Genomic DNA, 72,089 nt, shown 5'->3' on the forward strand with positions numbered 1-72,089 from the left:
CTGTGCAGTCCTGGCTATCCTGGAACTCACTCTGTAGACCAGGCTGGCCTCAAACTCAGAAATCCACCTGTCTCTGCCTCCCAAATTCTGGGATTAAAGGCATGTACCACCACTGCTTGGCTGGGATCTATTCCTAAATAGTCCTTTCCATTCCTTTCCTTTTTCCTCTCCTCTCCTCTCCTCTCCTCTCTCCCCTCTTTCCCCTCTCCCCTTTCCCCTCTCTCCCCTTCCCCCTCTCTCCCCTTCCCCCTCTCTCTCCCCTTTTCCCTCTCTCCCTTTTCCCCTCTCTCCCCTTTCCCCTCTCTCCCCTTCCCCCTCTCTCCCCTTCCCCCTCTCTCCCCTTCCCCTTCTCTCCCCTTTCCCCTCTCTCCCCTTTCCCCTCTCTCCCCTTCCCCCCCTTTCCCCTTTCTCCTTTCCTTTCCTTTCCTTTCCTTTCCTTTCCTTTCCTTTCCTTTCCTTTCCTTTCCTTTCCTTTCCTTTCCTTTCCTTTCCTTTCCTTCTTTCCTTTTAGGACCAGTGTGTACCTTGGGCTGGGCTTCTTTCTGTCTCTGTATAAGTTCTGTTCTTTGTGAGGGCATCTTTTAGCTATTGCTACTTTGCTTTTCTGGTTTCTTTCTCTGCCTCTCTTCAAAAACACGGGTGATATCTGGGTTTCCACTCACCTCTAGAAAAGACCTTAGAAACAGTGGATATGACAGACTTCACTTAGGAGAAGATATTGGTGACCAGGGGCCACATTTTTGGGGAATATGTCTTGAGTGTGAGTTTTAATATCGATTAACATGCATGGAAAACACAAACGTAATATTCTGTGACACATGAACCTCGTCTCTGTTTTTATTCCAGTTAACTTCTTGTAGAGAAGCAGGATGAATGACCCCTGCTTGCTGTGGTAAAACACACATGGAGGAGAATGAAAACTCCTTCATTCTCCTGCATGGTTTGTTTGGCCTCTCCCCAGCTGTGGCAACACCTGGGAGGGAACCCAGGCACTTACCCACAACTCTGTTGCCTTGCTTTCCAGCCTGCTTACTGCCCAGACTTTTGGCCAGCTGCATTGAGATCCCTGAGATCCATATGTTTTTGGGCACGGATCTGTAGAACTAGACAATTAGGTGATCCTGTGGGAGGCACCCAGGCCCAGAATTGGAACGGAGCTTCACAGGGAGGGACTAAGAAAGGATGACCTCAGATACGGCTGTCCGGGCTTTTCACAATCTATAAGGAGCCTTCTCTTAAAATAACCTCACTTTTTTCATAAAGAGGACCTGACTCCAGGCTAATGTAGGGTACTTAGTGATATTTAGTAGTAAAACATCAGCATAGAATTGACAAGAGGTGGCTGATGAACTGACCAACTGTTAGCTGTCTCCCCCATCAAGGAAGGTGAGCATATGCCTGCGGATTGGCCAGTGCTTTGGCTCTGTGATGGGACTGGAAGAGCTCCAAAGAGGCAGGATGGGAGGCAGCAGGTTGCAGACACTCATAGAACACGTGAATGCTAGGTGGGGAAAGATACTCGTTTCTTCCAAATGATTGGAATACAAAATACTCACTTCCCATTACTTGATCACAAAGAACAGCCTCTAATTTCTCATTGTCTTGAGCTCAAACTCAAGGTTTCTGAGTGTGGGTGTTAGCAGGCCCTCATCTCTGGCCCGTCACCCCCCCCAACCCCCTGCTGTACACTCAGCTCAACCCACCAGGCCTCCAGGGCTCCTCCTGGAGCAGGCCCAGCCAGCTTCCTTCTCAAAGTGTAGTACTTCCCTTCCCTCTGACCTGGTTCCTCAGCTGTCCGGTGACTCAGTTCTTCATTCCATTCAGGTGTCTGCTCAACTGACGGCTCCTTATAGATCTTTCCCAATCAGCCTCTCTGAAAAAGTCCCCACCCATCACCTGTAAGATCAAGTGTCAGACCAAGCTGGATTTTGTCTGTCTCTTTTCAGACCCCAACCCCACTACACTGAAGGGACAGCTTCATGCAAATTAATATTTCAGCGTTTTCTCTGCTGGTTGGCTTCCAGTTTGGCCAGTGATAGATCTATTACCCCGAGGCACAGAGTTTGAAGGGTAGATGGGGAGGGCAATAGAGGGAACCCGAACAAGTTGTCCTCTTTTGGGTGGCATCAGAAAGGACCTCAACTACTCCACATTTTCTAGCATCTTCGGAGTAATATTGGCTTCTGAGCTTCTTTGATCCCATTTCTTTTCCTTTATTCTGAAACAGCAACTGCTGTGTCTCCAGGAAGCCTCCTTACCACCTGGTTTATCTACAAATATTTCTGACTTTGCTGTAGCTAATTCCCCACCTTAGACTCTGGTTGGCTGCTTATTGGACCACTGTTTTCCTGGCTGGATTCTGATTGGTCTACCTTGTTTCGTGTCTTCCATAGCATTTATAACTTACTTTCCTTGCTTATAATCGATTTCCTTCATTTGAGGCAAGGATATTAATGATATCGTCTGGGGATTTAGAACAGACATTTGAACCTGAAATAGAGGGCCATCAATTCCGCATCCTCACTAATGCTGTGTTAGCCAGTAAAAAGGGTCCTGTGTGTTCCGGGTCGAGAGCATTGTAGATAGCTGCAGGCATGTTCCGAAAGACAGAACCCAGGGCACACACTGCATGGAGGTTCCGACCGCATTTCACTGCTTTTCATTCTCCAGCATTCTCCAGGAAGAGATGCCCAAGTCCAGGTTGCCAGAGCCTTTGAGAAAACTGCAATCTGGATGTCTGTGGAGAAAAAGTCACCCACCAAAGGAATGAGCCTGCGTGGCAGGGAAATGTTTTCTATTAAGCTGGGCAAGTAGAAAATCACAAATAAAAACAATAGTTAATGTTGGGTGTGTGACAAGCTGCTGTGTCGTGCTGTATCCAAAATGTCTCACATAACTAACTCTAGTGTGAGTGTATATGACTACCTTAATGTACAAAACAGTATTAAACTACATATTTGAAAAATAAAAATAACCTCGAGATCTGATTTTTTTTAAATTGGGCAACTTAATTTGTTGTTAAATTCTTGGTTTGCTTTTTACAGGATGCATCAGTGATTCAAATAAACAAACAAGTGTCAACCCCAGGTACACAGCAGCGATATCAGAGAAGTGTAACTGCTTTGCTTAACAGGAATGGCAGACAGAAGTGAAAGGTGTCCCCCACACAGGACTGTGGTGTCCATGTCACATGGACTCTTCACACATTTGGTGGCACCTTCCATGTCCAAGGATCACTTAGGAATGCAGTCTTAGTTTTCATGTAGCTAGAATTTCTTGAATATGTTTGTCATTTGTTAAATTTTATTGGATTAAAGTGGCTGGCAAAAATCTCTAATTTTTGCCATTTTTTTTCAGCCAGTACTTAATTGATTTTGTAAATATTCCCTAGACCTGAAGGGAAAAAAGAGGTTGTTAGTTGTTTGAAGCATGTCTACTTACAGTGTTATGGCTTTGTTCACTTTTTTCTTATTTCTACTTATTCTTATTGGCCCATATTAGAAATATTTCGTTGCGTGATTTATTGATTGTGGTGCCAGAGATCAAATTCAAGGCATCATTCATGCTAGATAAATACTCTACAAGCTATAACCCAAGCCAAAAATAAACACTTTAGAATTTCCCAACTATAATTATATTGTTTTTGCATTTCTACAGATTTATCTTGTTTATATAGCATATAAATATGTAGTTATATACCATAGAATCAAGATCTATAAGTGCCATCTTATTTGAAGGTATGAATTTTATGATTTGTGACCTTTATCATTGTATAGTTTCTTTATCTTTGTCCTACTTTGAGACAATTTAAATGTATTTTTACGTTTTTATACAAGTATATATTGCATATTGCAAAATTCCCTATGAACCCTCCCCCCTTTCTCATCTCAACCCCCAATAGTTTCCTGTGTTCCCCTAGATGATTTTACTTCCAATTTCATGTCCTATATGCAGATATGATTTTATGTGCCTCTATAAAATCTAGGGACCACTTACCATGATTATATCAAGATACATGCATTTTCCTGTGAATGGTATAACTTTGCTCATCTTTACAGATGAAACGATTCCATTGTGTTTAGGTGATATCTTCCTTATCTGTTAATATGATCAGATCTATTGTGTGAGTGGGCTCATAATTTAGCAACTATGAAATAGTGTTGTAAAAACTATTGATATATGTGAGTACTTCTGTGATATGTTAACTTGGAGTCTTTGGGGTAAATTCCCAGGAATGGTGTAACTGGGTCTTATGGAACATCTATTTTTAGTTTCTTGAGAAACCTCCATGATTTCCATAGTGGCTGAACTAGTTTCCATTCCCACCAGCAGAGTAGGAAAGGCCCTCTGTCCAGTATTTACTGTTATTTGTTTTCTTAGTGACAGACATTCTACCAGGGTGAGATAGAATCTCAGTGTAGTATTTATGTGCGTTTCACGCATAGCTAGTGAGGCTCAGCATTTTTTTTCCCATATACTTACTGGCAACTTGCATCTCCTCTCTTGAGAACTGTCAACTCCTTTACTGTTTATTTTTGTATGATGATCTATTGTTAGTTTGTCGTGTTTTGCCCTGAGCTTGTCTTGTTTCCTTTCTACTTGCTGTGACAAAATACCCTGACAATGGCAATTTAGAGGAGAAAGGGTTTGTTGTGGCTTATGTATCAAGGTTCCACTTTTGGAGAGAGGGGAAGTCACAGTGGCAGGAGCTTAAGAGTCACATCCACAATCAGAACCTGAGAGCAAAAGGTGAATGCTTGCTGCACTTGGCTTGCTTTTGCTTTGCATTTTGTTCCCATCAGGGCCCAGAGCATGAAGTCTTGACAGCTGTATCTAGTGTGGGTCTTCCTACCTCAATTGTTCCAATTAAGATAATCCCACACAGACATCCTCATAACCCAATCCAATCTAAACAATACCTCATTTCCAGATGACTATAGATTGTGTCAAGTTGATAATTAAAACTTACCATCACATAGCTCTTTTTAAAATCCCCATTATTGAAAGAAGGACCTGTTTTATAAACAACATTGTTATGGTTGGAATGCAGAGTGCTGGATCTCCAAAGGTTCTGGAACATCTGGCCCAAGCTGGTGTGTTGACTGGACAAGTTATAGAACCTTTGGGAGGTGAGGCCCAGTTAACAGTAACAGAACTGGGTCCCCAGGGTCAGGCCTTGAAGATTATGCCTGCTTCTGGTTCCAGTTGAAACTGCATTCTGTCTGTAACTGTGATCAGGAGTCTTGGTGTCATACTGTGCTGTCATTGTCTCCACCTTGCTGGCTTGACCATGGTGGGCTGTCAATGGTGGGCTGTATCCACTGAGGCTGAGCCCAAGTAAACCTTTCTACTTTTAAGGTCATTCTGACAATGTTGAAAAAGGTGACTGATGTAAGCATAGAGCTCAGACTTTTTCAGTGCCAAAGTAAAGAATTTTTCTTTAAGAAGAAAAATCTGGTCACACTGCAAAATAATTGAAATGCTTGGTTTTATTCTATCCATTTAAATTATTTTACAATTATGCTTATGGTTTTCATTTCTTCTTTGATATTTTTTTTTTAGATAGGATTTTGCTACGTTGTCTAGGTTGGTCTTGAACTCCTAGACTTAATCTTCTTGCCTCAGGCTCCCAAAAGCTGAGGCCACAGGCATGGGACATCACTGTCTTCTTATTTTCAAATGTGTAATGGGTTTTCTCTCCATTTATGAATTATTCTGGACAATGTATAAGTTCTTCTGCATATGTCCCTAGACCTGATTGATTGTCATTCCTTTCCCCTTTTAATTAAGGGCATATTTATCTACTTGATTAACCCAAAACCTGAAGGCTTCTGTTCAATTCACAGGTGAGTGATGAGCTATTAATGGGGAAAAGTAGCCTAATAGTGGAGTTCCTGTAGAGTTAAGATAAGAAGATACCTGTGAGACGGAAGTCCCTCCTTTGGTACCAACACAAGGCTCAAAAGATGAGCCAGAATGGTCAGAAAATATCATCAAGAGGCTTGTGCTATCTGTGCAGGTAAGGGGTCAGCAAGTGTGATTTGGTAGCACCCAAAGCCCTGGGTCTTCCAGGGTCTGCTTAGGAGAAGGCATTGGCTTTCCTGTGGCCAGGGAGTCCAAGAAAGTGGGAGCTTGTTAGGCTTTCTGTGTGTGTGGGAACCACAGCAAGCACTAGCAAGGAATAGGATTTTAAACAAATCTCAAATAGCAGTTAAACCTGTTAATGAATCCTCATGGCCTTTCAGTTAAATCTTAGGGTTCCCTCAATTAACTATGGCAGCAATGATCTTAAGACCATATCACTATCCGTGGAAATATTAATAAATAGCTAAATTATGGGATCTAATCCTTGTCTAATCACAAGGCAGCACTGTGCTTGCTTCAGATCTCGGTGGCCAGATCCCTCAGACTTCTATGAATCTGGACTTCATTTCTCAGGACCCTCACTTTATCTGAAGGGACATAATGTAGGAGAAACTTGTCTGCACCTGGTGCCACAGTGCCCATCTCTATGACAAATTTCTTCCCCTTTCCACTTTTTGTTTTCATCTGACATCGAAAAATTTATCTTGCTTGCTTTCTCCCAACATGTTTAGATTTTATAGTTTTGCTCAACATTTTGCTGAGATTCATTATTTTCAGCAATAATCCTAATTTATATTATAATTATGGTTTGGTCTCTCCTCACCAAGCTATGTCTATAAGCTCACATGTACATATGTATATGTATTTCTATATATACATATAATAAGAAGAATTTTAAGAATAAAAATATAGTCTGCTTGGTTTGTCCATTTTTCATTCTAGAGTAACTCTATGTGGGGATTAGATATTTAAAATATGTTTATTTAATACTTATACAGGAGTCAGAGAACCACACAAATATAATAGTAAGAGAAAGAATCTTTAAGACATCAGAGGAATAGTTATTTTAGGAAAATCTATTGAAATATCAATGAATAAGAAAAGCTACTTCTTGAACTATACAGAATTAGCGAAGCAGGATTCTAGAATTAAATGTTATTGAAAATGAGAAAAGAAACAACAGCAGTAATACCCGTGTGGAGGACGTGAATACTTTCACAGAGGGGCAGAAACACAGAAGGCTTGCCTTACCCCTTGAAGAGAAGCAGTCAGTCTTGTTCTTAGTAAGAGAGATGTGTATCAGGACTGATAGAGACTTCTGATGTGCAAGACGGAGTCTAGAGTACCACATTTTACTTTCCATTAAAAACTGTAAAAGTAGATAAAATATATGAAATAAAATAAATTCTTTTCAGAGAATGAACAACCAGGGTATAGAATCTCTAAAGAAAACAAAGACAAAGAAAACAGTAAGAAAGAGGGAGGGGGATCAAAGGGAGGGAGGGAATAAAAGAGGGAGGGAATAAGGTAGGGAGGGAAGGAAGACTTTGAGCTTTAAATATACTGATGTTGTGAGCCTGGAGAGAGCTTCCAGATATCCAGTGTGGAAGGGAAACCAAGCCTTGGGTTGTTCCGCTGAGAGGAGGATTTTGAGTCTGGAATACAGGGCTGGGATTTGTGAGGTCAAGCCTGGGAGAGGAGAATAGCTCTGACAGAGGCTGTGGGGATTTTCAGGACACTCTGAGTCTTTCACGGGTTATTAGTCTGCACAGACACGAGAGAAAAGTACCTGAGACTGGGTTCAAGAACCACTGGAAATCAGTATGCAGACTAATTCCCGGACTTCACACATGACTGGAAGTAGCTTACATTCATAGCAGCCTGAGTGGAATTGAATAAATCCTAAGAAGTAGGGCACTATTGGCCCCAATGATTGGCTGAATTTATCCTAGCAACATTTAAAAGCAGGCCTTGGAATGGTCCAATTGGCTTCAAGTTCCTCAGTTGTACCTAACAACACAATCAAATTATCCAAAGGAGTAAGAGAAAGTCGACCACAAACATAAAACCACAATGTCCTCCTAAAAATGTTTTTTTTAAAAGAGAGGTTAATGAATGCAAATAGTCAGAAATGATAGCACTGGAATACAAGAATGCTAACCTAATTTCAATAAACATTCTTTGTATGTCTGGGAAAACTTTGAAACCTGGACACTGTCACAAGAGAAATGGAATCTATATAAAAATAAGGAAATGTTGCCTAAGATGGCTGATTTTTTGCCAACCTGACTGAATTTAGATTTATCTAGGAAACACAATGGTCTGGGAAGAATTTTCCAGAGAGGGTTAACTGAGGAGAGGAGATTCATCCCCATCCTGGATAGGTGGCACCATGCTGTGGGCTGGAGAGTAAGACTACACAAAAGGAAGGAAGGGAGCAGAAGGTGAACCTTCCCTCTCTGCTTTCTGACACAAGGCAAGCAGCTGTCTGACAAGGCCACCATGACTTGGCACCCTGCTGTGACAAATTCTATCCCTTAAATCATGAACCCAAGTCAACCAAGCCTTCCTCCTTGTAGTCAAGACTTAGGTTAAGTATTTTGTCACAGCAAAACGATTAAGTACTTAAGATCTCAAATATATGGAAACTCGATGACTGGAATGTACTAAGCTCGGTGTGATAGTTAATTTTGATTACCATCTTGATTGGATCTGAAATCAACTAAGAGACATGCCTTTGGGTAGTCGATGAAGGAATTTCCAGGAAAGATTAAGTGAGATAAGGGGAAGACACTTCTACAGAATGGGTAGAACTTTCTGGCAGCAGGCCAAATATAAGGAGGGCCAAGAGAAAAGTATTGCTTGCCTACCTATAAGCCTTTGTGTTGATGAACGGTACTATTCATTTTTGTTGCTGTGTCTTTCTTCTTCTTCTAATAGAACCCACCTTCTTCCTCCTACAGAAGGGACTGATGGCCAGAGGCTCCCAGGTGCTCTTTGAACTTTAAGCCTCTTTGAGCTTCATGGACTGGTCAGCCACTGGATTTTCAACCTTTTCATTACGGAGACAGCCATGGTTGGACTACCAGGTGGGTCTTGTGTAAGCCAATCTAATAAAAGCCCCTTAGTTATACACATATTATTTATTATTCCTTCTGTTATTCCACAGAACCCTGACTAGCATAGTAAGGTTACCAATAAATTGGCCATTAAGGAATAAGTCATCAGTACATTTGAAGACAGCAGTGGGAAAGACCCAAAGCAGTTCAGAGACATATTCTGAAGAAAGTAAAGGATCACCAGTGGTTGATTACACACAATTAAACTGTCTAATATACATTTAATTAACAGAAAAAGGAGCAAGGGCAGAAATATTTGAAGAAATACTGATCAAAACCTTTCAAATTAGATGAAAATCAGAAGCCCATAGTTTCAAGAAATTCAATTAATCTAAGGTTATAATGTGAAATTAGGATGAAGCAAATGGTTGAAAACCACAAGTAAGAAAACTTTAACATCAGAAAAATCATACACACATGTGTACAGAAGACCAGCATTAGGAATGAAAGACTTCTTATCAAGTATGGGGCAAAGCAGAAAACAATAGAAAGATACCTTTAATGTCCTGAAAGAAACTTTTCACCTAGAATTTTTAACCAGTTAAAATGAGGAACATATAAAAGAGACACATTCACTGTTTTTGTTGGAATATGAAATTTTCCTATAAATTGATATATCTGAGCACTTGTTCCCCAGCTGATGGTTCTGTTTGGGAAGGCTGCAGAACCTTTAAGAGGTAGATCTTGCTGGAGGTGAGTCTCTGGGGATGTGCTTTAAGAATTTTGTAGTCCAGGCCCACTTCCTGCTCTCTTTGGAGATGCCAAAGTTGAGAGTTCTACATCTCATTCCAAAGGCAAACAAGAGAAGGCTGGCTTCCAGGCAGCTAGGAGGAAGGTCTCTCAAAGCCTACCCCACAGTGACACATTTCTTCCAACTAGGCCAAACCTCTCTGAGCCAAGTGTATTCTAACCACCACACCAGGTGAAACACTAAGTAAAAAGGCTACCAGTGCACAGTAGCCCTTGGCTGTTTCCCAGTACTCAGAAGACTGGAACAGGAAGATTGTAGTCTTGAGGCTAGCCTGGTCAACAAATCCAGATCTTCTGTCAGAAAAACAAAAGCAAAATACAAATAACATCTTGACCAGATTGCAGGGTACATTTTATTACAAAAAGTACTAATAGTGTCCTGGCTACTTTTTAATGTCCGTTCGACATAAGCTGAGAGGAAGAAAGCTCAACTGAGAATATGCCTCCTTAAGATCAGGCTGTAAGCCAGCCTGTAGGCATTTCCTTAACTAGTGATTGACATGGAGGGCCCAGATCCTTGAGGGCAGATTCATCTGAGCTGGTGCTCCTGGGTTCTATCAGAAAGCTGGCTAAGCAAGACATGCGGAGCAAGCCAATAAGTAACATCCTTCCATGGTCTTGGCATCAGCTCCTGACTCCAGCTTCTGCCCTGCTTGAGTTGCTGCCCTGACTTCTTCAATGAACTATAATATGGAAGTATAAGCAAATAAGCATACGTTATGCCCGATGAAAAAAGCTTGTGGCAAACTTCATCAATATGATAAAGAGCAAATACCTCTCTAAAACCAAAACAAATAATAAACCCCAAATCTTACATCTTTTTTTTTATTGATTATTTTTTTACTTACATTTTCCCATTTTTTATTAGATATTTTCTTCATTTGCATTTCAAATGCTACCCCAAAAGTCCCCTGTACCCTCCCCCCGCCCTGCTCCCCTACCCATCCACTCCCACTTCTTGGTCCTGGCATTCCCCTGTACTGGGGCATATAAAGTTTGCAAGACCAAGGGGCCTCTCTTCCCAATGATGGCTGACTAGGCCATCTTCTGCTACATATGCAGCTAGAGACACGAGCTCTGGAGGGTACTGGTTAGTTCATATTATTGTTCCCCCTATAAGGTTGCAGACCCCTTCAGCTCCTTGGGTGCTTTCTCTAGCTCCTCCATTGGGGACCCTGTGTTCCATCCTATAGATGACTGTGAGCATCCACTTTTGTATTTGCCAGGCACTGGCATAGTCTCACAAGAGACATCTATATCAGAGTCCTTTCAGCAAAATCTTGCTAGCATATGCAATAGTGTCTGCATTTGGTTGCTGATTATGGGGTGGATTCCTGAGTGGGGCAGTCTCTGGATGGCCCATCCTTTCGTCTCAGCTTCAAACTTTGTCTCTGTAACTCCTTCCATAGGTATTTTGTTCCCCATTCTAAGGAGGGACGAAGTATCCACACTTTGGTCTTCGGGTTCTTGAGTTTCATGTATTTTCCAAATTGTTTCTTGGGTATTCTAAGTTTCTGGGCTAATATCCACTTATCAGTGAGTGCATATCATGTGAGTTCTTTTGTGATTGGGTTACCTCACTCAGGATGATACCCTCTAGATCCATCCATTTGCCTAGGAATTTCATAAATTCATTCTTTTTAATAGCTGAGTAGTACTCCATTGTGTAAATGCACCACATTTTCTGTATCCATTCCTCTGTTGAGGGACATCTGGGTTCTTTCTAGCTTCTGGCTATTATAAATAGGGCTGCTATGAACATAATGGAGCATGTGTCCTTATTACGAGTTGGAACATCTTCTGGATATATGCATCCTGCTTTAATACTTAGTATAAAGCTATAGTAATTAGGCATATAGTCACTGGGTATATAGGGAGGCATGCAGGCTAATGAACCAGATGCACATATGACTGGGAGATGTTTGGCTGTGATGTCAGAATGGCCTTTCCAATGAGTGATAGATATGTGAAAAAGATAAGTGATAGATATGTGAAAAAGGGTACATTGTACCCTTGTCTTGTGTACAATGTAATTTAAAATAGTTCACTGATAGAAATATAAAAGTGAAATTATTTAACTGTGAAAAACATAAGAAAATTTAGTGTCTGTGAGATAAGAAACCCAAAGCATAAGCTATAAGCTCCTAACTGATTACATTGACTTTTATTAAAATTGAAAAGAAATAAAACCTGAAGCTCAGCATGGTACTACACACATGGAATCTCAACATCCAGGATGCCAAGGCAGGAGGATTGTGAATTTGAGGTCAGCCTGGAATGAATAGCAAGACTTTGTCTCAAAACACAACCCAAACCTTCCAGCTCCCTGTCCCAGGGTCCCAGTGGTCACACAGGACAATCATATATGTTGGTCTCACAGCATGGCAGTCTGGTACAGCATGTGTGCTGGATTCTAAGAGGCTGAACTCTCTTTGTAAAATGGGGTGATCTGAGAACTAAAGGGAGATAACATGAAGCCCTGGACTGCTGCTGAGACGGCTATAGATAAATACTTGGAGGAAATCTTTCTTGTTTTTTGAGTTTTTTTTTTTTACCTTAAATAAATGACTGAATGCATAAAAAACAGTAAATAACAAAATACTATAATCATTTGTTCATCAAAAGACTGTTGAGAAAATGAAAAGAAAGCCATAAAATGGAAGGAAATATGTGTAAAATCTCTGGATTTGTGTGTGTGTGTTCTCTCTGACTCCATGTCTGTCTGTCTCTGTCTCTCCCTCTCCCTCCCTACCCCCTCTTGTGTATATATGTGTGTTCTGTCTGTCTCTGTCTTTATGTCTTTATGTTTATGTATTCATTCATGCATGGGTGTTGTGCATGCATGCATGTGTGTGTGTGTATGTGTGTGTGTGTATGTTGCTGGGGATTGAATTCAAATCTCCTGTGGTGTATATGTATGTGTTCTACCTGTAAACTACCCTTATTCCTGACACTGTACTTTACCTGGGGTATATAAGTTTATTTAAACTCGATAACAACAAATTTCTAGATACCTGCTGAACAGCCCCAACCTGGAAACCTAATATCGGAATCGCTTTTACATCTGAAGCTTTTCAGCAGCAAGATGGTGTTACAAATAGAAAATTCCTTGCATAACCTATTGTAACAGGTGACCATCAAAGCATGGATACTTTAACAGCCACGGTATAAAATAGCTTTTCAGCTCTGCATGCAAGATGTCTGTGAAACACACCCCTGAAATTGTTCACTATGTGTAAACAAATATTCCAAAGTCTGAAACTGGTGATACTGCTTGTCTCAGGAATTACAGATAAGTATGTGAAAAAGACACTCTTTCAAAAATGTAGAAGTAATATAGGCAATGATCCTCAGCACTGACGATGACAAGGAGACAAAATGAGCTAAAACTTCAGTTACCAGCCCGAAACCCCTAAAGCGACTGCGGTTTAAAGCCGATGATGTTTTGTACTGGTGATGACGTGGTGTAAATGAGGACGTGTGAGGGCTGCTCACACACTGCTACAGGGGTTTAAGAAATGGCACATCCACTTTGGAAAATGATGACAGCTTCTTACAGTGCTAAAAATAGATACCATAACACTCACTAATCTCATAGTTCTTTTAGTTGTTTATACAAGAGAATGAAAATATACCTTTATATAAACATTTATATTTAATCATTCATAGTGGTTTCATTCATAATAGCCCTAAACAGGACAGGATAATATATGCCCCTCAACCGGTAAGTGGGCGAAACAAAGGTTTGGCTTATCATGCTGTGTTAATCAGGTTCTCTAGAAGAATGGAAGTGATGGAATGAATCTACGTATAATAAAAGGGGACTTATTAGAGTGGCTTACAGGTTGTGCCTGGCTAGTACAAAAATGACTATCTCAAAACACTGTCATCCCAGCAGTAGATTATTGCTCTCTAAGGAAAAAAAAAAGAATTAAAGGTTGCTGTACACATTGGCATGAAAGATACTTACAAACTTTTGCTATAAAAAAAAAAAAAGAAGCTGTTTAGAAGAGTGTATACTCTGTGATCCCTTTAAATCAAGTTCTGAAAGTAGAGAGCTATAGTAACTGAACAGCAGTGGCTGGTTGTCAGGGCTTAAAAATGGAAACAGGGCTTAGATACAGAGGGGAAGGAGGAATCCTCGTGGTTCATGGAGATATTCTATGCCTGCTGTGGTAGTGACTGCATAGGTATATGCATTGGTCAAAAAGTAATCAGATTTTTATATTAATTAAACTTCAATAGGGGTGATTTAAAAGCTGCTACCATTAGTAATTTTTCTACTCATGAAACTTACAGAACCTCTTAAAAGTCTGGCAATGCACTGCAAGAGTAAAGCCTTGCAGAGACAGGTGTTCATGGCGTCTGTGGGCATGGGCTCACATTCATACAGGTGCTGATTTGCTTTCATCTGCCAAAGTCGCAAATGCGTATAGTCATTTCTTGTAAATTACTCTATTCAACAGAAAAAATAGAAGACTGTATATATACATTGTACTTTTCTAGTGTAAACTATAGAAGCTAAGTAGTGGCTTAAAAATACAAGGATAAAATGAAGAATTAATGAAGCCTACATAATACAAATGCAGATGTTGCAGGAAAAATATCTAGAGAAGAAAGAAATGTTTCTAAAGGAAAAAAAAAAAAAGACCATGGTGCTAAATAAGGATTTGGAGGGAACTAATTATGATGCAAATTGATTAGACATTTAATTAATGTTCTTAAATTTTTCAGACATGCATGAAAGATGAACAAATGATGTCTATAAAGGAAGTTATGAACATCTTGAAAACACACTCATTAAAATGTATTAAAAACATTCAACTCAGCCTCACAAGCTACAGATGACATTATTAAGATAATTACCCTCTTTATTCAAGAAATACTCACTATAGGCTGTGTATTCACTGAGAATATAGAATGTCACTGAAACTATAGAATCCTCCAATAAGACCTTTCTTCAGAAAGTTAAGCATTCTTTATTCATTTAGTTTATTTTTGAGATGGCAGTCTCAAGAGGCTGCCCAGGTAGGTTAGCAACTCCTTATCTCAAGCAATCCTCCTGCCTTAGCCTTCTGAGTATACTGGTCTACAGGTACAGTCCAGTACACCTGTCTAGAAAGGTACGATTTTATTTTTGAACAAGATCCAAATTCACTTTTTAAATATTTAAAAATTTTAAATAAATATAAGCTGGATTATGGCGCAGAATACCTGCAAGCTTTGGGGAGGAGGGAGCTGGTCAGCGAGGTGAGACCTGAGAGTGTAGGAATGAAATGGGTGGGGCTATTTTCCAGGGGGAGGAGCATCTTTAAGTGGGGGGAGGGGAGAAAGGAGAGGGAGTGACATGCTCAGAGAGAAGGATTTCAGATGAGAGGCATGGAAGATGAAGCTGGGTGAATGAGGAACTATTAATATGGAGAACTTGAGCACTAGTTTGCATACCTAAACTTGGATGTCATGGTAGCTTTGAGCAGGATTGAGCTCCCCACAGCCCCACCCCACATGTTTAGTGGAATTTCACAACAGCCCATCTGCAGTAACCACTAGGATGGATTGCAGGAGTGAGTGACTGCAGGCAGAGACCAGTTAGAAAATGGCTGTGATAAATGAGCTGTGAAGTGACAGCCAGGGTTCTGGACAAGGACGGACTTGGCTACAAAAAAAAAAAAAAAAAAAAAAAAAAAAAAAAAAAAGTCAAGAAGGCATGTCTACACAATAGAATAATAGAATACTACACAAAACCCTGTAAGTGTGGTGAGGTGGTGAGTGATCAGACACATAGGATGTGGGGGTGTGGGGGGGGGAGAGGGAGGGAGAGAGGGAGGAAGGGAAGCAGAGAAGGAGATAAGGAGATAAGAAGGAGGGAATGCAGGGTAGAGGGGGGAAGGGAAGGGAAGGGAAGACTCAGAGGCGGCTCTGGAGTCTGAGATTGTCACACAGATTGTCACACAGACAGACAGAATGATAGCAACGTTGGCAGAAATGAGGAAGCCATGAGGACTCTCTGGTTTAGAGGAGAAAGCTTTTCTATGAATCTTAAATACTGGTGTTGGAGCCTAGCATTGAATATCAAGTAAAAATGTTAGAAAGGAAGTCAAATACTAAATACAGCTTCCACTTCCCCTTCTGCTAGTCTTTCCTCAAATACATGGTCAGCTTGTATAACTACGGGTGGGTTTTAGTGCTTGCTTTTCATAACATTTGAGTAAGTAGGTCAGTACTACCTACTTTGTAGATAAGAATCTCTTCTGCAGCCCCTGAAACCAACCCTCCACTTATTGCCTTATGGGAACATTTGACTTCCTAAGGATCCTATCACTATAGATATTGTCCCCAATCCCCTCTTCCTTTGGCTTCCCTACTGTTGCCTATAACCAAGGCTATCAGCCAGCTTTCTTTCCTTACACTGAAGCTTCATTTCCCTATTTATTCCTCCAGTCTCTCTGATGGCATTTAAAAATTATCCAGGTCTGATTCCTCTTCTCTTCTCTTCTCTTCTCTTCTCTTCTCTTCTCTTCTCTTCTCTTCTCTTCTCTTTCTTCTCTTCTCTTCTCTTCTCTTCTCTTCTCTTCTCTTCTCTTCTCTTCTCTTCTCCCCTCCCCTCCCCTCCCCTCCCCTCCCCTCCTTCTCTCTTTTCCTCTCCCCTCCCCTCCCCTTCCCCCACCCCCTCTCTCCTCTTTGTTACTGGGATGCTCTGTATATAACTAACTGTATGATACTTACAGTAAGTCTAAGGGAAGGTTGACCTTTTTTTATTACACACACACACACACACACGATAGCCTTCCTAGGAAACTGAGAAATGATATTTTAGCATCTCAGGAAAAAAAAAAGCCTCATCTAGAACCCCACAGGATAAACCCAACCACCAGATGCATGCCATCTATACCAAACACTGAGGACTTTTCTGCTGAATGTCGCAGTCCTTGTTGCTTCCTGATGCCCCATAGATGGTTGCTCTCCCTTTCCTTGCCTATATTCCAGTCTGCATCTCGTGGCCCTTGTGACTCCTATGCCTTCTAATGTAGACCATCTAAAAGAAAGAAAAACATGCCAGTACCCAGTGAATCCGGGTAAGGAGATGTTAACTTGGTCTGAGGGTGCTGTATCATTCCAGTGGATGACTTTTGGAGTTGTTTTCTTCTGGGGGCCTCCTGGTGCACATCCCCCTCCTGTTCCCTCTGGACAGCTGATTGTGCCCTGAGTGCTCTTGCTTCCCCGTTCTGGTTCCCTGTGTGCTTCTGCTTGCCAGAGTGTTCCTTTTATCCCCTTTGGTTTAATTGCCATGCAAAACCCTCTGTTGAGCTTTTAATTAGCAAGTTATCCCAGTCTGAAAACTGGAAACCCTGGGCTCTTTCGGCATATATTAAACAAGCTAAAATATGAAATTAAAGAAAACAGAGTTTTAGCCAACAGAAACAAGTGACTCATTTCCTTGTGAAAACACACTGGGTTTATGTTACTCTGGCAACAGGATTCCGGAATAGCGTCCTCCTCTCCCCCGTTTGGAGACTTTATGTGTTTCTGCTACAGTCAGTGTTCCACGGTGACCTAATGTTGAACCAAGTCTCTGGGTGAGTCACGAGGCGCAAGAGCAGTGGATTTTCTTTGAGATAGCGCATGCCCTGTCCCTTTGACCAAAGGAAGGAAAGTTTACTTTGTACAAGTGTAAAAGGATCCTAGGAACTCTCGGCCAGGGCTGCTCTGGGACAGAAGTGTGGTCCTGCTGTTACTCTCAAAACACCACCATCCCTTCTAATGTGTTTGAATTCCAAGTGCCTGTTGTTCTAAAGACAGCTGATTAAATCATAACGTACAACCTGTGTGCGCACCACATGGGGAAATGAAGATTTAGAGATTCACTGCACAAGACTCCAGATGTTTCTCGGGATTCACATCATGGGCGGGAACTTCCCGGTGCTTAGGGTCAAAATTTCGACCTACACCACTCCAAATCTCTACAGCAAAAATGTGCTGTGCAAAGCGGCTGCAGTAGCTCTCCTCGGCGAGTTTTTCGGTGCTCCGAGGCTCTTGAGAGGAAGTGAAGAGCGTCTTCAATTTATCAAGCTCTCGCTGCTTGGGATTTTAAGTTTCCAGAAGTTTTGTGAACAGCTTTAGGCATTGGCTGGATAGTCAGGAAAGTGTAACCATTAGGATGAGCTAAGAGTATGTGAAGAGTTTTAGTTTCCCCCCAGTTGCTACCAACTGTCTGCAAAGGAGAAGTCCAGCTTTTCTCAGTTCTGTTTCCCTCCCCATAAACTGTCTTCCCAGTTCTCCTGGATTTGTGGAGAAGGAACACAGTAAACAAACTAGGATTAGACTGGACATTGGGAGAGCATGGGGAGGGATGATTTAGTGACAATGTATACTGCATATCTTATTCCTATATGATGTCAATTTATGAAAAGAAATGCCGGGGAAGAAAGCTGCATAGGTAGCAGAAGACAGCCTAGTTGGCCATCACTGGGAAGAGAGGCCTCTTGGTTTTGCAAACATTATATGCCTCAGTACAGGGGAATGCCAGGGCCAAGAAGCAGGAGTGAGTGGGTGAGGGTATAGGGAACTTTCGGGATAGCATTTGAAATGTATATAAAGAAAATATCAAATAAATAAATAAATAAATAAATAAATAAATAAAATATGCTATGCTATGCTCTGCATGAGCTTTATAGTCAAATCAGGGAAATGTAAATTGTAATGATGAAGAAATAAAAACTATTGCTCAAAGGGAAAAACAAAAGAAATATTAGAGAAAGAATTCAAGTTGAGATAGAGGAGGTTGATTATTTTGGTTTTTTGTTCTGCCTTTTCTTTGAAACTTAGGAAGAAAGCTCCAGTGATATTTATTATATATAATAGAAACAGATGGTAGGGAGACAAAGAAGACGGTTGTTTTTTTCAAGACAGGGTTTCTCTGTGTAGCTCTGGCTGACCTGGAACCTGCTCTGTAGAGGAGGCTGGCCTCAAACTCAGAGACTGGCCTGCCTCTGCCTCCAGAGTACAGGGATTAAAGGTGTACGCCATCACGACCTGGCAATGCAGAAGGTTTTAAGGAGAGCTGGAGGCTCACATCCTCATTGTTAGAATAGAAGTAGAAGCAAAGGACTTCACCTCCAAAACTACACCTGTCTGCCGAGACTATGTCATCTAAACCATGATGCTGCTCTAACAATGAGCTGATGAAGCCATGACATTGTAAAACAACGCCAGATGTTGTTGTTAGTGATAGCAGATGCCTGCAATTGCAGGTGGATGCAAAAGAGTTAGGAGTTGAAGGCCAGTCTGGGCTATATGACACCATGTCTAAGTAAGTAAATAAATATCAATTACATGTGACCCTTCCTGGATCAATCTATCCATCCATCCATCCATCCATCCATCCATCCATCCATCCATCCATCCATCCATTGATTAATCCACTGATCGATCCATCCATCTGCCCATCCATCCATCCATCCATCCATCCATCCATCCATCCATCCATCCAAACAAATATAGCATGACAGAGCTATGAAGTTATTCTTACTGAATTAGTAGTCTCAACTTTTGGCGAATGTTTGGCAGAAATTCTTTTCTCTCTTTTTTACATTTCTTTTGTGCAGCCAAATACCAAGATGGAAAGCAAAAGATAATTTAGGTCAGCGCTGCTGTGTGAAGTGGCCCTGGTGAGCAGAGCCTTTCTCTCCAGTGCAAACAAATGAACAGCACCGGGGAAACATTCGCTTCTCATCAGCCCATTCTGACGTTTCACGTTTTGCTTCTTTTAAAATAAATAAATGTATTTGCATTTTTAAACTGCAAGTTATGTTTTTCCCCCAAATATCAACTCTGTGGGGGGTATTTTAAAAAGTAGTTCATCTGTTATGTGTTGGACTCGTGAGACTAAAATTACAAATCCCCTGTAGGAATACTAATACAGATTTTCTTGTTTGAAGTGAACAGTAACCTGAAGCGATTGCAAAATGGTTTCCATTTATTCAACGAGAGATTGAGAAGGCTCAGCTCTCTGCACGGAGTGATGAAGTAGGTCTCCCATGTTGTGGACTGTCATTCTTTAACCGCTAATGGACCACATCTGCAAACATCTGTGTGACAGTTTGCATATATTTCAAAGTTACTAGGTAAAATATTGAATGTAATGGCCACAAGAAGCATACCTTCAGACATTGACGTGGCAGTGATCACTGGCCTTTATGTGGGCATTTCCTAGCGTGTGTATCAGTGATGGGATGCAGCATTATTGTTAGAAAAGGATAAAGGAAAACTGTCAGATTCTCCAGCTCTGTTCTGCATAAATATTAAGTTTCATTAGAAGTTGTGCTTTTGCAAACTTAGAAGAAATTTTTTATTCCATAAAAAAATGTTTGTAGGAGAATAAATTCTGGGGCAAGCTCCAAAATGATAGAGATCAAAAAAGCTTTCATTAGTTAAAATATTCAAATTGTATATAATAAATACTTACAACATAAGATTTATTAATTTAACTACATTAAGTGAGTATTTCAGGGCTATTAGGTATACCCATAATTCTGTGTGACTAATCTTCAGAACTCCTTTCATCTTGTAAAGTTGAAATTTTGCATCCATTAAGCATCTACATGCCCCCCCCCCCCCCCCACCTCCTACTTCAAGCTCCTGGTAAGAACCTCTCAACCTTTGGTCACAACAAATGGACTGTTCGTGAGACTTGATACATGCAAAATTGCGGAACTGGTCTTTTTGTGACTTACTTTTTCACCTAGCATAACATTCTTAGAGTTTGTCCATGTTTACCAAGTGCAAAATGTATTCCTTATACTGAATTGTATTCTTTCCCTTTTATATGGCTTCATCCATCTATGGATACCTAGGTAGCTTTGTGCTATGGGGTTACAAGTATGTGTTCAAGACTTTACTCAGAAGTTCAACTAATAGCTCATAATATAATTCTATTACTGAATTTCAGAGTGTCCACCATATTATTTAACACATTGGCTGTGGGAAAATTTGCCATCTTCACCAGGTATAAAAGCTCCAATTTCCCTACATCCTTTTCTGCACTTTTTGGTTTCTGTTTCTTTGATCCTAGCCGTCGTAATTGTTGTGAGGTGGTTACTTCAACTAAGTCCAAATACTGACAATTTTAATCAGAGAAAAATATAATAGATATAGGTGTGTAAAATTGCTATAGTGAAGCCCTTTATATGCTAACTTAAACGTTAATTTAAAATAATTAGAAAGTTAGAATCTTGACTGTTGCACACATAGGAAAACCTTCCATTCAGATCTTTCTTGCTATCTTTACTCAGTTTATCTGTTCTTTTTTTTTTAAACTAATTTTTTGAACTTTTTTGCTTTTTAAAATTATTTATTCTTATTTTATATTCTTTCCTCATATATTATATCCTGACTGCAATTTCCCCTCCCACTCTTCCCCCAGCCTCTCCTCCTGCCTCCCCTCTCTCCCCTGGATTTGCCCCTGCTCTATTTCCCCTCAGAAAAGAGCAGAGCTTCCAGGGTCATCACATCACAGGCTACAACACATGCTGTCTCATCAAGGCTAGACAGGGCAGCCCAGTAGGGAAAAAAAGGGTCTCACAAGTAGACAAGAGTGAGAGACAGACCTATTCCCCCATTAGGAGTCCCCACAGAACACCAAGCTACTCAGCTATAACATATATGCAGAAGACCTAGGTCAGACCTAGGTCTCCCTGGTCTCTGCAAGTTCCCATGAGTCCCTGTAAGTTGATGTTATGGGCCGTGTTCTCATGGTTTGTGCCGAACTCTTCAGGGTTCTCAAATCCTTCTTCCTCATGATCTGTAGAACTCCCCGAGCTCTGCCTAATGTTTGATTGTGGTACTCTGCATCTGCTCTCATCAGTCGCTGGGAGAAGTCTCTCTGTTCTCTTTGATACTGATCTGCTAGGCTCTGATCTCAGAATACTATGCAGGCAGGACAAACTTTAGGTTGAAGGTTTTCAAGGCTAGGTTGGTGTACCAACCCCTCCATTTGAAGCCTTTCCTGGTTATAGAATACAGTCAATTCAGGCTCCATATCACTTACTACTAAGAGTCTTTGCTAAGGCTACTCCCATAGATCCCATGGTGTTTCTATTGTACCTTGCCCACAAAATGCTCCCTAATTTGAATAATTTCTTCCAGTATCCCTACCCTGCCACCTAATCTTTTGTATTCCCAAACTGCCATCCTCCAATCCACCCTAGAAATCTATTCTATTTCCCCTTCCACAGTGACACACTTCCTCCACCAAGCCCACACCTACTCCACCAAGGCCAAACCTCCCAATAGCACAACTCCCTGGTCCAAGCATATTCAAAACGCTACACCCTTCTTGTTGCTTAGCCTCTCTGGGTCTGTGGACTGTAGCATGATTGTCTTTTACTTTACATGTAATATCCACTTATACATGAGTGCATACCATTTTTCTCTTTCTGGGTTGGGTTACTTCACTCAGGATGATTTTTTTCTAGTTCTATCCATTTGACTGTAAATTTCATGATGTCATTATTTTTATCAGCTGAGTAATACTCCATTGTTTAAATAAATCACTTTTTTTTCTAGACAGTGTTTCTCTTTGTAGCCCTGGCTGTCCTTGAACTCACTCTGTAGACCAGGCTGCCCCGAACTCGTAAATCCTCCTGCCTCTGCCTCCCAAGTGCTGGGATTAAAGTTGTGCACCACCACTGGTCAGTGGTTTAGAGGTTTAGATTATTGACTGCTCTTCAAGACGTCCTGAGTTCAAATCCCAGCAACCACATGGTTGCTCACAACCATCTGTGATGAGATCTGATGCCCTATTCTGGTGTGTCTAAACCACATTTTTTTTATCCATTCTTCAGGTGATGGAAATCTCTGTTGTTTCCAGTTTCTGGCTATTAAGAATAAAGCTATGAACATAGTTGGGCAAGTGTCCTTCATATGGAAAAGTAAAAAACTCAAGATAACTAAAACAATTCTGTACAATAAAATAACTTATGGAGGTATTACCATCCCTGATTTTAAGCTGACTGCAGAGCTATAGTAATAAAGCCTTCATGGTTGGCATATGGAATTGAAGACCCAGATGCAAATTCATGCACCTATGGACACCTGATTTTTGATAAAGCCAGAAAAAATACAATGGAAAAAAGAAAGTGTCTTCAACAAATAGTGCTGGTCTAACTGGATGTCTGCATGGAGAAAAATGCAAATAGATCCTTACCTATTATCTGGCACAAAACTCAAGTCCAAATGGATCAAAGACTTCAACATAAATACAATGAACCTAATAGAAAAGAAAGTAGGGGAATAGTCCTGAATGCATTGGCACCAGAGACAACTCTTGAATAAGCACTAAGATCAACAATTAATAAATGGTACCTCATGAAATTAAAAACCTTCTATAAGGCAAAGGGCACTGTCAATAGGCCAAAGCAGTGGTGTACAGAATGCAAAAAGATTGTACCAACTCCACACGTGATAGAGGACAATATCCAAAATCTATAAAGAACTCAAGAAATTAGACATCAATAAGCCAAGTAATCCAATTAAAAAATGGGGTACAGATCTAAACAGAATTCTCAACAACAAAGGCATCTCAAAAGGTCTGAGAAGCACTTAAAGAAAGGTACAAGATCCTTAGCAACCAGGGAACTGCAAATCAAAACAGCCCTGAGATTCCACCTTAGTCAGAATGGATAGAATAAAAAACAGAAGTGGGAGCGTATGCTGGTGAGGATGGGGAACCATCCTCCATTGCTGGTGGGAGTGCAGATATTATGGAAATCAATAGATCAAAGACTTCACAGGTGCAGCTTTTCCATCACAGATAGAAACACAATCTAGTAGCAGATGGCTTGGCCCCCTGCTTCTTATAGTCTTTATAGTCTAATATCTCTCCCTGAGCCTCAAGTATAGGGCTTGCATTATAGATACACCAGTTAGCAACAGATGTTTCATAGTCAGTCTTCTCTGCATGTTGACCAGTTGTAGAGTCTCTGTCTGTTGCACGAAGAAACTTTTTGATGAGAGGTGAAAGATAAATCTAGAGATACAAGGATACATATTTAGAATACTGTTAGAAGTCATATTGGTTGAGGAACATGATAATAGCTGCTTCTCCTCTAGGGCCTATGAGTGCTCTGGTCATAAGTAGATTTATAGCACCAGGCATTAATTTTCTCCTACAGAGTGAGCCTTACATACAGTTGAGGTAACAACTGTTGGTTACCCTCAAGATAAAAGTCCCACTATGGAACCACTGGGGATATCCTGTGGACTGGTCGTGGTTATAGTTAGAGAAGCTTTATTCTGGGTGGGACCATTGATTTCTTTTCTTACTTGACAGGATTCAGGGTACCTTCTGATGTGAGCTAGTCCTCATAGAGGAGGATTCTAGGTAATTTCCAGGTAGATTTTTCCAAATCCTATGTCTGAAGTGTGCGCTACCTTCAGGTATAGGGTCTGCTTTAAAGAAGACATGGATAATGGAAATACCAGTAGACATGAACTTTCAAAAGGAGCCATAGCATCACAAGACAGCACCACCAGCTAGAGAACACTGACTCAAACACCTGAGCTTCTGGGGGGGGGGGCATTTAAATTTAAACCAAAATACTAGTCCTTACTTAATTCCAGCTATAACTTCATACTACAAGTAATTGTTCCTTGGCCCCTCCTTGGGACTAGGAGAACAAACATCAGAGATGTAGAATAGCCATCTTCTGGAGGTGGGGCAGGAGAGAAGTCTGTGTAGACCTCTGAGGCCTGAATGGCACTTGGGCAGCATTATCCAAGGACCACCATGGTCTGAAGCACACCAAAGGAAATTGGGAAGTAGAGTCGTGAGTTGTAAGAGGCCACATCTACTCAGCCTTGTTTTCTTGGCTCCTGGGGATGGAACATAGTTGGAAGAGGATCAGAGTCCTGTAAAACTCAGAAAGCAGAGCAGGCAGCCTCCTACCTGCATGACAGGGTAGCACTAAGTGGGCAGGGGACATGAGCAGAGCTGTCTCCTCTCTAGATACAGTTTTACAACCTAGAGCATCTTGCCTCTTCTTGTGTTTTTAAAATTCTCCATCTCTTTTACCTTTTCCCCTTATTTTCTTCTCCTTTTTTTCTTTCACTTCTTTTTAAAATTTGGATCACTTTTCTAGGTTTATGCAGCTTCTCTTATTTTACAATGCACAGCCTATCTCCCTCTGCCCACAGCTAATAAGGCTGAGATCATTAAACGGCATTCTTTATCACAGATGCATTTGCAAGGAATGACTGACGTGGTCTGGCTAGAGTGATGTCATTGCCTTTTGTTATCTACACTCCACTGCCACTTTTCTGTGGGTCAAAACTGGAGTCAAAGCCTGCATGCCATGCTTCTCACTTCTGCACTCGTAGTTCCAGACTTTACGAACCACACTTTATAACACAAGAGCCCTTTTATTGCAAAGCAACAAAAGATGGCTTGCCCTGTTGACCACCAACTGTGTAGGAACTACATTCATTAGAACTGTTATTGCTTGGAAAGGGTTTGTGGAAAGGTTGAGTCAAAATTGCATTGTCTTGTGAAGGACCTTTGGCCGTTTTGGTTTTGCTTCATTTTAATTTGAGGACCTTCTCAGATGCTTTATCAATTGGTGTCCCTAAGAGGCCTAGTTAGCTTCTTTGCTGCTGTGACCAAGGAAACAATGACTGGAAGCAACATGGGGCAGCTGGAAGGGTTTATTTCATCTTACAGGTTGCAGTACATCATGGAAGGAAGACAAGGCAGGGATTAAAGGAAGGAACTTGACACAGAGACTGTGAAGAAACTCTATCTACTGGCTTGCTTTCAGGCTCTTATGTAGCTCTGGCTCACCTACCTAGGGGTGGGCCTTCCTATATCAGCTATCAGTCCAGAGACTGTCCCATTAATATGCCTACAGGCATTTCTTCAGTTGAGGTTATGTCTTTCCAGATGTATCAAGTTGACAATTGATGTTAGTCACCACAGAACCATTGTGACAATATTAATTTACTCCCCATTCAATCCATTTACCCCATTCTGAGTCAATTTTTCCTTTCAGACTTTCTCTTTGGCTCAAAAAGATCATTCTGTCTTCTATAGAATAGCACATTTCCTGTCCCTCAATTAAAAGTTGCTATAGTTTTTATAAAACTTCAACACCCTCCAGGTCCAGGTGTGTTGTGTTGAGAGGTAACAAAATTATGTGCCAATCAACTGCCTTTCCTTTCATATCTCTGCTCACTTTCATCTCGAGGAAGGATCTAGGCTCTAACTACTAATATATTTCTTTACAGAAATGGACAACTAAGATGCAAGAAAGACACATCATGATAAAGACTCCTGAATATTAATTGTGCAGAGAACAAAAGACACCTTAACTTTAACTCTTTTGCATTTACCAAGGTTGAAGCCTCCACTCTCTTTATATGCATATGTCAAGATGCTCCCACTATACCATAAATGTACAAGATTAATGATACCACAAAGTAAAACTCAAATGGATTTAAAAATAGATCTTTCAACTCCTAATCCCCGAAGGTATAATTTGAGTGTTGAGAAGTGAAGAACAGAAGGTTTGGACCATTACAAAATGTTTCAGTTTTTCTGACATGCTAGCTCTATGAATTTTTACATGCTGAGGAGTTTGGAAAGATATAAGTTTCCGTGAAGAATGTACATTGCTGCTTTCAGTTCCTAGCACATAAAACTTGAAAGACCACAAAGAAAAAAGTATCAATACATTTCTTCAGTTGAAGGTCTCATTTACTGCTATGCATATAATTATGCAAAGGAAAAATGGTTTACTTTTTCCATAACTAAGTTGTCCTAAACAATGTTCTCCAATATTTTTCACAATATATATATTGTGCTTATACTATATAAGCAACACAAATATTTGGTATAAAATTCCAAACTATATATGAGAGTTAAAGTGAAAAATTAAATTTTCCTCTGGAAAATATGACATGCATTCTGATGGCACAAAATTACTCTAACAAATGAGTAGGAGAAAGAAGGGGAGAAAAGAAACTCTTATTCCCTTTTCCCCCTTCTTTCCTGTTAAAGAGTGTTCTGTCTTCCTTCCCTTCCTTTTTTCCTTCCTTCCTTCCTTCCTTCCTTCCTTCCTTCCTTCCTTCCTTCCTTCCTTCCTTCCTTCCTTCCTTCTTTCCTTTCTTTCTTTCTTCTTTCCGAGACAGGGTTTCTCTGTGTAGCCCTGGCTGTCCTGGAAATCACTCTGTAGATCAGGTTGGCCTCGAACTCAGAAATCTGCCTGCCTCTGCCTCCTGAGTGCTGGGGTTAAAGGCGTGCGCCACCACTGCTCAGCATGTTTTATATTTCTTAAAAAGATAGTATAGGTATATCTTTTGCACAAAACTTGTTTTCCTTTTAAATATATTCTTTTGGAAACTGACTTCATGCTATGTTTTAGTCATTAGTTTATAGGATTGCAGATTGTGGGTGTCAACTAAATTTCATTTTATTGTATTTAAACTTGGCCATATTGTTCCCTGAATTTTCTACATTTTCCAACCATTTCAATGCTTAAGGTTTAAAGTTGTGTTTTGCATTTATATCTAACTGAGTTTTTTTTTAAGGCAGATGTAATTATGGATTCAAAATATTTTGAAGTTTCACACCATCCTTATTGTCATTCTTTCAAATATAACTGTTCTTTCTGGAATGTTGCAGGCTTTTACCTTTGTCATTTGAGTTCTGAATGGTGGGTCATTTCTGTAGAGGTCTAGTCTGTTGCTTTGTGACATGGTAGAGCATGATGGGAGCATGTGACTAAGCAGAATTACTTACCTCATGACTGTGGGATTAATTAGACAAAGAAAGACTACAATCTTACAATTCTATTTAATGGAAACATCGAATGTCCTAAAGTCTTCCCCCCATGTCTCGCTTCTCAACGTTTCCATCATTTCCAAGAAGTTCCATGCTGGGGGCCAAGCCATCAAAACACATGTCTTTGTGGGACATTGAATATCTAATTAATGGCTCTGGCTAATTTTTCTCACAGGTGTAGCTGAGTTGACCATTCACTGGGTTGTGTTCAGTTGACTGTGGAGATGGGCTGGAAGAGCCATGATAATTCCTTTGTCATCTTTGTTGCCTTGGTGTTCTGTCCCACGTGTCTTTCTACTCACTGGTCTTCATTAAATTGAGTTCTCCTATAGTCAGGCACATGGCATTTGCAGAGGAGGAGAGGCCAAGGTATATAGCCACATTACGCAGACACCCAGAAGAAGCTATGTTCTGTTAGCCAAGGAACATTCTGAGATTTAATCTAAGTTTGGTTTTGCTGAAAGGTTGTAACAAATTGTCATTGCAAAAATTGCAGGATAGAAGATACCATCCTATGATTGGGGAGCCAATCCGTTGTAAGCCTATAGTCTAAAGATAGTTTCAAATCTAGAAAACCGCCTTTCTTTAATTTGTTGTTATTTCCCGTCCTACAATCTAGAAATTCCTCGTAAATATGTATTAAAACTACTTAATGGGTCTTCTGTGTCATTTCTTCCAAGTTGATTTATTTTTGATTAGATTTTTTTGATGTTTCTCTTAAATTCATGATTGAACTTTTATGTTTTTGACATTGAAATCTCTGAATTCTTTGGTGCTTTTCAGTTGCATGTTTCTTTGTAACATTGCCTTCTTTAAACTTGAGGACTACTTCCTGGTGCCCTAACCCATTGATGCTTTTTTGTCCTTTCGTTGTTTTATATCTTCATCCAGTGACGATGAGGGACCATCAGACAAACGTGTTTAGCACACTTGATTCACCTGAATTTCCTCTGCAGCTTGCTTAGCTTGTTGAACCAATGAGTTCCTCCCCATCATGGAGGGCCTGAGTGTGAATATGATCGGTGAGCCGCTCCCGTGAAGAAGTAAGGTCACAGCAAGCAGGCCAGATGATCTGGTTCATGCTGATCCTGTTTTACGCTAAGAAGGGAGGCTTTCTCTGTAGAGTGCTTTCCTTCCTCAGTGGCCAGCCCTGCCCTCTGGCAGGCACCTGGTTCTTTAGATCTTAGTTCTTTGCTTTTGATTCTGGAGGCAAAAATTAGGACTGTCTTAGAGAGGGGAAGATAGGATTAAAGAGGACCATACTTAAAAATTGCAGTGTACATCATCCTTGAGGATATCATCATGGTTTTTGCTTTAATTGCTATCTAGTTCCCCCAGCTACAGAGCTTTCCATCTTTTTTGTTGTTAAAGAAAGTGATTCCTGTTCCTCTCTTAGCCTTCTAAATGCCCTTTCTGCATGTTCTCTTCCTGTCATTTACAGAAAGCCTGGTTTCCTGATATGTGCTCCTCTTCATCGAAATGCAATTGCACACTTACTCCTTTTGTGTACTTTTATTTTTATTTATATATAGGTATGTGTTTATGTGCCACATGTATTTTGGTGCCCATAGAGGCCAAAAGAGGGCAAAAAAAAATCTCTGGATCTAGAGTTACAGGTAATTGTTTGATGCCTGACATGCTGATAGCTAAACATGGGTTTTCTGGAAAAGCAGGGTGTTCCTTAACCGCTGATCCACTCCATTCTCCCCTTTTGTACATTCTCACTGCCCTTTCTTTGAGATGTGCTTTGTGTTTCATACTGAGATGGAGGCGTCCTACATAATGGTTACTTAGATATTACACAATCTGTATAAACTGCAATTTATTTAAACAACCCTGTGTTTCTTAGTAGCTAGATTGTTTCTATTGTTTGGTTGTGACTCTTTGAAGTGTTCGAGGAGAAATAATATGTGATTTTTAATTGTCTGGATGACTTGGTAGTCTAGTGAAATTGTTTCACACAAGTAATTTGTGAGCCTGACTTAGTACATGTGTTGTAAGCCCAAACTTGGGGAGCTGAGGCAGGAGGATCACCACAGATTCAAAACTAGACCTGGGATGCACAGTGAGACCATATCTCCAAGAAAAAAAAATGTATTAATGTTCTTTCTGTTGCTGTGACAAAACACTGAACAAAACTAACTTGGGGAAAATGATTTGTTTGGCTTATAGATACCAATCACCGTCCATTATTGAGGCAAACCAAGGTACTCATGGGTGGAACCTGGGGGCTGCAATGAAAACAGAGACCATGGAGAAAAACTGCCTGCATTCCATGATTTTCTCAGCTTGCTTTCTTTAATCAAAAAAAGAGTCCATAAGGCCTTAGAAAGGTGTGGATAGGTCACCAACTTTACCAAAATTTTTAGATCTAAATATTTAGGGTTGGCCAAAAGTGTATTCTTAAGTCTCAGCCTGCCTTTTCCCATATTTTCAGGGGTCTCTAAAAGGGCTCCAGTCATCCCTGGCCTCACATATGTACCAAATAACCCCAAAACCAGAGAGAAAAGATGTCTTCCTTTCTCTGAAGAGGAATCTTTCTCCCCTAGTCTCCATTCTCAGTGCTTTGGATGGATACTGAACCAGTTATGGGAGGAGAACCACCAGGATTAGATAGGACTGGGGTGGAGGAGTGGATGTTACGGAGACCTCCTCAGTCTCTTAGGGTTCTCCTCCTCCATCTCTGATGCCCACATAACAGAAGTTTAATATTTATTTCTTCACGTCCTCTTTCTGAACCTATGCTACTCCATTTCCTTAGTTGGATTTTCACCATTAAAGTGGCTATTTTAAAGGGGCTGGGGAGATGTCTCAGCACTAAAAAACACTTGTCAAGGTGTGTGAGGATGGGAGTTCAAGTCTCTAGCATCTATGTAAATATCATACATGGGCATGGCAGCCTGCTTATAATTCCAGCATTTGGACAGTGGAGACACGGGATAGCCAGGACAGCCAGACAAGCACAGTTAGTTACTGAGATGTAGGTTCATTTGAAAGACCCTGCTTTAAAGAAAGAGAGAGAAGTGATCAAGGAAGACACCCAGGATCAGCCTCTAGGATGCACACACATACACACACACACACACACACACACACACACACACACACACACACACATTCACACAAACACACACACACACACACACACACATTCACACAAACACACACACACGCACACACACACACACACAAAGTCACCCACACAAATACACAAGCACTCACACACCACACAAATTCACACTCATATTCACCCACATACATGCCACATCCAATACACATATAAACTCACACACACACACACACACACAAATTCATCTCATACACACAAACTTACTCACACAAAGTTACATACACACATACACTCACACATACTTGCACAAACTCACACATACACTCTCACACACAAAGTCACAAACACACAATATATATACAAACTCACTTACACACAAACTCACATGCATACTTACTCACATACATGCCACACCCCACCAGATACACATACACACAGACAAACTCATACACCCACAATACACACACACATACACACATACACACACCAGTGCCCACAATAATGTGAACATGCACAGAGAAATTATTTTCTCTACACTAGTTGCATACTTTACACTTTTAACTTCACCCTTCACCCTTTGTGCATGTATCACAGTTCCCATCTGTCCCGGGTACTACCCAGGACAATCCCATGCCTCTTCACACATCTGTTCTGTGTTTTCTAGGAGAGAGTATAAAAATTTCAAATCTCTAAGATATAGTCAATAGCCTTCAAAAACAGACCTCACTAACTATAAGTCAAAGAGAAATAAGTGCTTGTTTTATGCCATGTTTTATCTATACAGTATACTTGCAAGCTTTTTGTCATTGTACATTTTGTAAGAAAAAATTGGAATTATTAATCATATGACTCTCTTGAGCAGATAAAGGATATCTTTAAGAAAATTCTTAATGAAGATATGTCCTTTGAAGTATTTCCTAAGGCCTTGTCTATCTGACGCTCTCACTATTGCATATGTATATGGATGGCAAATCTGAGAGTCCTAGGCTGAGTCTAAGGTACCACTACATACTTATTGTTGCAAAGAATTCATGAAAATAGTCAAATTTTCAGTCTCTCACATAGACTGATAGGGTTTTGCATCTCTGAAAAGTTTGGCATTTTTTCGTTTGTTTGTTAATTTTTACTATTTAGATGTAGTTTTGTATGTGTGTGCTTTCTGATGCATGCATGTGCATATGTGTGTGTTCTGGTGTATTTGTGTATGTGTGTGTATCTGTGTGTATTTGTACACACATGCATCTAGATTGCCTTGTGAATATTTTCTTACAGTTTTATTACTGCTTCTAGTTTCTTCCTCAGGCATAAATGCAGTCATGGAATTATTTATTGGCTCCTTCTTCTCTCTGCTTGTCGTTTTATATCTTGTCCACTTCTTCATTAATACTTGAAATAGCATAGATCTTTCTTAAACAGTTTAAAACTTACTAAAACATTAGAATATTTTGTTTGTTATTCTTAAATGTATTTTATTACTAGGACACTTGAACTTTTGAACTCCCCCCACTGTCTGAGTACATGTATAATAAATACATATACAAAGGGTTTCCATTGACTGTAGCCCAATACAATTATGGACTGAATAGGCAGACTTTACCAAATCCACGTAAGTCTCAGCACATTGTTTATATAAACATATCTATGCTAGGAATTAAAAGCAGTGTGTGTTTAACATGTGTTTGACATTATACATTGCCTCAATTATGAGTTTACTCTCAGAAAGATTGAATAATTAAACAGTAGATAGCCACCACACTCTTAAGCAATCATTCTCCTCTTCTAACTACCAGATTCAACATTTATAAATAAATGGGTTTCATGAGTCACTTGTCTAGGTAATTGTGGATGCATTGGCTGGAGCAATTGTGGAGAAGCTACACCCAGTTGAACCTTTATGTATTGATAGCAAGAACAACATAGAAGGCAGTTTGAAGTGTCTTGGCTGCTCATCGGAAGCATAGGGTGATGCACAGATGAACCCATACATTCTAAACTTTTGAGGTGCACATCCCATTTACTATTTGGTGGCTACTTAAATGCTTCAAACTGTCAGGGCCTACTACACTGAATCAGCCAAGTAGTTACCAAAACATGCAGTACATACTCTGTTGAACACTACAACTGTATCTCCACAATTCTTCTTATAGAGTTATCTTCATATTATGCATAAAGTTTCCATTTCAAGGTAGCATTGTTTATTCATCCAATAAGTATTCATGGGGTCCAAATTCAAATCCAGCACTCTTCTCAACATGGGCAGTGAATAAGCTGTGGCCCTCAGGAAGGTTACAATCGTGAGGTGTTGGGCTTTCTGTGACAAAATATCTGCATGAACCAACTAAGGGGAGAAAAATGTATTTTATCTTCTGGTTTCAAAAGCTTGGCTTAGTCCCACAAGTCCTGATGAGGGAACACACATCATGGTGAGCAGGAAGCAGAGAGAGAAGAGACTAGAGAGTGCCACATATTCAATGATGTACTTCCTGCAGCCAGGCCATACTGTCCTCAGTCTCTACTACCTCCCTTAATTCTCCTGATTCTATTCTACTATGGAAACCTGTGCCAAGAGAATGGCTGATAAAGGCATCTCTCTCCAATTGGAATTCCAGGACAGAGAAGTAAGGCCTAGATCCTTTCCTGTTCTTAAATCTTCCCAATTTTCCCAGCCTGCCTACATGCCTGCCTGCCTGCCTCCCTCCCTCCCTCCCTCCCTCCCTCCCTCCTTCCTCCCTCCCTCGCTTTATTTTGTCTACCCCTCTCTCCTTAATTTAATAAAATTTGCATGACCATTTTAAGCATGTACAGTTGAGTGGTGTTCACATTATTGCACAGTCAGCACCATCGTCCATCCACATGTTCTCATCGTCCCTGCATAAATCTCTACCTACTAAACAACAGCCCGGCTTTCTCCTGCTCAGAAAGTAGCAAGCTTTACTTTCTGTGTATCTGAGTATTCTAGTTCTTTACCTAAGTGGAATCACATAGTCTTTGTTCCCTAATGGTTGGCTGATTCCACTCAGCACCAATGGACATAAGATGCAGCAATGCTGTAGCAACTGTCAGGATTTCCTTCCCTTTTAATGTTGAATAATATATATGTATAGTCTATATTTTATCCATTCCTGTGTCAGTTATGCTTCAGCTGTTTCCAGATCTTGGTGGCTGTGAATAACTTGGTGATTACCCGGTTACCTCGCTTTATGTATCTGTTTCAGACATTGTTTTCAACTCCTTTGAGTATAAACCCAGAGTAAACTTGTTATGTCAGACAGAAATTTTATTTTTGACTTTTTTTTGTAAGAAACTGGCATACTTTTTTTCTCTCGCTATGACTGATATATTTACTTTCCTAGTGGCAATGCACAAGAGTTTCAACTTTATTATATCACTAATATGTGTTTTATGTATTTAATAAAAATTTTGGTAATAGCTGTCTGAGGTGGGTTTGAATAAAAGCTGTCCTCTGTTGGCCCAAGTATTAAACACTTGATCCCTAGTTGGAATCACTGGTTAGGGAAGTTGTGGCATGTTCAAGAAATGCAGGCTTGCTAGAGGAAGGCAGGCCTTTAGGGTCACTGGGGACAGGGCTTGGGGTTCATGGGGTGTGGGGGTGACAGGCCTTGAGGGTCACTGGGAGTAAACTTTGAGAGTTGAAGCTCTGCTTCTTTTCTCTGCTTCCTGGGTGCAATTGTGATGTGATCTCTCAGTTTCCTGCTTCTGTTGTCATGCCTTCAGGATACTTCTGGACCCTCAAGGCAAAATAAATTCTACCTTAAGTTGTCTTTGATCATAGTATTTTATCACAGCATAGAAAAGTAAGAGATTTACTGATCTAATGGGACGGAGTGATATCATAGCTTTGATTGCATTTCCATAATGAGTAGTAATGTTTGGCATCTTCTCACAAGATTGCTGGCCACTCGTTTGCCTTCTTTGTCCCCTGTTGTTGTTGAGCTATGTGGTGACTTATAGTAGATGCTGACCCATTACTAAATAATGCAGTTTACATGTTCTCCCCTTCTTTAGTTTGTCTTTTAACTGTTTCTGATAATTCGCTATCAACTTGATAATCTGATTTGTGAGCTTTGTGAGCAATGCATTACAGTCTCTGATTATCATTGATTACTTATAAATTTATCCCTATACTTCTACTATATTTTGTACAACATGTTTAAAATTTTGTCTGCTGTGTGGTTTTCCTGTTGAACTACTTCTTTTCTATCAGAGGAAAATATAAATAAAAACGTGTTTTCTTATAAATCTATCTGATCAGATATTGGCTGGTACTAACAATTGTACAGTTGCTTTTAAAATATAAGATGTTTATACTAAGAAACACTGTGTGTTTGTGACCTTATTTTTTGAGATATAGTTTTTCACTTAACCAAGAGCCTACTGATTCACTGCGCTAGCTAACCAGGGAGCCCACAGGATTTGTTTTTGTTTATTTTCAGGGCTGGGATAACAGGCACACATCTTCACCTCTATCCCCCTTTATAAACACAGATATTGGGAATAGGAACTCAAGTGCTCATGCTTAAACAGCAAGCAACTTACCCACTGAGCCATCTTTCTAGCCTTGGAGAAAAGCAAAACAAACAAGCCAACAAAACCACTAGCCCAGGCTAACCTCAAACTCTCCACTCTCCTGACTCAGCATCTCCAGTTACTGGCATGGGTCACCACACCTAGCTTCAAAAAACTTTAAAACTAATTCATTTTATTTTTATGGGTATGTGCACCATATTCTTGTAGGAGTCTGCAGAGGTCAAAAGAGGGCATTAGATCCATTGAAACTAGAGTGGTAGGCAGTTGTGAGCCACCCTGTAAGTGTTCATAATTGAACTCTGGTCTTTTGCATCAGCACCAAGTACTCTCAACTGCTGAGCCATCTATCCTTCCTGAGCTTCAGTTTATCTTTCTCTGTATTTTGATTGCCTTTTTCCCTTTTTCCTTCTCTCTCTCTCTCTCTCTCTCTCTCTCTCTCTCTCTCTCTCTCTCTCTCGGGTTTGGCAAACACCTTAAAAATTAAATGGGTGGTTAAAATGAGGAATGTTCTTTGAAACAGCACTTTTTTTTTTAATACCCCTGAATGTTCTGGAACTCAGTCTATAGATCAGGCTGACCTTGAATCTATAGAGATCTGCCTACTTCTGCCTCACAAGTGCTGGAATTAAAGGCATGCACCACCACTGCCAGGCATTTTGATAAACTTTTAAAACTGTTTTCTTATAATTGGTATGTCCTACCAAGTCATATTTTATATGGTTTATTTTTATTTCTAAAAACAAGATTTTTTTCCCTCTGTAGTTTTGCAATTTCACAATGATATTTCCTCCAGTGTTTTTTCATGATTTATTTTATTCCATATGCATGAGATTTTTTGCTTGCTTGTATTCATGAGTATCATGTGCCTTCCTAGTTCCTGAGGAGGTCAGAAGCAGAGGTCAGAAGAGGGTATCAGGTTCCTTGGAATTTGAATTGCAGATGATTTTTGAGCCAATATGTGGGTACTGGGAATTGAACCCAGGTTGTCAGCAAGAACAACAAATGCTCCCAAGCACTGAGGCATCTCTCTGGTCCCTGACAGTATTAGCACAATCTTTCTGCTAGCCTTTTAAATATAAGAAATCAAAATTTCATTTCATCTAAGTATTTCATTGGCTACCTGCACAGTTTTGCGCCTCACTGTCTCGTCTTTTCCTGGAGTTTTGTCTGGTAGATTGGCGTCTTATGAGTGTCTCTAGGATGACTCTCACACTTTTACGTGACTGTCCACAGAAGATGGACTGTGAGCTATTTTTGTGCTGACCTAGCTCACTAAGGTATTCTTTGGCTGTGAATATACTCCTATTCAAATATTGTCTTTAATATTCTCATATTAAAATATATGTGAGCATTATCCATTACAAAATTGATTTGTAGATAATTTCGGATTTTTCCCTTTTTCAAATCTTGCCTACATTCATTTTGCTTATTTGAAAGTCTGCTCCTTAGCATATGACCAAAAATAAGCCCTCCGTGAAAGGAGTTTCAGACTTCTCTAGGATGGTATTTATTGCTTTTCTTCAAATATTTAGGTATCTCTTGACTGTTTGCTTATCTGCTTATTAGGAGATGTCTTTTAACTTATCTGTGACTATTGGCTATCCTTATTTGACAAGTCTCCTGCTGACTGTAAGCAAGAGCCAGGGCCAGGAGTGTGAAGGAGGATCAGGTTTCATCTCTGTATCCAGCGGTTTTCTGTGCTTCCTGGAGATGTGCAGTGTGCCTTGTCTTGGGCAGAAACGCTCTATGCTGTAGCATTCTCGTTATTGCCTGTGTATCAGTTGTTTTTCTCACTGCTGTGGCTGGGAAGGGTTTGTTGTGCCTCACAGCACAAGGGTTCAGCCCAGTATGAAAGGGCCGCCTTACTGAAGGAGCCTAAAGCCATTGGTCAAGAGGATCTGCATCAGACTAGATTCCTTCTTCTCATGCGCTCCAGGGCCTTAGCCTGATTTAGGGTGATTCTTCCTATCTCAATCAGTCTAATCAAGATGACCTGTCCTAGGCATGACCAGGAACTGAGCCAATCTAGACAACTTCTCACAAGCACACCCGAATGCTCAACTCCTAGTTGACTCTAGATGCTGTCAAGTTGAAAACTCACATAACTTTGTGAACATCCACTTCACTCTCATGCTTCAGGTGGTCTTGGAGATTGTGATGGGGAAAGTGTTCGCAATGCCATTCCCTGCTCAGCTTCGTGAGTGTCCTGTTCCCCTCTTTTCCAGCAGTTCTAGGTTGTGATTAACACTCACAATGGGTCATTGTCACCTGCTCAACACTCTTCCAAGGCACCTTTTTTTTTTTGGATAATGCTTTCATTCAGCTTAATTATTGTATAAAAATCTGATTCCATCTGCTTGGTATAGTGAAAGCATAACTCAAAATTCCCAACCTATTTTTCCAATAGAGAACACATTGTATTATTAATCCTATTTTAAACCATTTTGTTATTCCAAGGAGATTGGAGGCAGTAGATCAGTCAGTGTTGGGTCTCCAAAGCAGAAACCTTGCTAGAAAATTCGAGGAAGAAAGAACAGAGAACTGGGTGTTCAAGAAGCTGTGGGAAAGCCCTCCTCCCTAGTTGGTTTATACTGATAATTGTGATTCAAGGCGTAACGTGGAAATGGACAGACAAAAAGAAAGGAAAAGGGTTCTTAATACTGAAACAAACATAAGATGATTACAAATGACTTAAATAATGACTTGAAATAAAAGATACAAGGAAAAAATATTAGTCTTTAAAAAGCAAACTAGAGGGGAAAATGGTTAAGGGAGAGTGGGTTTCTGTAACTGATGAAAACAGATAGGAAAGTGTGCACAAACATTGTGACTCATTCATTTAATAGTTCATTTTATGCTTCATTTAGGAGATCAGGATATCAGAATGGACAACAAAAGAAGAGCGAATCAGGAGACTGAGCAGGAACAAGGTCTTAACTTGATGATGAATTGAAAAATAAATTGTATGTGACAAATATTTGAAAAAGTACATTGAGGTCAGTATATGTGAGCTTGTTATGACTGTAGAGTTTGACGGTTGTGGTGGGTCTGGGAAGGTACCACTGTTTTTATTTAGAAGATAACTCTAACAACATAAAGATTACATTAATTCAGTTTAGAAACGCTATTGAGAAGTAGTATAAAATGTTCCATTTATAAATCCCCAGATAAGACATAGATTAGTCACTATCAACACTGGGACAAGAACTTCAGGGAGGATTAATCTGGCAGAGTTCTTGTAACAGACACTGAGCCTAGAATGCATGGAAGAATTATTATTAATAGTTCATTGTCCACATGAAGTGCCATAAAAAGGATTTATGATCTCGTAACCTGTTTCTCCAGATGCCCTAGATGAAACGATGTGGGGACAGTTGATGGCTTCAGGGATGTATAGTGACACTAGGCAGATGTTTAGAGGAACTTGACTCTCCTGTAGGACTCACTAAAGAAAGAACAAACTTCATACGGGAAGGAAAAACTTGGGCCATAATCTCCTAAGTGCCTTTCCCTAGAATCTTAGAGATGTAAAACATGGGTCTGTGTTACCCTCAGAGGGGACAGATGCTCCTTCTTTGGGGACTCACCTTCCTGACTAATTTAATTGTGAAGGAAAGGACAATCTAAAAGACAGTGCTGCTGAGGGTGAGGTCCTAGGTGCAGAGCCTCACTTCTGTTAACAGTGTGATGACAGAATAGATCTGAAAGCAGGGCTTACATTTCCAGACCTATACATCATCACAGAGACTGCAAGAGGCAAATGGTACAGCAAGCCAGACTCCAGGCTAACTCCATTTTATGTTTAATGGGATGAACAAGAGTGCCAGTACAGGAAATAGAGAGATGACTCAGTGGTTGGGAGTGTTGGTTGTTCTTCCAGAGGACTGGGGTTCAATTCCTGCACCTACATGGTAGTGGACAACCATCTATAACTCCAGTCCCAAGGGATTCCTTTCTCTGTGGATATTGCACACATGTGCTGCACAGACTTGCATCAGAGTGAAACATCTATAGGCATAAAATAAACATTTTTTAAAAAACATTTTCTAAAAGTTAATTCTAGAACATGACTGCATGGAGTAAGGTCAACTGTGTACACATTTAGCTTCTAAATTAATAAAGTTGAACACTAGTGAAAAACCAAAAATTAGTAGTGGTGGTGGTGGTGGTGGTAGTAAGTAGTAAGAGGTAATGACGCCTATAGCATTCAGCCAGTGACAGTCAGCTTCCAAATCATATCCAGTGTTAACTCTGGATCTAAGGAAAAGGTGTGTATACAACATAAGATGATAACATCTCAGTTCACATGTGAGGAAAGTCTAAGATACCATTTAAAGACGCCTTAAGTTTTGGCATTCTGTTGAATGACTAGAAGTTGGCAATGTGTCTTTTTATTGCTATAGAAGCCAACAGAGTAATAGTTGTGTTGCCCATAAGGGAAAGTGGAACTCTTTCCTGAAACCTGACACCAGCATTGTGTCAGGCATTGCTGTGGGATTTATCTTAATCCTCAGAGTAATCCTAACAGGTAAGTGCTGATCATCAGTGCAAGATGAAGAAATGGACTTGGAACACACAAGTTATTTGCCTGAACTATTCAGGAAGCCAAGGTGTCTTAGCTCTAAAGTAGAGCCTCTTCTGCTAGTTCTTAAATACACCTTCCTATGACAACAAACATGCTGGTAACTAACAAAAGACAACTGGAAAAGAGAGAAGGTTAGAAACCCTTGTGTGATGCTCCCATAGACTTTTTCCCTACCTTTTGCTAAGTAGCAAATAGTTTAGGAGCCCAAAATTACAATCATTTTAATCTGCCCACAGATTAGATCAGGAACACTGTAGTGGCTGGTTTTGTCTGTCAACTTGACACAAGCTGGAGTTATCATAGAGAAAGGAGACTCCCTTGAGGAAATGCCTCCATGAGATCCAGCTGTCAGGCATTTTCTCAATTAGTGATCATGCGGGAAGGGCCCGGCCCATTGTGTGTGATGTTATCCCTGGGCTGGTAGTCCTGGATTCTATAAGAAAGCAAGCTGAGCAAGCCAGGGGAAGCAAGCCAGTAAGTAACATCTCTCCATGGCCTCTGCATGAGCTCCTGCTTCCTGACCTGCTTGAATTACAGTCCTGACTTCCTTTGGTGATGAACAGCAATGTGGAAGTATAAGCTGAATAAACCCTTTCCTCCCCAACTTACTTCTTGGTCATGATGTATAGTGCAAGAATGGAAACCCTGACTAAGATATACACAGTAGGGATTGCTTGTCTGTTCTGCAGTACCTGGAATTTCAGCCTGGAAAACGTGAACGGATACAGATGATGCTATCATCTGGACCTGAGATTATCTGTAATCTTCTTTCTCTCTCTTTGTACCTGGGCTGGGAGAACAGGGTCAACTCAACTGAGTCTGTGGACCCAAAGCTTTTAGAATGCCTCACTGAGTCTTCCCAAACCCGGAGACTGGGTTCCAAAAGGGAGCTTAGGCAAGGCATTCATTTAAAGGTGAATGTTCCAAGAAAGCCAAAAGGACGTTTTCTAATTCATTTTGGGAAGTCATGTGACATCACTTCTGTCATGGCTACTAGTATGTCTCCAAGATCATACCAGATTCAAAAGAAGGTGATGAGATTTCATTTCTCAATGGAGAACATCCAGGCACATTCAGAGGAACATATGGAATGGGAGAAACTCTTCAGTCGGGTTCCTTCTGGCTCCTTACTGAGCACTCCAAGGGTAAATCTACTATTTTAGAACAGGGAGGTAGAAGGTTGGTTATCTGAATTCAGCACCAGCCTGTGTCTGTGCTTCATGTCCAGGATTTGTCTTTATATTTTGGTAAGTATGGTTATAGGTTTGGTGACACCAGCAATGGACTTCTCTCTGCCTGTATCCGGAACAGCAATGTCTAAATATTCCTTAAGTACTGGTTTACACGCCGAAGACTTTGTTCTGAAGTCATTGATAATTTTTTTGTGTAGATTTTTGCTGCCAATTTACAGCAGTACAGTATAAATGTGAAATTAAATCAATGGCATGAAATGAGCATGATGAATAAAACTTCAGTCTGTGTTGAGTGGGCTCACATTGGACATTACTGAGCCTGAAGAAACAGGGAACGGCTGTCACAGAAAACTCTATGCTCTGCAAAAATCAGCCGACATAAATATTTTATTTAGCTGAGATAGTAACAGATTCATAGAATAATATTTTTTAACTGTTGCACTCAAATACAATCTGTAGATTCTCAACTGTAAATTTATCTCTAGTGAAGTGGAGTTATTTAGACAAAGTAAAAAACTAGCCAGGACCTTTCTATTAGAACAGCATGCGCCTCAAATCTCGTCATCTGGTACAGAGGCTCTCTACTTTGTTGAAAGTGAACATTTTCTCAGTTAAGATAAATATAACTTACATGTAATTCTTACAGCAATATTTTATTTTTATTAATTTTAAAACATGATTCTCAAGAAACCAAGGTAAAGAATGACAAGGCATAATTTGAAATTTCTAGGAATTTGAAACATGCAGGATAGGCTGTCATTGTGGTATACTGCTGCCCACGCTCTCCTTGACAACAACCGGTGTTTCTAGTGTCCATTTCTACCTGAAGGAGCAGTTTAATTCTTAGGAAGAGATGAATTATGGGGCAGGAGGACCTGTTCTTAACAGCAGTGGAGGCTTGCAAATAATCCTCTCAGACTCACAAGTTGGTTTAGATTGGGAAGGTGACTGTCACCCTGCTCCAAAAAGAATGGTTTGGGGACTTCTTGGTCAGTGAATACCTCTCCAGTCCTGTTCCATAGACACCAGGAGTCTCAGGGAGATGGAAATGGGAAAGAAACAGCCTTGTTCCCAGGCATAGAGACAGGGCTAGCTTATTCTGCATTCCAGCTACTTGAGGACCACAGTGCCTTCTTCCTAAAGATGGTGGTGTAGACATGGTAAACTTCATAGCACCTCCCGGAGCCACAACAAAGACAGCTGAACCTGTTAATGGAAATGGGTGTCCTTGATCCGTGAAATGTCATACAGAGCCAGCATTTTTCCATTTCATTCATACACTGCTTTAAAAAAATAAGTGTTCTGATTTGATGATCCACACATTTATGCTTGAAATGATTTGAGTCATTTAAAACTACTGAAAGTCTAGTTGGAGGGCTAAGGCATCGACTTCCTCCCTTTCTTTCTTCCTTCCTTCCTTCCTTCCTTCCTTCCTTCCTTCCTTCCTTCCTTCCTTTCCTTCCTTCCTTCCTTCCTTCCTTCCTTCCTTCCTTTCTTTCTTTCTTTCTTTCTTTCTTTCTTTCTTTCTTTCTTTCTTTCTTTCTTTCTTTCTCTTCCTCCTGCTCTTCTTCCTTCTCTTCCTTCCCCTCTTCTCCTTCTTGTAAGACTAATCAAATAACTCAGCATTTCCTTCAGGTGCTCTTTCACTTAAATGGATAAACCAATATAAATGAGATTGATGAAGATGGTAAACATTAGTAATTAGGCATTTTCAGAGTTCTGGCTGTGTGCAGGATCTGTGCATACCTGTCTTCTTTTATATTTTCTCACTTAGTAGCTAGCATAAATCTCTAACATAGACAACCTACTTATCATCCCACCTTACAGGTGAGTACCTGAGGCTTATGGAGTTGAAGCACATTGCTTTATATCACAAATTAATAGGTGTCACAACCAGACTAGACATTAGTTCTCTGTGTCTCCCAAGCCCAGCTTGGTCACCTTCTGGTTTATGAAGCATGATAACCGAATTCAGTGTCGAGCTGATGCAGCAAAATCAGAAATTGCTTGGTTCCAGTGATTGACAAACATAGTTTACTCAATAAAATTCTTAACCAGAAAAAGCTCCAACCCAGGTCCCCCTGAACAGATGCCTGGAGGCTGATGACATTATTTTGACAAATGAGGAGTGGACATTGTCACCCTTAGGTAAGGAAGTATGCTTTCTGAACAAAGTTGCCCAATTTTCCAGTATTGTAAACCTCAAACTTTTGCATCCCAAGATTGAAATAGAATCCCAATTGGGCATTAAGGACTAAGATTAAGGGTTAGCAAATCACAACCAAGTCAAGTATCCTGCTAATTCAGCACAGGCTGATATGCCCAGAGTGTAGACTTTACCATTTTTAATAAAAAAAATTATCAAAACTGTTTCCTGATCAAAAGGTCTTTCTTACCAAATACTAGTTTCTTCAGATTTTAGTGGTAGCTGTTGCTCTGCAGAACACTGGGCACCTTATGAAGTTTTGTGTATGCAGTCTGAATGTGAACACCAAGCCTTGAGACTGTTATTATGACCTTTTTCTAGTGAATAAGACTTAAGCTTGTGGAAGTTAAATGTTTTCCTAAATTCAGGTGGTAGGTAGAACATCCAGACCCATACACCTCTAAAGCTGAGGACTGTGGTGTAATAGTTCCCATTGACTGACAGACAATGAGGATAAGAAGAAGCAAAGGAGAGCAAGAGCCAAGTCCAGAAAGGAAGACTAGTGTCATCTTTTATCTGTTTTTATGAAGACTGTTCTTTCAAGAGCCACTCTCCTGTTGATAGAAATTTGAACATCACTTACTTCTCCTGCTCTGTGGATGCCTTTCTAGTTCCTCTTTCTCTCCCTGCAGTTTAGCTGAATATTCTAGGTCCTCGATCACCTACTATCCAGCCCTGCTTTTTACATACCCCTGCTGCGTTCTCAGGTAATCTGCCCTCTACACATTTCCATTCCTGGGTGGATCCAGGCACGACTGCTCTCTGGATTAAACTATACTGGCTTTTAAAATTGTTAGAGAGCCCCCCACCTCACCCCAGTGCTGTGGTGTTCTCTGTACCTTAGTGCTAGAGTGTCCAAGGAGTACGCAGACAGTCTGCCTCACAGTTCCGGTCAAGTGCATCCCAATTCCCGAGTCCACAGATTATGAAGATCTCTACTGCTTTTTTACCTCCCTCCATTGCCTGGCTCCTGCTACCTTTCAACTACTTCATTGCTTCATCTTATCTCTACACAATACTCCTTTCAGGACTCACTTTTCACAGGACGCAACAACACATTCATTGGGAAATTTTATGGAAGGCCTCCAAAATCTCAGCTCAGTTTTGTGGGAGATTACACCTAAGGCCAGTGATACGACAGGGGATCTAGGGCAGAACTTGACACTCATTAGGTGCCCTACGGAGCAAGTATATCGGAGGAACAGAGAAGAGGTTAGCAGAGGAGGAGGGGTCCAAGAAAATACGGAGTTTGAAAAGCTCATGGGAAGAACTCATTCAAAGAACAAAGGCTACAGTGTTAATGTCGATTAAGGGTCAACATAATAACTGAAACCCGACTATTAGATTTCACATAAGCTTCAACGGGTATGTTTACCCAAGAAGATTCAGTAGAGGTCCTGTACCGTAAAGGGAGACTACTGTGTGTTAAAAGGAAAAGTGCCAGAAGACACTATGGAAGTTAAATGTATAGAACACTGGGATCAGCAGAGCTCATGGGCCTCTTCCTCGCCAACTTGCCTTGTAGAGGCTTAATTTCTTGGCTTTGCTCCTGAAGTGTGTGTATTACTGAAGTCCACAGATAGACCTACAGCATCTTTCAAGATACTTGATGGTAGTAGAGAAATTGCAGAGGCTAAAGATGAATGCAGGACTAGGAAGACATAAGTGCCATTTTTTAAGATGGAAAGGATTCACATATTGTTTAAGATTGACCAGTAGTATAGAAAACTTGAAGACAGAGTTCTTGCTTTGTTTGTTAGTTGGTTTGTTTTTACCGTATGTGTGTTTGTGTGCCTGGGTGTATGTATGTACACTGTGTGAAAGAACGAGCTTTTGGAGGTCATAAGTTGGCATCAAATCCTATGGAAATGGGGATATGGAAGGTTGTGGCCCAACATATGGGTGCTGGAAATGGAATCCAGGTTCTCTGCAAGAGCATCGAGTGCTTTCTACTGCTGAGTCATCTCTCTAGCCCCCTAGGGCTCTTGCTTTCATGAAGCAACAACCCAGCATAAACAATAGACATGAAACAATAATAATTATATAGATTCTATATTATAAAGACACAGTAATAAGACACAATGCCATGAAATAATAGGCATTCTAGGAATATATGATACAGGCGCTCTCCATGGGTTTGAGGAGAGATAAAGCAAGTTAGTTAGGCTAAAAGAATGGTGTGAAAGAGTGCTCAGGCAGAATAGAAAAAGTATGCAAATGTCCCAAGGGGGCAGTCAGTGAGAGTATAGTACCCAAGTATAGCCAAAAAAGGTGTGGAGAGTGGTTAAGTTAGAATGGCTGCAGACAAGGGGTCAGAGAAGATAACATGGATGCAAATAAGGAAGAAAGGGCTAATTGCCACAGGAGCTTCCTGGAGAAGTCAGAAGGAAATGGAACCCTTTAGGCGGCTTCCCAGGGGTGCTCTGGAGCTGATGTCACTGCATCATAAAAAAGGAAGTAGCCTCTCCTGGTTTGTGCTCATTGGTTTCAGCTCCAGCCTCCCTGGAGCTCCCTTCCCGAGCCTCTCTGCCTTCGGCTCTTTCCCTTAGCGCTCTTGCGCTTCTTCCTGGTCAGGAGATTAACCTTTGTTTGAGATGTCTGCTTTAGAAAGCTGTAGCCCTGCTGGGAGAGGTCACCTTAGGCTCCTAGCAGGACTTACCTGCTCAACTTTGCTACTCAGGCCTCCCAAGTGGTCTTAACAGCTTTCAAATCTCTCCCCTCCCTCTGACTCAGAACCAGAACCCTACTTTATTTTCTTCTCTTCCTTGTTTGGGCCACTGCTACAGCTTCTCAACCCTCTTCCTGCCTCCCAGGCAAGTGCATACATTTCACAAGTGTCTTTAATATTCAGTCATATAGATGTGAGTCTTCTCTGGGAGAGAAACCCTTGACACATTCCCCACTATCTGAAAGGTAGAGTCACGACTCCTGCGCTTGGCTTCCATGCCTCTTGGCATCTGAAACCTTTCAACATTTCCCCTTGCTTTGCTATATCAAGACATATTTTCAGGCTGTTTACAATCCCTCTACTCATAAACAGTCCGGCTGTACATCTCCTTTTCACTATCTCCAGGCAGTCATTCTAACTTATTTTTGGAACAAGCCCCCAGACCTTAGCACAACCAACGCCATGTTGAAAGCATCATTCAGGTCTTAGAACCCAGAACAGAGGCAGGTCCACCTGCTGAAACAAACACAAAGGCTTAGTCCATCAAAGTCCATAGTTGGTTTTCAGCTCTGCTTTTGTCTGAGGTGTGTCAACCCAGGATGTAGGTTTTCTGTTTCAAAGCTCATGAGAAATGTTTGGGACAGCAATGGGGTCCTGATCAGCCAGTGGAGTTGCAATCTGGCTGATGAAGATTTTCTATTGACTTAAACCCATGTCTGAGTGATCATCTCTGGTGGATACCTCCGAACAATTCCCACCACCCTTAGAAAGTATTAGCCATTCCCTCCTCAGGCAGGGTAACTAGCCTTCTCCATGGGCCATGTGGCTGGGTGAAAGTATCACGCAGATCACTTAACAACACTGTCACAACTGTGGATCTGCTCCCTGTTGCTCCCATTTAGACATATTTAATAACTGAAGCTATTGGTTTTGAGAGTCCCTGAATCTAGCATAGTAGCTGGTTGGTAGTCATCAGGAATGGAGAATGAGGTCACTTTCTCTGTCAGTTAAGTGAGAGTAGATGTTCAAGCTCACAACGAAACCACACTGAGATTTCAGATTAGAAGGCAGACTATTGAGGAACCCTAGCCCACAGCTGAACTGTAGTAAGATCATAACAGAAGACATCTAAGACGCCTTTTCTCTCACCTATTATAAATTGATGTGTTTAATTTATTATTAAAATCTCTGTGTTCTTTGAAAGAGACATGAAGCAGCTTGTAAAGATAACACAAAGTTTCAGCGGATAATTGTGGTGGTGACTGGAAGTTGTAATTACTTTAATTACTTTCTTTTTTATCAACCAACATCTGATTATTTTTTTTCCAGGCAGACATAGGACAAGTGAATAAATTAATCAACTTATTAGAGTTCCCATTGTCCCATCTAATCACGGTTGGTCGTGTGATAGAACTCATGAGATAAGATGAAATGCCAGGTGCTTAGTGACATTCGTGAGCTCTCTTTCCATTAGACTACGGGAATGGGACAGCCTTGCTGGGATCTCACACACACACACACACACACACACACACACACACGTCCACCATGAAGCATACATATGGGTAGGGCAGGTCATTGTTTCTAGGACGTCTGGAAGACAGTAAGGAAGGGGTAATGAGGTTAGTTGCTTGTCTATAAGAGAAGATCAAACTTTGAAGAAGAAGGTTAATTTTAAAAGCAAGACAAGACAGAGCTTTCTTTCTGAGATGTCTTAGGAAAGGGGGGCCAGTGGCTCAGAATGAAGAATGTCTTTACATGGACAGACATTTGAGTTGGTTGTGGTAACTTACGGTCTCCTCCAAAGTACAATGAAGCAAAAATGATTAAACTATTTAGAGTGATGAATAGGCCACACACCTTTCAGACAGTCTTCCATAGCTAGGCTTCCTGTACACTTCTTAGGTAAACCACATTAAAAATTCGACGAGAACCACAAGCTTCCTAGAGAAATTGCATGTATCCCCACCCCTGACACACACACCTCCAAATTTAGCCTGCCATTTCAAGGTGTTACAGACTTTTAAGGGTTGAAAACTCCAACTTAAGAATGAAGCTTTTTATACAAATTCTTGACATTTAGTTGCAGTGGGAACTTCTGCCGTAACATGCCTCTGTTATCATAGGAAGTAGGTAAGTGACTGGCCAGAGATATCCAGGCCTGAAGGCTTTCCTGGCATATGACTTAATACTGTTCTCTCTCTCTCTCTCTCTCTCTCTCTCACCCTCTCTCTCTCTCTCTCTCTGTGTGTGTGTGTGTGTGTGTTTCATGTACTCATGCCTCTTTCTATGAAGATTAAGAGGTATACAAGGACACATATGTGAATCCACAGATATCTGTAATATGCGGACTTTCACTGACTAGACTGGGATCTTGTTTCTTTAAATCAATTTTTATATATTTATTTTTCAGCTTTTCATTGATCTTTGTGAATTTCCCATCATGCATCCAATCCCCTTCATCTCCCTGTCCCTTTATATTTTCCGTTGCAACCTCCCAGAAGATAAAACAAAGCAATCAAACAAACAAATCTCCCCATGGATGCCGCAGTATGTCATGGTGTGTCACAGTGTGTCACACAGTGTACACTTTTGCTCAATGGCTTCACTTGCATACGTCATCACAATGAGTCATGGATCTGGTGTGAGGCCTCTGGCTCCTGCTGCACTATCAATACTGAATCCTCACCCAGACTCCTCTCAGATACCCTGTTGTTGCCCTGTGTCGTGGAGATCCTGCAGCTTTGGATCTGAGAGACCTGCCCCCGAAGTACATAGATGGGATAGATTTTCAGGTGGGCCAACTCAAAGTCCTTGATCTTAGCCTGGGTGAAAGCTAAATTGGTCATCCTGCTAACTCTTCTGCATCCAACTGTCCCACCTGCCACAGGTAGTGAGGGGTGGAGGGTTATCCTCACCACATCTAAACCACTACATGGAAGATGAGATAGGTGGGGTCAACTCTCCCACCTTCCACAGGGGCTGGGTGACATCTCTCCTATGCCTGAGCCACCACAGGGCAGACAAGGCACAGGGCCAGCTTTCTCATAGGTGAGAGGCCAGTTCAGTACAATGCTCAAATATCAACATAGCCTTATGTGGTTCATAATACAAGACCTTAGGACCAGGAACGTCAGAAAGGCCATTGGTGGTAATATGGGTCTTAGACATCAACACAGACTGTAGCTGCAATAGGACCTGGACCCAAACATGGACCCTGGCATCAGTATGGACTCAGATGTTGCCATGGCCTCAAGTGGCAACACAGGCCACTCTGATCAGTCAGTGTGTCCCAGCAGCAGTAGGGCTCTCAGACATCCACATGATCTCAGGAGGCAGCCCAGACCACAGACATCTGCATGACCTTTGATGCATCAGTCAGGCCACTGACATCAACACAGACCCTGGCTGTAGCAAGATCACAGATCCAGACATGGCCTGTGGTGGCAGCCCAGCCTGGAACATCACATTGGCCTTGGGTGGTCGCACAGGCTCCTCAGATCGGTGTGCTCCTCAGTGCTGTCTCGTCTCCAGTTTCACCTCTCCACGGTGCACCACCGCCTTCCCTTTCTCTCCCATCTCCCGACTGTGTACTCCATCTTCTCTATCTCTTTATCACCCATTTGCTCATTGTAGTGGTGCCTGCCTCCGGGCTGGTGCTTCTGTGTCTTTCTTCCTACTGCTGAGCTTCAGGGCCTTCATTAAATCAATTTTAATTGGCTACCAATACATGAGCATGTTCTTCAGGTAGGTTAGGTACTTTTCCCATTTCTGTGACCAGCAAGAAACATAAGAGAAGGAAGGCAGAGTATTTGGGCTGGTGGATTGAGAGGATGCGGTTCACCAGGATAGAGAAGGCGTGGCAGTGGGAGGCTATTGGTTACATTGTATCCACTCAGGAAACAGATAAAGACTGGTCCTCATCAGGCTTTGTCCTTTCCCTACTTTGATTCAGTGCAGGCCTCTGTATCACACTTAATTCTCCTGTGTTCCATTTTCGGACAAATGTTTCTGCAAATGCCCTCAGACTAGGAATGTCTCTGCTACTTGATTCTAAATTCAACCAAAGGCTACGGAGACGAATTTTCAAGTAATGGCACATGTTGGCAAGTCCTATGATCCACACGGTTCTCATGGTGGAAGGAGAGAACCAAAACCAACAAGTTGTCTTCTGACATCAATATGCTGTACACACACACACACACACACACACACACACACCACAAATAAAATGAAAAAGAAATGCTTCTAAAATTCAGCCAAGTTGCCAATGAAGTTTAACCATTACAACAATCTACAGTGGTTGATACTGTCCCCATGACTATTTCTTGTATACCAAGGAATACTAACAGTCTGATATCTTGGTACAACTTCTGAAACAAATCTGTAAGACATATTCTAAAGAAGCTAAATGAGACTTGATATCTGATATCTATTGATATCCATAGATCGGTTATGAGTAGAGGAAATTAAAAATTATAATTTTAGCTGCAGAACAGGAAAGTTTAGGTTTTAGAATCATAGAGCTCCTTTTTCTTGGTAGTATTTATATATTTTCCAGTTTTTAAAACTGCTACACCCTGGTACAAAAACCATGATACCTGCGTATAAAAGAAACCGTCGATTTGCTAAGCTGCTCAGTATCTGAATAAACAGCCAGCAAAAGAACTGGAGAGACTGGTACAGAGGCACTTCTTACCCTTTTCGGCCATCAACTCCCCTGTCACAAGACTTTCCCCATGATAGGTAGTATTCTCATCTAACTTGGAAGATGTGTTAGCACTTTGAACTTGTAAATTCAAGTTATTTGGCCAATACCCAGATTAAAAGACTTGCCTACCTCTGTAAGAACTGGAAAAACATCATTGCTATGATTTGGTTCTTGAGTGCCCCACATGTTAATGGCTTGGAGCTCCTGGAGGCAGAGGAAAATCGAAGAGGTGGGCCTTAGTGGAAGGTTTTAGGGGCCTGGGATTGCAGCATCCTTAAAAGAGGTTGCTGGCTCTTGGCTCTTCTTTGTCTTGGTCACTTTCCACTCATATTAAGAGAAGATTTTGTCCTTCCATGTGGATACTGTAATTGCTGCCTTGCCGTGAGCTAAAGGTAACATTGCTGTCCAAGACTGTAACCCAAAACAGTATATTTCCTCTGCAAGGTGTTTATTTTGTGCCTTTTTGAAATCCGTGATGAGTTTATACTTTTTTTTATTTTGAAAATGTCTCTCGTCTGGTGGTCCAATGAAGCAGGAAATCATTCTTTTGTCTGGGCTCCACTAAGCCCCCATTTCCCTGAAAAGCTGAAGTAACAGCATACTAACTAACAAAGCTGGTCTGAGATCTGTATGGAGTAGCCGGTAAACCGACGAGAATCGTCTACTTATGTGTTGTCTTCGGGCTGAAGTGTATCTCGGCTCCCCACAGACATTATCAACACTCATGCTGAAGAGATCTGTGAGCCCATGCTCATCTCCTGCCTCTCCTTGTCCTGAGTAAGAATTCCCGAATAAGGAATAGGACTCCCTTTAAAGGAATAAACCACTCACTAAGAAAAATAAGGACGTACCACTTAGAGTGATAGGGATTGCAGAGTCAATGACTTTGACATTTTAGCTATTTAAAAGTGAAGAAGAAAAAATAAGAGTTGGCACAGATTAATCAGGAAAAGCACTGTGTGCTGACTATAAAGAATTTGAGGGTTTAGGGATAGTGTGTCAGCTCTTTCTTCTGATAGCAGCCATTTCTCTGAATTTTTACCCCATCCTCTGATTTGGGGTTTGTAAGTAGCTTTCTTTTTGATTGTTTCTTTCATGTTATCTTACCAGGTGGCATTTTGCTATCCATAAACTATTTCCAGTTTCTTTCTGGTTTAAACACTGTACTTACTGGTTGCAGTGATACAATGATGACTGGTCTTGATTCAAATTTGAATCAACTTAATTAATACACACCAAGTTTTCCCTACATGTGTCCCCATTTTACAAGAGCATGTTCTGGAATAGGATAAGAAAACTGTGTTGGGAATGTTTCTGGACAAAATTAAAAAGCCGGAAATACCAGAGATTTCATGTTCTGAACTCTCAGGAGATTTATTGCCCAATTTAGCAATTTCAGCATGAGCCTGGGATATGCCTGTGAACATTTTGGTGTGAATTCCAAGTGGACTAACTTGGAGAGCTTGGGTATTTCACCCATCACTTAGCCTGTCTCTGATTAGGGGTTGTATGTCACCATTTATCACAAAGATACAAGATCTCTTGAAGTTGGCTCCTCGGGCTCCTCTGTGAAGCTAACAATATAAAACAAACAAATAGGCAGATCAAGTTCCTCTAAATCTACATCGATACAGATTTATCTAAAATCTATTTACATTTTATCACTTCAGATGGTTTTAGAATAGCTTGTACGTAGCATTCTTAATCTCATGTGGCTTTCTGGATCGTCTTGCTCTGCGTCAATGACAAATTTTGGTGTACAAAAAATCTGAAGCCACATCTGGGCCCCTTGAGTTTGTTGGTCCAAAAACAACTGTCACAGTTCCTAATATTGTTGAAAAATTAAGTAGGTAATTGCATTAAATGGAACACATGACTAATGGTCCTAAAAGAACAATAAGTTCTTTCTCCTGATATTTTGATTTAGGACAAAATGTTTTTCTAACTCTTGTCTCAAAATATTTTTATTGATTCCCTCATTGGTTATGCCAGAGGCCTGACAGAGTACACATCAGTCCCTAATATATATTTTAGTGTACTAAAACACAAGGGAAGATAATCATTGGGCTACATAATATATAACATAAATATAAATTTACTTAGCTATAGGACAGAATTTTTAATTTTCTAGGATTATGTTTTCCCTACTTTTGATATTTAAAAAAAACTGTAAAATGTTGATATTTGTAAATATAAACTTAGAAAACCAACTTAACTTGGCAAAATAAAACCTTGTCTATCTTAAAATGTCTTTAAAGCTTACTAATGTATAAATTTCACTCATACTTCCATGAAGAAATTCATGCTCTTCCTAACTCCTATTGTACTCATGTGTGGCACTGGTCATGATACCGTAAACCTGAATTTACCTGACAAAGGAGGAGTCTCAGAACACATTTTAGTTTCCTTCCCAATTAGATTCTTTTTCTCCTTCATTTACATCAGATGTTGCACATCTGATGTAAATGTAAACATGACTAGTGGATAAATAAATGATGTCTATCAATAGCTTTGCTTTCATTCATTTCTTCTGTGATTTATATAGGCATCCTTAAGGATCTGTTATGAAACATCTCCATTATTTGCCCTCATTACTGCACAGTTGTGGAACACAAGGAGATCCAATTAGAAAATGTTTTATAATCAGTATGCAAATGGATTAGAGATCTAGGCAATATGGAATGAGCACATCAATCTATACTATATCTATCAATAAAATGGAGGTGATTAACCGGTTTTATAAGGAGAGCGTTCAAGTATCCATTGGCCACTGATTTTAAGAAAGGTGTAGGAAGAAATCAGGATCTGAGGAGCTCTGTTTGCTGGACAGCCAGGGGCACATGGGGTCAAGATTCCTGGTCTCTGCCCAAGCCGTTCCCTCCATCCATTTCTCAACCTCTTGACTCCTCGTCTGCTTACCGCCTGCTCCATCCTTCATATGTGACACTCACAATGACTTTTCTGCCTCTGATCTTTCAGATTTTCTTCCCTAAGTATAACCGATACTTGCTGGATGCTGGTTGGTTTTTACAGCCTTCATGAAGACCTGGAGCAAATAACCAACTTGGCATTCTCTTGTCTGATATTTGATTGACCAGCAATCTAAGACCCACTTACCTGAGACTCTCTGCTATCCTTAAGCTCTTGTACTCTGTGCCCATATTCAAAGTCAAGTACAACATGCAGGTAAGTTCTTGAGCTAAGATTTGTGGCCTCTGGGGCCTACTCAGCATTGTGTTCATCTCAGTGAATGGTCCACCACTGCTGCACATTGAATGTGTATTGGCTGGCTTCCTTACTGTGGATTCTATTGGGCTTTATATTTACAATTTCCCTTTTTACTTAAAATATGGAAACTAGAGAGCTACAGTACAGGCACTACACCAAGCCTGATTCCTACAATTCAGGGTTTGGGGGAACCTCTGACCTTTACTAGGTCTTGGTTAGGCTCAGTGGCAAATTTAAGGAAGCAAGACTCACAAAAGTCTCATCCAACTTCTACATTCTAGAATGATCTCCCATAGGAAGTATGCTAAAATTATTTAGTTTACCTAGCATTAATTTACTTAATTTTTGAAATGTCAGACTGTACACTCGTAAGTATAAGAAAAATTCCAATCAAGTTCTTGTTTATATGTACTTTCATTCGCATAAATACATACACTTACACACATTGGCACATACAACCATGGAAAAGGGAGATACTGGTTCTGTTTTATGTGAGTTTGTTGCTGGGTATTTTTAGGCTGGCTTCCGCAAGTGGGAGTTGATGTTGTGTGTGTGTGTGTGTGTAGGGGGGTTGGATACACAAACATATCATTCAATCTTCTTAATATATGAAAAGTGACTTATAAGAATTGCTTGTGTAATTATTTGCAAGTAAATAATTAGCTTTATTCTTATTAGCAATGAAGTAGGGACAGCTACACGTCATTTTCACTTTTATGGAAGTCTTTTGAATTACTTTCTTTAAAAAACTACTTCCAAGCAGCGTTTAAATATGATTTTGTTTAATTTAAGCCAATTTGTACTCCGTGCATATTTACTGAGATGGGACAGAAATCCCAGCCATCCATTGTTTTGCTTTTGGTTTTGGATGGAATCTTAGCAGTTTAATGAACTTCAATATTTATATTTAGTTAAAGCTTTGCTATCGTTTCTAACCAGATGAGACAGCCACGGGAAGATGAATTGATAATTTATTCCTCTTGCACTGGGGAAGCGGTTCTTGTATTTACCATATGCTGAGTATAGCATTTCCCTGCCCAGCTTCCTGGGATTTGTGTACATTTTTATGGTGCAGTGTGACTTTCAAATTAAAAATGATTTGTTGCATGAATATTGACTAGGAATTGCATCTTGAGAGAAGACAGCAGAGAAGAGAAGTAATGAGATTTTTCACTCCCCTTAGCCCTGGGCTATTCAATAATGTTGCTTCTTTAAGGCTAAGAGGAAGAAAAGGGAGTCTCAAACTGAATGGCAGATGTTAAGTCAGGAAATGGGAAACTCCGCCTTTCCTGGAGCTTCAGGACATCTCAGTGACCTCTGTGGCCTTGTTGAAAGGCTTTCTCTGAATTGAATGACAACTCGGAGGCTGTGGGTGAGATTGCAAATCAGAGAATGTGCTGTGAATGGGAAGCCATGACCCTTGCCCTGGGTGGTAGTTCAGACCTGGGTTAGGAGGAGGTGTGGGATTGCACTTCCAGATTGCTACCCTGGGGGTGGAGGTGGGGGTGGGGTGCAGTGCTGGGTGGTCTCTAAGGGTCTAAGTTCCTCCACCACACCATGAGAATGGCTAAGAAATCTAGCATCTTCTTACCCTTGGTTCCTGCTCTGCAACTCTGATTTTATTCCCTTCAGTGCTTTCAGAATGGCAACCAACAGTTGGGTATCACTTAAGTCAGATGTCTTTTAGAGTTAGTGTGGTCATACAGATGCAGATAACCAGAGAACGCAACCAAGACACCCTCCCAATGATGATGGCCCAGAACTCAGAGTCCCTGTACAAGGAAGATTATGGACATGGACAGAAGTGCAATACTGAGAAGTCCTTTAAATTAGGGCTGTTTAATCTTGGCTTTTAAGTATTGCAAAGATCAATGAAATGCCTAATCTTTTAGTATGAAGTTTAACAAATGGTGTGTGTGTGTGTTTGTGTGTGTGCACATGTGTGTTAAACATTGTCAATGTCTAAGAAAGTCTCATTTTATGTCTCTCTTCCATCTCTCCTCTCTCTGTCTCGCTCTCTGTCTCTCTCTGTCTCTGTGTCTCTGTCTCTGTGTCTCTCTCTCTGTCTCTCTCTCTGTCTCTCTCTGTCTCTCTTTCTCTCTGTCTCTCTGTCTCTCTCTCTCTCTGTCTCTCTCTCTCTCTGTCTCTCTCTCTCTCTCTTTCTCTCTCTCTCTCCACACTGTTATCTCCATGTGCTCTCTGCTCTTCCACAGTTTTCTTTGCACTTCCTTGTGTGTAACCTACTGCCAAGGAGTTGAAAATGATATTTATCACATTAGGACAGGTTTTCATTGCTGATAAGTATCAGCTGTCTAGCAATCGGGCACAAGGAAGTTGCACACCCAGTTTCTACAAGAAGATGAAAACACAGGGACATTGGAATTGCTAAAGGGACATGTTATTCCAGGGGCCAGCATGACTCTCACACAGGAAGAAGAAGACACTGAAGTTCAGAGGAATGTCAAGTAAAGAATGAGGGGAAACGGGGCAGATTTAATACACAGGACATGTTTTGGGTGTCAGGACAGGGCTGAGTATTTCATTGGAGGTGACTTTCTAGAACAATCACACTGGCAAGGCCTTCAGCAATAAAAAGAGGGGCTTCTTAACCGATGACCAAGCATTTTGCTTTGCTTCAGTTCTGTTCATTTCAGAGAGTAGATGCTTTCTCCTCCCACCCCCAACCCCCAAAATAGGGGGTTCTCTTACACGCGTTCTCGCGACCGGTCAGGAAGAACGCAACAAACCGGAATCTTCTGCGGCAAAGCTTTATTGCTTACATCTTCAGGAGCCAGAGAGCAAGAGAGCAAGAGCAAGAACTCTATTGCTTACATCTTTAGGAGCCACAGCGCAAGAGAGCAAGAGCAAGAGAGAGAATGGCGAAACCCCGTCCCTTTTAAGGAGAATTATCCTCCGCCTAGGATGTGTCACTCCCTGATTGGCTGCAGCCCATCGGCCGAGTTGTCGTCACGGGGAAGGCAGAGCACATGGAGTGGAGAACTACCCTTGGCACATGCGCAGATTATTTGTTTACCACTTAGAACACAGGATGTCAGCGCCATCTTGCAACGGCGAATGTGAGGGCGGCTTCCCACAGGGTTCCACTACAGAAAGTCACCCTTGGCCACCAACTACAGCATTTTTATCACAGTAGTTCTCACATGGGTCTCCTTCTAGGACAATAACTATCATCCCCACCCCCATCACTGATGGTCTGGAAGAGGAGAACAGGAGTTCAGGAAACTAAACAGTAGTGATGTAATAGGACCTGAGAGCTACTCTGGTTGAGGCTCTTCAGTGTTCATGGTACAATTCACCAAGGTGACAAGGCTTCGATGTGGTCAGGGTAACTGGAAGCAAGAGTAAAGGAGAAGTGCAAATCACTAAGAATCAGCAATTAAAGATGCTTTGAGCTAAGGTGTTTAAGTTTGTGCAAATAGATACAGGAAAGCAAAAAAAAAATCATACAGTGTAAGAAGATGCAAAATTGAAACTAAGAATTTTCCAGTTTAACTTCTTCTGGTCTGACATAATGGGTAGCATTCATAATCAAATATAAACTCATTATTTATATATATGTATATATATACATATATACATATATATATACGCACACATGTGAAAATCTGAATTTGTGAAAAATCTATTAAACCTGCACATCTTTAGTTTATAGTCTACCTAGATAAAAAAAGCTTACTTATACAAGGTATGGTGGTGCACAGCTTTAAATTCGAGGCAAGGATGCTCTATAGTTCAAGTTCCAGGGCAGCCAGGGCTATACAGTAAAACCCTGTAAAACAAAGCAAAATAAAACAACATTAAAAAAAAATTTCTTACTTATGTTGACGTTTGAATATTTCTTACTTAAAATAGGGGAAGGTCTTATTTATAAATACTGTACTATCTTATTTATGAATAAAACACTACAAGATCCTTAGACCTCATCACCTCAGCCTGTAGTTTGCTGCACATGAATATCAAGATGGGATAGCTGGAATTCTGATATGAATTACATTCAGTTTATTAATCTATTTATGGATTTTCCGCTTAACCATGCCTTCTAATCCATAAATTTAGGCTATCTTTTCATTTATTTATATTTTCATTGGTATTTCTTTTTCACAATGCTTTAGGTTCCTTTCTTAAATTTAGTCCTAAGTATTTTATTCCTTTAGGTACCCTTATAGATAAAGTTGTTTCTCTTAATTTCGCTAAAATTTATTTACTTATTTACTTATGTGTGGCTGTTCATATGCTATTTATCTTGTGAGGAGTCCAGAGGAAAACTTGGGGGAGTCAGTTCTCTCCTCTGACATGTGAGTGTGGAGATTGAACCCAGGCCATCCAGCTTGGCCGCAAGTGCCTTTATCCATAGAGTGTTGCTACTAGCCCAGCTGCTCTTTCCTTCAGTGTTACAGCTTTTCTTGCTAGGGCCCAGGCCTACAACTGACTTTTGTATATTGATTTTACATCCTGTAGCTTTGGCAAATGTGTTCATTACTTCCAGTAGCTGTATGCACTAGAACTCAGGATTTTCTTTTTAAAAGAGCATACAATCTGCAAATAGAAATTGTTTTGATTCCTTTTTTTTTTCCCCAAATCTAGTTCACTTCCTTCTCTAACATGACTTTCCTTCAGGACCAAGGTTTAATGGGAGGTGCAAGAGTGGGCATGCTTGACTTGAACCTGACCATAGGGAAATATACACTGATTTCTGCTCTCATATTGGTTGTTTTCTTTCTTCTGTCCATCGTAGATCTAACTTTCTCTTCCTTCTCGCTCCTTCCATAGGGGCACAGGCTATTCACATAGATATTTTTGATTTCCAATGCAGACATTGAGTGCTACAAATTTCCCTCTAAACACTTCTTGACTGCTTTTTTTATGTCAATATTTATGCAGTCATTTAATTCAAAATACTTTTAAATTTATCACCGTTCTTTTTAATCCAGTTGCTACTGAGAATCACTCCACTACTGCTTCCTAAGTTTTGCTGTGGTCTGAGAATGTGCCTGGTGTTATTTCTGCTGTCATGAATATTAAGGTTAAGGTTTTGGTATAGTGTTTTGTGTAGTGTTTCTTTGTGACTATCATGGAGGTATGCAAGATGAATCTGTCCTCAGCTCTCATTGGATAGAATGCTCTGTCAATGTCAATTATAACCCTCCCCCGCCCTGCCCCCTCCTTTTTCTGGTTCTTACTGGTTTTCTGCCTCTTGGTCTATCAATTTCCAAGAGGGGAAGGTTGAAGTACCCAAGTAACCTTAGTTTCTCACATTTTGCCTAGTGCAGGGTTCTCAACCTGTGGGTTGCAATCCCTTGGGGGGATGTGGGTCAAGTGACTCTTTCTCAGGGGTCACCTAAGACCATGAGAAAACACAAATTTTAAAATTATAATTTATAACAGTAGCAAAGTTACGGTTAGAAAGTAGCAATGAGAATAACTTTATGGTTGGGGGTCACCACAGCATGAACTGTAGTAAAGGGTCACAGCATTAGAAAGGTTGAGAGCGGCTGGTTTAATGTTTTATGTGGCTCTGTTGCTAGGGGAATCCATATGTCTTCTGGGAGAATTATTTACTTCACCATTGTGTTGTGCCCATATGAGCTCATAGGTTGTGCTCTGAAAAACATCTTTTCTCAAAAATTTACTATGATTGAAATCAGAATAGTTCTTTCACTTTTCTCTTCATCGGTGTTTGGTAGTATATTTTCTCTCTTTTAACCTTCAGTGTAAGGCTGTACTTTTAAAATGAGTTCATATATAGGCATAAAATATAATCTATGTTTCTTAAAGTTCCTACTTGGCTATTATCTCTATCTATGTACCACTTTCTAGCTAAATAAATTAATACAACTGATCTATTTTCCCAACATTTTTTGTGATGACATATCTAAGTCCCCTCCCTTTCCTGCAGGTCTGTGAATTACATGAGAGGCTTATAAAGCTTCATTGAACTGTCTCAGAATCACAGACTACATCTCCTAAAGCCAGGAATGTCGGGAGCCTTTGAACAGGAAGCATCTCAAGGACACTTGATCACTAGGCCACGCTGTCAAAGTAGCTGGCATTGTTTCATTACGTCACTGTCTGTTATTATTCTATAGCTGACAACCCAGACAACACTGAGTACCAGCACACAGGTGAAGAGGATGAGACCAGCCTTCCCAATTCATAGACAAAGAAGCTGAGGCCCAGGCTCATCTGGCTAAGTCTGCATACATCTTGTATTGCTTGTACCTAGGGCAAAATGGTGCACGTCATATATGGCATTGTTGATGGGATTATTTGACTAGTGAGATCCATCCTAGCTGCTGCTCAGCTGACACTTGTAAGTGACCATGGGCAGGTAGGTCTCCCTGCCAGTGTGTGATCCACCTGTGTCATCTCTGACTGCGGCTTTTATTGATATTTTTACATGACCTTTCACACATTTACTTTGTATTCTTGTATTATTAAAATTTCTGCATTATGTGTGGCAGTTACTATCTAGATTGCTTTAAAAAAAGAAATAAAGCTAGAGTTCTCGTCATTCCTGGGTATTGTGTCTGAAAGCAAGAGACTTTGCTTATATAAAGAAGTGTATTTTAGCAATCTAAAAATCAGCGTTCCAGATTGGCCTTTTCCAAACACAAATTATTAACACTAGCCTAAGAAAATTAGGGTCAGTTTCATGTAGATGACTAAAACCTGAAACTTAAAGAGGAAAAAAATATGAAGATTATAATTGTAGAAGTTTAAAGATCTTTCTAAAACGTATTTCAACAAGAAATATTCCTTAGCTACTTAAGTTTTTATGTTAAACAGCACTGATCTCAATACATTTTAAAACGTTTTTAAATTAAAAAAATGGTCACCAAAATCTTTGCAGCATTTTTTTCTTCTCAACGTTTGAGCTACTGTTTGTATTTCAGAGTGCTTCTTAATTCATACACAAGCCCTGGCTGCCAGGGCTGTCTCAGAGGCTCTTGGCAGTGTACATACAATGACAGTGTTAGTATGTCTTTCCGTTATTGCACAAACTCTATTTTTTTAAGAGCTGTTAGTAGGATTCTGGGAATTTACAGTGGGTTAACAGTGGTGCTCTCTGCATTTAGAATTCCGTTCTCTTAATGAAAAGAATCTGAACCCTTGAACTCTGTCAGGGACTTAGGCATGTTCTCTGGGCCTGATTTTCATCCACAGAAAATAGAGGTCAGATACATGTCAAGAATAAAAGGAGGGTCAGATTAGAGTAGCTAAAGGCTTTGCACACAACCAGAGATGACATTAATGTGTTGACCAAAGTGTCTGGGACCCGGCAAAGCATTTGGTGAGTGAGCGAATGAGCAAACGAACGAATGAATAGATCATGAATAAAAATGGCAGCAAATACTCAGAGAAGCAATTAATTATATGTGTGATAAAACATCTTGCTATCGACACATTCACCTGGAGTAAATGGAGATGTCATAAAACGGGACGTGTTATTTTCCAACCTGGTCCCTTTCCACATGAGGGCTATATCATCTGGTGGTGCAACGTTCCTAGAGAAGCAATGCTCGGAACTAATTTAGTGTCCTTGTGACTCCATGCTTCCTTATAGAACTATACTCTGACAATAACCATTGTAACTGAGAATCACGCCTCTGCATCTCCTGACAATTCTGTGCCCTCACATAGTTTGAGAAACATGCAAATCAGTGTTAGAGAGGAACTCAACTTTCTGATCTGTCTGTGTGACTACAGTAGGTTCAAAAGCTTCAATCTGAAAGATGCGACAGCATCTTCACTCTATCTGACTGGACTTGCTTCCTGGGTCTGAGCACTGGTTCTGTTATATGGACAGAAAGGGGGTAAATCCCAGACCTTTGTTGGGGATCCTCCTTCCAGGGGATTTCTGAAGATCCCCAGGAACTTGCATGGTACCCAGCTTTGGAGGGAAGGATGCTGTTTATTGTAGTACAGTTGTTAGTACCACAAGTTTCTATGGAGACGTTACTTATTCCTTTCTCTGTGGCTTCATCAGGCCAGGTGCCTGTCCATGGCAGGATGGGAGGGGTTGGGTGGGGCCTGGAGCAGGGTTTTGGATGGAGTTATCTGAACTCTCATTTTGCTAGACATGAGGCCTGTTTCATCTCACGCCTGGTGTTCCTGTTGGGTTGTACCTTCTCAGGCTGATCCTCCATTCTGCCTGCCATTTTCTCACCCTCAAGAGAACAACAGTCTGGCATGAGGAAAGTCCTCTCTCTTCATGTTTTTTCTAAGACTTCAATCAGCAGGTTTTGGTGAAATACCTATAGGGACCTTCAGTGTTGTGCCATACCACTACTGTTCTTTAAGGCTGATGCCCAGCTTAAAACAGGAAGAAAAAAGAGGTAAAGAAGGTGAAATAAAACAAAATAAAAACCCTAGCAAGTTCTTCCTCTTTCTCCCTCTTCGTCCATCTCTAAATACTTTGTGAGAGGTGCTGCGAGAGCAGAGGTACTGAGAGAGCTGAGGTACTGTGAGAGCTGAGGTACTATGAGAGCTGAAGTGCTGTGAGAGCTGAGGTACTGAGAGAGCTGAGGTACTGTGAGAGCTGAGGTACTGTGAGAGCTGAAGTGCTGTGAGAGCTGAGGTACTGAGAGAGCTGAGGTACAGAGAGAGCTGAGGTACTGAGACACAGGTGAGGTACTGCATGAGCTGAGATATTTCCTGTAGTTACTTCATTCTACTTCTTAACCCCATAAAAATAATGGTCAGTAAAACCTATCTAGACAACGAAATGTGCAAAGGTAATCATTTAAATTTGGATTATACTAGCAAACATCACTATGGGGGTATTTCAGCCATGACCAGGGACCTAGAGTTACCATCTAAAAGAGAACTTGCTCATCGCAGAACTCACTAAACAACCTTGCTGAACTCCATGGGCCTTAAACCAGAGAATGAAGCCGACTGTGTCATACTGTAATGGAATATTATTTAGCTGTAAAAAGGAGTAAGCAGCCAATACCTTTGCATTGTGAATGGACCTCAAACGTGTCCTGAGAAGTGGAGGAAGAGAAATAAAAGGCGACATCGTATTTGATTCCATTTGTGTGGGACTGGAAAAGGCAGAGCTTTACGGACCATTTTATATTTTGGCTGAAATAGTGTTATGTAGCTTGACCAAAATTATAGTGCTGGCCTGGTGAGGCAGTGAACACCTGTAATCTCAGCACTTGGGAGCTTGAGGTAGAAGACTCTGAGTACAAGTTTAGCCTGAACTACACAGCAAGACCCTGTCTCAAAACAAACAAACCAACAAGCAAACAAAAACAATTTAAAAATCCAGTTATTTGTACCAAGTAGATGAATAATATTAGTTGAAATTATAAGAAAATGTTTAAGTGAATAAAGAAAACAAGGCCAATTAGCACTGGGTACTTCATTGTCTCCATTAGGAATATCTTCCCTAAAAATTTTGGGGTGTAATTTAGAAAACAGAATAAATGTAGCTCTTCAAAAACCTAATTTCTCTTAATTCTGTGTATGTGTATTACAATATATAGAAAACATCTAACATATAATATGTATATAGTATATATAGAGATGGCTATGCATGCTACATGTATATTCATATGCATAGAAGTGCTGTGTGTATATATATATATATATATACATATATATATATATATATATATATATATGTATGTATGTTTTATGTATAATGCACAAAAGGCAAAGGAGAACTCCAAGTACCTTAGTTCCTCAACTGGATAATGTAACCATTCTAGAATTAAGATACTTCTTGAAATCAACAAGGGAAAATTGCCAGCTGCATGTAGATCAATACATTTTGATGTAGTCATAATTACCTTCTAAAGCACAAAATATACAAGATTAGCTTCTGAGCAATTAATATTGACCTTTGCTTGGACTTGGGTCTGGTGAGTGTTGTTTAAAATGCTCTCCAAATGTTTATACTTGGCTGCATGTTATTATGACTGACTGGCACCTGCCAGGCAACACAATTAAGGGAGCAGATATGGCTAACTCCTGAATAAGCAAGCCTTTGAAAGGTACCAGCATTTAGGGACTTAAACAATTATTACTCAAGCTCTGACTGCTTATGTTTGCTAAGACTGCATTAGCTCACCAGTGAGGGGACAAGGGGAACCAGAGACCACCTCCCAGATTCTCACTAGGGAAGACAGAGGACTTCTTACTAAAAGGAGAAAGATCCAGAAAGCAGAGGAAAAAGAAAGGAGAGGAAACCACTTAGAAAGGAGTGGTATTTAGACAGATCTTGTGAGTTGTTTTCTTTTGTTCTGTTTGGGGGGTGCTGGATGTATAAGGAGAAAGGGGTATCTTAAATAGGTTTTTCTATAGACTATAAGCAAAATTCTCACACTTAAAAAATATTGCACTAAAGATTAAATATTAGAATTGCTTTTTATTATTATTTCTAGACTAAGATTGTTTCTTATATGGAAAGTGACACCTTGCCAAGATAGGGTAGAAAGAGATTCAGCTTTTGTGAGTAGCATATCTGTCAAGAGCTTTGGGCTGACTTTTAAGAAAAGCCATTAAACTTCCAGGATGTGTAATTTAATAATGGACAAAAATGAAACTATTAGCTTAACAAAATAGAAAATGGAAAAAAATCCTCTCCGATATTTTTCAATATAGCTCAGAATCATCCTGTCAATCACCAAGGGCTACAGAAGCCCTGATGGATGGTGCTATGAAAAACAGCTTGTCACCATGATGTCAGACAGACCTGTCAAGGCTGAAAGTGATTCTAGACAGTCCACCAAGCAAACCTCCAACCCAAACTGCTCAGCACTGAAGGAAGTTTGCCTACAATTATATGGGCCCATGAGTGCTTTCCTCTGTTTTCAAAATGTATGTTTGTGTGATTAATTTGTGAATTAATCACTTCCTGAAAAGCTTTATTAAATATTCAATACCGTTTATAATTTACTTCATCTTAGAACATACATACATACATACACACACACACACACACACACACACACACACACACACACACACACACACATGTCTCCAGTAACCATATCCTTCATTCACGAGACCCTTAGACGTATTTATTAAGTATTGTTTTGATCATGTTACAATTTTCCATCTGATTCCTTAACCCCAAAACATTCTGAACTTCTTAATTTTTGTTTCTTAAACTATTTTATATTAGATCTTTGATGAAAACTTCGATTTACACCCTATGTGAAATTACATTACTTAATGCACTACACATTAATGCAACACACACAGTTAAGCTTCAGTTCTTTTGCCTGGCTCTATAAACTTTCCTGGGCATATGCATATGGGAACAGGGAATAAATGAGCTAGTAGTTGGAGGAAGGAGACAATGAAAAGGTACCAGCAAAAACGGCTGGCAAGTGTGACCTGCTTTGCCCAGAGTATGGACCTAGGCACTTGTTTTCAAATGTAATGTCTGCATGAGACTAGAGATAGGTGACAATGAAATACTGACACTGGCTGTTAGAGTGACTCTTTCCTTTGTATTAGTATGGTAGGGGTTGGCAGACCTTGCTGTCCCCCATTTTAGATCTTGCCTTCTTCTTTTCTGTCCATGTTTGTGAAGAATCCATAGGTCATAGCACGACCTACCTTAGGGAATTCAGGGCTATCTATTTCCTGGACACAGTGTTTGTAGACACTCCAACTGTTAAACTGGGACTGTGCAATGACCTGTACTTACTGAGTGACACCTTGGGAACGGCTCTTTTATATGAAATACATCCCAAGGCTCCCTGGATGCTTAACTCTAGGTCTCATTGACTTGCACCATGAGCCATCTCATTCATATTTGAAAGAAGCAATGAAGATCGAATTAGCTCTATAATTTAAACAATTTATTGGTATTTCTGAATATTAAATCATCTGAGTCACTCTGTTTCCTTGAATATTAATAGGTCAGCAGTGTTTAATTACTTGCTGAGTATGCTTCTTCTGTTAGGAAAACCAAAACTAAAACAAGAACCCAGGAAAAAAAAATCTGACTGTCTAGGTTAAAGAAAATGTCCCCCGTGTTTGACTCGAAATCCACATAACATGAACTGAAGAGACCAGAGTCTTAACACAGTGTTAAATGAGAGTATTCTACCATTTACATCGTATTTATTTGGCAAATGGCTCTGCCAGGCATCATTCTGGGTTCATCCAGGCAACTCTCATGTGGGGCTGGCGCATGGCCACAGTCCAAGTGTTCTTCACACAGACACAAACTGTGTTTCATCCTGAACTTCTCAGAGCTCATTTCTTGAGGGAATGTATTCATTGCCAGTTGCTCATTATTCTCCTTTATAAATGAAGTGGCTAAGTGACATGCATCACAGATACATCACAGTTTTAAACCACATGAACCTTCATTCTGATAAACATAAGCACTCATGTTGATCAGAGGGTATCATAACAGCAAACTGAAGTTGTTATAGCAACAATGAGAACACTTCTGTATTCAGGCACTATCATTTTTCAAGAGTAAATGATACAATTAATGCTTGATACTGTATTGTTTACAGACTTCATTGTGACTCATAGCTCTTCACATGTCAGTACTAAATGGATGGAAAGGTAATTTTATAGGACTCAAACACGGCTCTGCTTAAAAATAATTTTGACAGGCTTTTACCTATGATAGATTCACACCTCTGTTATTGCAGAAAACTGGAAAGTTTTCATCTAAAAATGTACCTTTTGCTATATATTCAGCAGAGAACCAGGGCATGCTACTCACAGACAAATTTGGTACATGCCTGAAGAACATAGCAAGACAATGGAGGAACACAGTTCACAAGGACTAGGGAGCCATTTAGGCTGTACTTGGGTCCTGGCTCTGTAGGTGTCAGCAAGCTCATCTCTAACAGGTGACTTTCCCTTCTTCAGTTTCCAAATTCTTAAGATGGAGATAACCAAGTATCTGTGTCATGGAGTTGCTGTGATGATTAAAGGGTTAATCTACACTGGACAAGGTAGTTGTTCAAGCATGTTTACTCTTCCTTCATCACTGAGACCAACCAGCCCATTATCTTCTTTTGAGCAGGAATTTCTGTCAGCAACCTAGAGCTGTTTGTCTACCATTTTCTTTAAGCCTTCAATAAAACAAAGAAAGTAAAGACTGATATGAGTACCTATTTAATTCAGGTTTTTCTTCAGTGCCTGATTTAAAGCATTGTTTTTATTTTTCAGTATCACCTCAGGTTTCTCTCGGTTGAAAATGATAGGTGTGCAAGCAGGGGAAGCAGTGTGCACTGGGTAGCCTTTGAACTGATGCAGATATGGTCAAATTGAAACCCTACTTTTCCTCCTGAGAACAGAAGCTCTGAGACTGAATCCTGTCTGAGTTCTTTTTTCTCACTGCTGCGATAGAATTCCCAACATAAGCAAGTTTAGGGCAGAAAGATTTGTTATGGCTGTTTCAGAATTTAGTACACAATTGCTTGGCCCCATGCACTTGGGCAGAACTTTATGGCTGTGGCAACGTGTGAGGGATGCTGAGTTTGACTTCTTGGCACACAAGAAGTAGAGAAGAGGGAGAGGTACAGAAGGGCCAGGATGAAATATAGCTCCAAGTTCATGTCCCCAGTCATCAATGTCCTTCAAAGGCTACACCTTCCACTTTCCACCATCTTCAATGATGTCATCATGTCATGAATCCATAAAGAGATAAAAAAATATTGATTAGGTCACAGGCCTCCTTGTGCTCTGACTCCAGAAGTTCCATTAGAGACATACCCAGAAGTGTTCCTTACTAACCTGGTCTGGCATTTCTTAATCTATTCCTGTTGTCAGTCAAGCTTGATAACCACCCTGTTTAAGCAGAAGTGACCAACTTCTGTTCTTTGTTAGCAAGCCCTGCCATTATACCCTACCTCACTCCCAATACACCTCAGAAAACTTCATAAATGCACAGCTAAACCAAAAAGGCTGAGTTAAACCTGTAAAACCAGCTAGCACAAAAAGTTCTCTCTTAACAGAGATGATGTAGTTATCAGGCTAAACAGAATCTGCTTCACGAGAAGAATTTGAATAAGGTTATGGACGGAATAAACAAACACTAAGTATGAAAGTCTTAAGTGGTCAGACTCACAAATATATTGAAATAATGACAAAGAAGAATCCATGTGCTAGACTAAGGTGACACAGTACAGTTAACTAGACATTTATGTTAAGTTCATATGCTGAATTATAATTCCCAGTGTGGTGCTGTTAGGATATAGGGTCTTTCAAAGATCATATTTTGTGACTAAAACCCAGATGAATGATTAATACCCTATAGTATTTTTTCCCTCTAGATGTAGTAAAATACCCTTAACAGAACAACTCAAGAGAAAAATGGATTATTCCAGCTTCCAATTCCAGGTTATGGTCCACCAGTATAGAGTCAAGCATCAAGAGCTTGAAGCATGTGGTCATTATTATGTCTGTAGTCAAGGAGAAGATCGAAATGAATGCATGCAGTCTAGTGCTCAGGTAGCTTCCTCTCCTGCTGTATTGTCTAAGATTCTCTGCCTAGGGAATGGTATCACCCATAGTAAGCAAGTCTTTCCACCTCAATTGACATAATCGAAGTAATCTCTCACAGGCACACTTAGAGTCCCATCTCCTACGTGATTCTAGATTTCATCAAGTTGGCAGTTAACACTACCACGATAACCTTATAAAAAGGGAATAAAGAATGATCTGTAGGCATAATATTCCTGTGCACTGTATAGAGATTATCCTTGTATTATTCAAATGCTGATTTCTGGGCCCCCATATCTTGTCACAATCAGGACATGGCATTGTAGTGCTTATTCTAAGACTCTTTTGTCTCAACATTGTGGTGTAAACGTTGCTTCCCATTTATTCCCTAAATGGTTAATAAAGAGTTGATTAGTCAATGATTGAGCAGAGGAGAGAACAGGGCTGGACTTCTGATCTTAGCAAGGGGAGAAGGAGCGAGAGGAAGAGAAGATTTGCTAAAAGGAGAGGATCCAGGAGACACCATAAGAACACAAATGGAGCAGAGATGGCCAGATCAATTCTAAAATGCAAGTATCTTGGGGATTTTTACTGGGATGTAGCCCAACTAGTTTATAGGATTAGAATAGATTAATAACTGCTTAGTTATTGTGCAGTAAAGCTTATTGAATAAATTTAATGGTCTCTGTCTCATTTATCTGGGAGCTAGCCTGGATAAAGAAAAAAAAACTGTCACTTTTAAAATTGCACTAACAAAGATCTTTTCACCTTTTAATTCTGGGGAGATACAAAGTCTGTAGCCTACAACATGAAAAGAGAGATCTTCAACAGAACAATGTTGTCACTATAATCTCAGACTTCTAGATAAATTTCTATTGTATTCGAGACACCAAAATATAGTGCTCTTTCTTAAAGCAGCCTAAAACAAAAACAGATGGAATGAAGGAAAAAGATAATATACTGGGAGTGAACCCTCCACCCGTGGCATACATCATGAATGAGGCCTGGGTATCACTAAGATAAGCAAACCACCCTGGTGGCAGAAGCTGAGCATCCTCCTGACAAAAGACTCCTAGCACCTCCTTGATATAGATTTCTGGCCTGTTCACTTTGCCCAGGCTAGCCCTTTACAGTGATGTACTCCCCATGAGAACAGAAGGGATGATCACATTCCTCTGTGGTGCTTGGTAAGAGCAAGTTCTTGTTTCATCCATTCTATTCCCATTCTTGGGATAAAATCCTATTTCACTCAGGGCTTTGGGAATAATTCCTATTACAGCTTCTCCAAAATTAATGCTGTACCAAGGAAATGAATGTCTATTACTGATGGAAATTGGCCTCTGAGTGTGGAGTCCCATGCTGGCTACGGAAATGGCTTGTTCATTACAAGGGACTAATTTGTCCAGCCTTTCCTGAATATAAGCCAGTGGAAATAAGCATTCTAATCCTGAGGGTCAGATGTCAGATATTCGTGTTCTCTAACCAGCTCTACCCACAGCCTCTGGTGTGTGTGCCCTTACATGGAGTGTACGGTGCAGAGAGGTTAGTGTGGCTATAGCACTGGAATACTTGAGTCCATTATTTTGCCTCTACTGCCTTCGTATCTGAGCACTATTTAGTTCCTCTACGTCACAATTTCTTTATTATATTGTTTACACTTAAAGTTTATTGCAAATACTGCACCACTCATCTATTAAAACGTGTATTTGCTTGCCAACCTGCAGCTCTCTCTCTCTCTCTCTCTCTCCCTCCCTCCCTCCCTCCCTCCCTCCCTCCCTCCCTCCCTCCCTGCTCTCTCTTTCCCTGCCTCTATCTATCTCTGTCTGTCTGTCTCTGTGTATGTGTGTGTCTTTGGAGTGCATGCATGTGTGCGCGCAGGTGTATGTGTATGTGACGCTAGTGTCATTCTTCAAGCTCTGTTCACTTTTTTTTTTTTGAGGTTCGATTACTGGCCCAGAATTCAGTAAACTGATAAGGCTGCCTGTCCAAGAAGCATCAGAGTTTCACTGGTCTCTGCTTACTCATTACTGAGATCACAAGCCCACATTGTCACTCGTGAATTTTTTTTAAACAACTTTTTAATTTATTATTATTTTGTCTGTGTGTGAAAGCATGAGCTGTCTGTTGGAGGAGGGGCATGCATGTTGTGACACACATGTGGAGGTCACAGGTCAACACATTGGAATTGGTTACCTTTATGTGTGTCCTAGAAATTAAACGTGGGACACCAGGCTTGCATGGCAAGTTCCAGCTGAGCCATCCTGCCAACCCAATTTAACCTTTTGGAAAAACTGTGAGTTATAAAGTCAAACTCTGATCTTTATACTTGCAAGGCAGATGCTCTAGAAACCAGGCTCTCTTCCCATCCCTGTGCAGTTCTTTGCCCAGATCCTTTGTTATCACACAGTAAATGGGAGTACAGCTTTGTCTCGCTATTATTTAATGTGTAGTAAGCATGAAGAAATTAATGTTCCCTTTTCTAAAATAATCTTGGCAAATTTTTCATTCTCTAAACTTAGACATTTTAATCTCTCTCTTTTTCTACACATGGGCATAAATCTATAGTGAGATTATGGTTGTTTAAATTATTCATTTGCTCAATTAATTGTTCTGTGCTATTTAATTAGTGTAGGCGCCACAAATCTCAGGCCTTTTAGGACTGTCTTTTTCTCAGTTTGCAACTCTGCATCGCCTCTTTATTTTTCTCTATTTCTACCGTAACTATTGTGGTTATCATTCTTGACTGTCTTTCTGCCCAGGTCTATCGTTTACCAAGGTCATTTTGAATTCCCTTCCCATCTGTTAAGGAGTTCACTTCTCTCTAGGTGACGACCTCAACAGAATTAATGAGCTTCCTATTTTTCTAGCCAGGTCATCGAGCTTATGCTTCCTTTTAAAAAAAGGCTATTGCTCCCCAAATCAGGGAGGCCAAGAGTAGGTGCACAAGAAACCACGTGTAAAGAGAATAAGAGATTCAGAAGAGATACACTTCCATAAGAAATATATAAATTGTGAGAAAAAGCCAATTCTTGGCTCACTTGGGTTTTTTTTTTTTTTTTGCTTAATTGCTCTGTAACCTGTACTATAATATTTCAGCTCATTGACTCCAGATTTACTCTCATGTGATTTACTGTTGCTTTTGTTGTTTAAAGTCTACTTGCAATCTGTCTCACATCTGAGCTTACCTTGTAGACAAGGTGGATCTCATCTATGTCCCAACCAAATTCAGCAAGCCAGCAATTAAGAATACACTACGGTATCTAGTGTGGTGAGCTTGAGCAGCTCCTAGGTCTTGGGGCAGAATGATGGATGTAGATCATTAGTAACTAATCGGCATTCTTCACTTTAATTGGGTAGAATATAAACAACTTTCTCTGAAGAAAAAAGTAAGCTTCCAGATCAAAAACTTGCACTGTTTCACTTGGTGAAAGAAAGAATAGTTACATAACATGTCCTCAAATGACAGGAAGTCATTGAGGGTTTTTTTTTTTCTTAATATCTTGGATTAAAATACATCCGTAGTAGAGTAGTAGAAGTCAACAGTAGTTTAGGTCAAGTTGTGTTCTAAAGAATGTTGTCACATTGGAAGTTGTGTTCAGTTTCTTGGTGCTTTTGTTGCGTGGTGCGAGTGGCTCACAGATCATGGAAGGTGATACAACCTGTATGCTTTGCCATCAATGGTAGAAGGGCCCATCCAGTGCTCAGGAGAAGGCTGCTGGCAAACCAGCCCTGTGCTGGGGTATTCATGAGTGCCTCCTCTAGCATAGAAAGACCCATAGCAAAGGCAAAGGCTCAGCTACAGCTACAATTTAAAGTAATTGTATTCAACTAGTTGAATACAATTAAACTATAGCTGATA

The 72,089-nt window shown here is 40.4% G+C and overlaps 1 long non-coding RNA gene across 2 annotated transcripts; it reads left to right on the forward strand.

The window, feature by feature from the left end:
• The first annotated feature begins 5,788 nt into the window (after positions 1–5,788).
• Positions 5,789–38,107, forward strand: Gm39833. Of its 2 annotated transcripts, none has more exons than XR_866361.1 (3): positions 5,789–5,846; positions 8,806–8,954; positions 38,053–38,107. It is a non-coding gene; the product is annotated as a predicted gene, 39833 (long non-coding RNA). The 2 variants fall into 2 exon arrangements; XR_866360.1 differs by having other exon boundaries at positions 8,829–8,954.
• Positions 38,108–72,089: the final 33,982 nt, after the last annotated feature.

Source organism: Mus musculus, chromosome 2, assembly GCF_000001635.26.
Source record: "Mus musculus strain C57BL/6J chromosome 2, GRCm38.p6 C57BL/6J".
Classification (NCBI taxonomy): domain Eukaryota; kingdom Metazoa; phylum Chordata; class Mammalia; order Rodentia; family Muridae; genus Mus; species Mus musculus.